This window comes from Anarrhichthys ocellatus, unplaced genomic scaffold, assembly GCF_004355925.1.
Source record: "Anarrhichthys ocellatus isolate YVR2014 unplaced genomic scaffold, GSC_Weel_1.0 scaffold16, whole genome shotgun sequence".
NCBI classification, from domain to species: Eukaryota; Metazoa; Chordata; class Actinopteri; order Perciformes; family Anarhichadidae; genus Anarrhichthys; species Anarrhichthys ocellatus.
In genome coordinates this window covers 9,072,769-9,125,268 of record NW_022280046.1, presented here as the reverse complement: position 1 = coordinate 9,125,268, position 52,500 = coordinate 9,072,769, and the positions used below count along the sequence as shown (strand labels likewise).

Below are 52,500 nucleotides of genomic sequence, written 5' to 3'. Positions count from 1 at the left end.
CATATTCAAGACTTTTCTACCCACTTGTCGGATAGCGTGGTGTTTTCGAAAGTAGACCTGGTACGAGGTTACCATCAAGTGCCCGTTCACCCGCTGGACATTCCCAAGACTGATCACTCCATTCGGCCTGTTTGAGTTCTTGAGGATGCCGTTTGGCCTAAAAAAATGCAGCGCAGACGTTCCAACGTCTAATGGACACAGTGCTGAGGGAACTGCCTTTCCTGTTCGTCTACCTGGATGACATCCTGGAGGCCAGTTCGTTAAGAGCGGAGCATAGGTCTCACCTCCGGACTCTATTTGAGCGACTCAGCCAGCACGGGTTGATCATCAACCCGGCTAAGTGCCAGTTTGGGTTGACCACCATTGACTTTCTGGGTCACCGCATCACAAAGGACAGGGCGGTTCCCCTTCCGGCAAAGGTGGAGGCAGTGACTAACTTTACACGCCCACTCACGGTGAGGGCCCTGCAGGAGTTTTTAGGCATGGTGAACTTTTACCATCGCTTTATTCCCCGAGCAGCGCAAGTGATGCGGCCCCTGTACGAAGCCCTGAAAGGCAAGGCCATCAAGCAGGCTGTGGACTGGACTGAAGAGAGGGAACTTGCGTTTGTTGATGCGAAAACGGCTCTGGCAAACGCAACAATGCTGGCACACCCGTCACCTAAGGCTCCGATTGCCATCACCACGGACGATTCGGACTGCGCGGTGCACGAGCAGTGGGTGAAAGGGGCGTGGCAACCGCTTGCTTTCTTCAGTCGACAGTTGCGGCCTAATGAGCGGAAATACAGCACTTTCGATCGGGAGCTCCTCGGCCTCTTTCTGGCCATTCGGCATTTCCGGTTCCTGCTGGAGGCTCGGCCGTTCACTGTGTTTGTGGATCACAAACCACTGACGTTTGCCATGAGTAAGAGCGCCGAACCATGGTCTGCACGCCAGCAGCGTCAGCTCTCCTTCATATCAGAGTTTACCACGGATCTACAGCATGTAGCGGGCAAGGAAAACCTGGTCGCAGACTGCCTCTCCAGGGCTGTCACCGGGGCTGTCCAGTTAGGATTGGACTATAACAAGATGGCAGAGGGTCAAGTTAGAGACCCGGGCGTCCAGGAGTTGAGGACGGCAGTTACGGGACTGCGGTTGGAGGAGGTCCCGTTTGGCGAAACTGGCGTTACCCTCCTGTGTGACATCTCCACAGGCCAGCCACGGCCGGTTGTTTCTGACGTATGGAGACAACAGGTTTTCAATGCTATTCATGGACTGTCACACCCTGGCAAGAGGGCATCTCAGAAGTTGGTCTCAGCAAAGATCATTTGGTACGGGCTGAAAAAGGATATACGGAAGTGGGCCAGGACTTGTGTGGTGTGCCAGCGCTCCAAGGTGCACCGTCACACCCCTTTAGCACAGTTCTCGGTTCCAGAAAGGAGGTTCGATCACGTGAATGTGGACTTGGTAGGGCCTTTGCCCCCATCCCGTGGTTTCACACATCTCCTCACAATGGTAGACCGAACCACTCGTTGGCCAGAAGCTGTCCCGTTGTCAACAACGGCGGATGAGGTGGCTCGGGCGTTTATTCAGGCTTGGGTCACCAGGTTCGGAGCCCCAGCTGACGTTTTCTCGGACCGAGGCCCACAGTTTACATCAGAGCTTTGGAATGCAGTTACAGAATGCCTAGGGGTGAAGCTCCACCGCACTACCGCCTACCACCCGCAGGCTAATGGGTTATGCGAGTGGTTCCACCGGTCGATGAAAGCTGCTCTCCGGGCCAGCCTCAAAGACAACAGTTGGGTGGACAGGCTTCCGTGGGTCATGTTGGGGCTTAGGACAGCCCCCAAAGATGATCTGCAAGCTTCATCGGCTGAGCTGGTTTATGGACAGCCACTGCGGGTCCCGGGGGAGTTTATCCCCAAAGTCACAGACCCTTGGTCTGCAACCCAGCAGCGGGAAACACTCCTGGAAAAAGCCAGGCTGTTCAAACCAGTGCCCACGTCGCAGCAGGCCTTCCGCAGTCATACGTCCCGTCCAGCCTCAGGTCAGCGGAGTATGTGTTCATTCGCCAGGACGGCCACCGTGGACCCTTTCAACCCCCCTACGTTGGGCCGTTTCGGGTGCTGGAGACCGGAGACAAAACCTGCAAGGTCGACATGGAGTACGTAGCGGTTGACCGCCTTAAACCAGCACATCTAGACCTGGACCAACCGGTACAGTTGGCGGAACCCCCACGGTGGGGGCGGCCTCATGCCCTCCCACCTCAGCACGACAGGACCCGGAGGGGGCCTTCAACAGTGGTCCTGCTTCCGGCCCCAGAGACACGGAGTCGGGCTGGTCGGTTGATCCGGGCCCCGAGACATTAATGGTTGGGACTAATCTCAGGAGTTGGTGAATTCTGGGGGGAGGCATGTAGGGGACGACCGAATTCACGGGGCCCCTTTAAGGAAAGGGTGTTATACCAGAAGTAGCTAACGTAGCCTGGAGCCGCTGGCCTGCAGCAGAAATGAGGAGCTCCAGAGGTCTGGTGAGCTCGCTTCTTTCTAACTCCACACCTTCAGAGTTTCTTTTTTGTTTTGAATTTCCGTACTTTCAATCTTCAGCCCCAACCGACGCTGAGGAAAGGACTTGACATATTTTGGACTTCACATAGCTCCTTCTGGAGTCACTAAAAGGTTCAGACTTTTTTCATATAAGAAAACAGTTTATTTTCCAAAAATATTGAACTTCTTTCAAGGGCCTATATGTTTTTTTTTCTTTTAGATTTGGGGGTAGAGCCTGGCTGATGCTGGATTCTTGAGGCAAATATTCAATATTATAACATATTAACAAATACAACTAGAAAGGTGCACTCATTACTGCTGTATTCTGTGATGGAATGAATACAACAATGAGCTGGAAGGTGTCCTAAAACACATTTCATTCAGACTCAAAAACATGCGACGATGTATGCAGGCAATCGTCCCGAAGTCGTCGTATAAGACATTTCATACAATCTTGCCAAAAACTAAATTAAAATTACCAAGCTGTCTACCCAGAAGTGTGTGTACTGGTAGTTCTGTTAGCTCTTAGCCAAACACACCGTACCTCGGGGCCGTTTAAGAGTAGTGCGTGATGAGTAGGAAGGCAGTCAATGGCAGCATAAAACAGGAAGTAAGAGGTGTTTTGAGAAAGGTCCTGGAGCATGCAGCCATAACTGGTCACCCAAACTGTGCGCTCAGCTCTGGACGGACACAGAGGTGCACGATCACTCACGGACTCGCGCACAAGCGTAACCAATCGCATGATCCTCCTGCCAGAGATGATGATAATGATACATGAGCCGATTTTAACACCAACATTTTTGACAAGGACCCCTTAAAAGTGATTATCAATGAATTGTGTACTACGCTTGATATTTAACAGTTGAAAAGTAAACTGGATCTAATTTACTTTTTTGGTGGTCACGGATTTTCATAAGCTTCAATCCGTGACCACTGCATGTTGCTGAAGTGCCCTTGAGCAAAACAACAAGCCCCATCCGACCTCTGAGACGTCAAATACCCGAATAAAAGAACCATGCTGGAAAGAAAACAAAGCACGCCATGTCAGGTTTTCCATCAACAATAGAAATTATTAACATACATTTTAAAACATACAAAAACAAAAGATACAAGGCAGAAGTATGACAGAAGGCTTGTGTCATTACAACATGAACCACGATAAATTGAAATGAACCGACTGAATTGGATATAACCTCGCTGCAAATCAAGTCTCAGATGTTATCTCGTTAAATAACAATAGTGCCTTTTGAGATGATCACGATCTCTCTTCAATGAAAAACAAAAGAGATTTACACTTACAGAAACCTACAGATCTCTGGGAGTTTGTCTGTCTTACAATAAGAGCTGTACTCTGCCTCGGTGACTAACGACATCACAGGAAGTACACCGGCTGGAGGTTTTTCAAACTTTACTCTGTTCTGTACTTTGAGTTGGCCGAGACGTCTGATTGGTTAACGATGTTGCATGGCTCATCAACCTTTACTGGGTTATTTTCTAAAAATAGAATGCCAGTAAACATTCTCTGGTAGCTGTTGGTGTTTTTATTTATAGTAATGTAATAATAATTTAGAATTATTCTCAAACCCCAAAAAACGTGACAGAGGACTGAAGTCTGATTTATACAGTAAATTAAATGTTTTCCGGCTTTGTTTGGAAAAGTGATAAATGCTACTAACAGATTCCGTGTCCCTCTCCCCCCCACTGCCTTCCTCTTTATACATCCAGCCTTTCACGGTCCTGTTGCCGATTGGCTGGAATAGTTTTTGTTTGTTTCCTATTTACAGCTGTATGAATATAAATTTGATTATTGCATTTTCATTTAAATTTTGACTCGGACTCATAATACTATGTGGGCTTCCACGGTGTATGAACACCAGAGGGTGTTATTTCAGCATTGAATTATTTGCTGAATTTGACAAAAAGTGTATTAGATTAAAATCTCTGCCTGCGCCTTAAACATTATTATAATATATTAACAATTCAGATTTAGTTTGAAGCTCTGCTGTAATAAACCACAATTATCCTTTAAGGAACAGACCGGCCATCAATTTCAACGTTCTTTAGCTTCAATTAACGAGGATTCTTTTCTAGTCCAGAGAATGGGTCTGGCTACTTTGTTTGAGATATCAATAAAAGCTCTATTCTAACTTATGAATTGATATTTTTAGCTCAACACTTGCCCTTCACCTGCAATTTCAAATCCGTACAGAACACGCGTTCATGGAAAACCTTCAGTCTCGTGTAAATCCAAATAAAATTAGTATGTACATTTGTATAAAAAGTGAAATGTAACCCTTCATTGGTAATCTCTTCATATATACTGAACACGACCGACTGTGTCCTCTTACTGCATACAGGCTGTGGAGCTTCTTCAGACGGCTCTACAGTCTATAGTCTTTGTGTGCGAATACAAACGGGGATACTTTTGTCTCAGTAATAATTTGATCAATGGTGCCACTGATGGCTCTGAGATTGAAATCTTCACCGCATCTCAATGGTGGATTTGTTTTTCTTGTTTTTAAGTCCAACATACTGATGAACTGTCTGGGGTTATATTATTCTATTATGCTTAGCCCCACCGAGATTTAAGGTGCATTAAATCATGTTTCCCGGTCCTTAAATCCACAAAGTGTGACATTTAGAATCCAGCAGCGTGTTCAAGGTTCAAATGGAGGGAGATCCCAGGAGAACCAGGTGTTTAAAACAAACTGCCAAGGACAGAAAGGGCTTCGGCCGAGTTTCAGTTTGTTTCTCCGTCCTTTGACTCCTTCACTGACGACTTAGAAAAGACAACACGAGCAAATCCAAAGGCTTTCGTGAAATCACGAGAAAAAGCTGTCCGATTGTCTTCAACATCAAACAAGTTCACAACAGGAAAGGGGGGGTTGGCAATGATCAAAGCAAGAAGGAAAAAAGTCCCCATCTTTCTTTCTTTTTTTTTAAAGTGACAGTTTTCAGCTGCAGACGTCTTCAGATGAGGTCCTGTTGACCCTCTTCATGAGTATTTCAGCTGGAGTTGTTGAGATGAGCTTGTAGCACATGATGAAGGAACCGGTTTGGTTTGGTTCTGTACAACAGCTGGGACAGATGGCCCACTTCATTGGGACAAAAGGGCCGTATATATTACGCTTTGGGAAACATTAAAAGTTTCTTTTGAGTGTGATTCTTTTATTTTTTCTGCCCCATAGGTTCCCAAAATCTTCAGAAAGTATCTCAAGTCCAACACTGAGGTTAAACTGGGACCAAGAGGAAAAAGATGACGTGTTAGGAACGGCCAATAAAATATTCAGAATTATTAAATAATTCGAGTAAAAAGATTTTACTAACTAATACAAAGTTATGAGAAGTCAAATTGTTTTTTTTAAATCAATGATGAAGTCAAAACTATGAGATAACTATCAGATAGTAAATTATTATTATTATTATTATTATTATTATTATTATCGGTCTTTGCTGAAGTCGAAAACGTGACAACAAATCTTCGAGGACTTTTAGTATCGTCATGTTTCCACGCTGCCAGCCGCTCCAAACCACATTCCTTATGTCATCTATTAGTTCTTTAGTACGATCGAACTTTTCGATGACACCTTTTCCTCTACCAGCAGCCCACTGGATGAAATCAGACACTGAAAATGAATTTGACGGTTCAGTTTCTTTAGGCATACGGACCTCTTGGCAAAATCATGAAAGCATTTCAGGGGTCAGGTAATTATTGTTTAGAATTTCAGATTCGACAAAGTTGTATCCTCTCAAAATATTTTTCTAGAGTAAAACTGAATTTTTGGACCTTGTAAGAGTAATAAAACCGTGGCCGACGTTTGTATATTTTAAGGGTTTATGAAGGTCCGGATGAGAGTCTTTAATGTCACCGAGCTGTTTGTTTTTTTCCCATCTGAAACATTCACGGACAAATGCCGATTCTCAGGAAGTATCTATCCTGTCTTCTTTCTGTTGTGTGAATTCCTTTTGTGAGTTTTCTTTGATGGTCTGAGGAACAAGGGCTTGTGATGTTTCAACATGTGCTGCGTTTTGTTTCTGTCACAAGGGTTAGTTAGGGTTAAGTCTTACGAGGTTTTGACCAGGTCGTAGACGTAAATGAGGAAGTCGTCGTCAAACTTGATGAAGTAGACGGAGGGCTTGGCCTCCACCTGGTGGATGACCATGCCTGATCGTTTGCCACCATCCTCTTTGGCGTACTCCACCTGTTTGCCCACCAGGCTGTCCACCACCTCGCCAGGTTCCCTCTCCGTCGGGACACTGTCGTCTACAGGGAGGGAGGGAGGGAGACAGGGGTGTTAGCAGAAATTGGTTTTATCATGTTTTTTACTCTTCTAGTAAAAAAGAGAAAAACAGAGAGATAAAAAGACGTTTCAAGTCAATTTGAAGGAACAATTATGAGTAAGTAAAGTTTGAACTAAACAGTAAAGTGTATGTCCAACATATAAGCACAGTCAAACCAAAACATACGACTGAAAAAGTCAATTCAACAAACTAAGTTTACCCAATGAACAAAATGTTATTAAATATAACAAGAAAATGAACAAGACATACAACGAAATATATATATATATATATATATATATATATATAAAATCTCAAGTATAAATATAAAATGGAAAATATATAAAATTAATTAACATTTTTGATATTTAAATTCATAAAATATGTATTAAAAAATACAAATCATGAGAAGTAATAATGATGAAATTATAGAAAAAATATTTTTAAATGTATAAACAATGTTTCATTTTATAGGTTTATAAATATTTACTTTCCAATCACAGGGCTGAGCGATATGGCTACAATAGATATCTGGATTTAATTACATCTCAGGTAGGTTCCTCTTTAAAATCGCCACCTGTTTAAACCAAAGTTGAACAAGAGGACTTCACTCACTTGAGTCGGGCATGATGCGGAGGTCTCCCTCTTTGTAGTCGTCCAGCAGCTGGTACATGTAGAGGACCGGGTCTTTCTCGTAGGTTATGTAGAACCAGGTGGTCATGATGGGAGCCCGGGCCAGCACCATCCCCCTCCACTCCTCTTTTGGACCCTCCTCCGTCTCAAACATGTGCTCCACAGCTTTACCGATCATGGTGTCCGCTAGGTTGACATCTGTTAGACGGGATTTAGCTGCAGGGATTAAAATAAATTCAAATCACCGGTTCAAATCTGCCTGGGAACCTGTGCTGCATATCAGACCCCTCTCTCTGCTGACTGAATAAAGGTACACAAAACATCTTTAAAAAATCCACATTACAAAAAAGAAAACAAACAGAATGGATAGAAAATGGAGAGACTAGATGTCTATTTATCCTTACCATGGGTGTATAGTGGCCTTTTGAGACTCACTTTGTCAGACAGCTTTACACTGATGACTTGGCTCAACTTCCATCAGTCTAAGCTGGACTTTGAGCTAAATGCTAATCTTAGCATGCTAAAGTGCTACCATTAGTATGCCAACACGCCAATAGTAACATGATCAGGCATGTTAACATCTCATGAATGTTAATGCTGACTTTTAGTATGTAACATTAGGAATTGAAGCATATATAACTTTTTAGCATAGGACACTTGCTTAGTGTATTAGCGTGTTATGATCTGCCAGCATTAGAATTTTACACTAAGAAGCCTAATGTTAGCAGGTTCTGCCAAAATTAGCACTCTACTATAATAAACTAAACATTAGCATATTACACTAACATGCTGAGTGTTAGCATATTACTTTCTGCCAAAATTAGCACTGTACTATACTAAATTAAACAATAGCATATCATAATTCCATGCTAAATGTTAGCATGGTATGCCAATACTGATATACAATGTATGAAACATTAGCATGTTACAATGACCTGCTACATATTAGCATGTTCTGCGAACACTAACATGCCACTACACTAAACAATATTGCACTATCATGCTAATGTTAGCATGTTATGTTTTGGCGACAAACTTTTGCAGATCAGTGGGCTATGTGCGATTAGATATGTGAGTTTTTTTACATTTTTGTTCGTAGAAAATGTTCAAAATAGTTGCAAAAGTTGCAAACGAGTAAAAATAAAGACTTTCTTCCGAAAACTAGTAAACTAAATGAGCAGCCTTCTATCACCACTGTGTTCAGCGTGATCCTGTTCTCAGTTCAGTCTTACCCAGTCTGTCCGGGAGCACCTCCAGTCCCTGAACCCTCTCGTCTTTATGGAGCTCCAGACCATAAACGCAGTCGAAACCATCGTACTTTACCAGATAGAGCGACGGGTTCACTGGCACCTGGTGGACGCATGCATTTAAAACATTGATTTCTGTTGTTTTCGTGTGTCTTTACACACAATATTACAAGTCGGTACGTTTGCTTTAACAATGATAGTTTTGTGTGTTGGAGGCAGATGGCAACGTAGCAGCCTGGATGCTGACCTCAGCAGTTGTGTATGCCGGTACAGAGTCCCGTCAGCTTACCTGGTCGAGCACCAATCCTTTCCAGACTACGTGTCCTCCTCCTTCCTTCCACACGTGTTGGATCCTGCAGCCGACGACGTTGCGTTGAGGCTGCGACAGAACTTTGGTGGTCGGCCCCAGACTGCTCTTGTGTTTCCTGCCAGGAGGCATGAAACAACATAGTCAACGTCATCGGATTTGCGTTTATTGTTTGCACTTTGAGGTGCATCTATAGAATTCCCTAATTAACTCATATTACGTTCCCTTTGACTCCAATTATTTTGGCTATAACAAAGACACACGAGCTGCAAACCCTCTTAACTCACTTATGAGGATTCTTCTTCTTCATCATGTTTGCAGAAACACTTGCATGCCCTGAGGAGAAAAATAACATCACAGCACATTTGTCAATTCAAATTACAACTTCCTGCTAAGATTTAAAGGATGGTTTCTGGTCTAGCCTATTTACTAGGGATCCTGCATAATTTATTTTACTGCTGCTGACCATTTTCAGAAATATTCAAATAAAGGGGAAAGTCAGTAGTTGTGAACAGAGGCTGTATTCAAACATGGGCATGGTGAAAAGGATCGTGGGAATTTGGTCATTTATTGCATTGAAAATGCTTCTGTTGAACCGACCACTCCATCCTCTCAGTCTACATCCCCACGTGATGATAACCCATCTTCAACGTCAAAATAACAGTTGACTAAACACAGACTGTGGTGGATTATCTCAATGCAGCGACTTTCAACTCTGCAAGTTGACTTCAACTTGACTTCAGACAAACAAACTAAATCTAATGGAAATCTGTCAGAAAACCAATACTACGACCATGTGGTGTCTGCAAGTTGAATGTAATAACTGTGTGTGCCCTGCTGGTGAAATGACCTCTGACCTGCATCAGCTGTGTCTCTGTGTCCCGGAGTGCTCTTCATTCATCTGGAGGCAGGGAGGCAGCCAGGCTGCCCGGCCACACAGCTACAACACAAACCTGTCCAGGGCTTCAACAGGAGGAGGAGAGGACAGAGAGCACGTTATCTAATGTGAGGAATAACACAATGACTTCTAGTCACAAAAGATGTCTGTTCATGGATCCAATCTACTCTCCTGCTATAGCCTTCACTGACATCTACTGGTGAAAAGCAGGAACAACAACAACATCAAGAACAGACCTCGTGTCATGTCTGTCAAACTGCTGCCTCATCATTCTACGTCACCTCGACTGTTTCTACCCAGTCATGATTAACTGGTCACAAACATTCAGCTTGGTATTAAATGTCACCATGTCTTGATGATGATGATGATGATGTGTCTGGAGCTGCATGCTGGGAACTCTGCATTACAATCTTCTTATTAGCTTGGCGTAAATACTGGAAGCAGCTTTAGCAGATACTGTGTAAAAACGAAAATAGACACATGAAGAAAGTTGTGTCTGCTGCATCTGTGTCTGTCTTTTTCACAATAATTAGCATGTTAAAATGCTAAATGCTGCATGTTACCATGTTCTGCCAACATTAACATGCCAGTATACTTCTCTTAACAGTGCAGAGCGGCGGGCATGAGCTAGCCAGAGGGGCACGCTCACGTGCACTAAACAATCAGTGCAGGTTTAGCAGTATTTACCCTGTCTCCAGTATTCAGGAGCGCTGATGTTCAGCAGGTTTCCAGCTTTTAAGTTTTCCGGCCCATCTGCCGAACCAAACCTGTGACAGAAAAAATACAAAGTCAACCACTCAACCACATTCAAAGACGATTGATCTGAAAGCAGGACTGTGGCTCTCAGTGAACAATGCCAGTAAAATAAGTTAAACTTCCATATTATTGGTTATACCATTGACATATATACACGACCTCATATACGAGCACCTGTCATGAAGTTTAATAACTTATCAACGTGATGACAACAGAGCGATGGAGACGCTCAGAGAGCTGGTGTGAAGCTCCAACATGTGCGGAGAGGCAAGATTAACTGCCTTTCGGTTGCATGTCTTCGCCAACCAGTCGAGTTGAGTTTACATCCACGTCTGTCCAAAATGTCATTGCTTCATCATTTTATGCTTTTAAACAATGTGTGAAATATGAACGTTTTATCAGAGCACACATTGAAAACTCAAACAGGCTCAGAAACAACAGACATTTTGCAGCATTTGGCTGCAGCTGGTGTTGATTTCCCTCCTGTTGCCCTGGGCAACACATGATTAGCCTGTTGTCATGAGGGGCAGCGCAATGCCCGACTCACTCTGTCCAAGACGCTACTTCAAATGGACTGAAACCGGAGAGTCCGACACTGGGAGCAAAAACGACATTGTTCTTTGTGCACACACACACACACACACACACACACACACACACGCACACTAAAAAAATTACATTTCTCTCTGGTCCCCCCTAAAACATCTGGATGTTATCAACTCCTAGCACTGCCCAAACTGTTAAAACGTTCAGACTTCAGCACCGTGATTCAACAAGGACAATAAAGCTGGAGTGGTCTTGTTTTTTAAGACTAGTTCTAGTACTTTAACTCCCAACTTGCCAAAAACTCATGGTTTCATTTTATTTGGTTTCTGTATTTAAAAAGCTAGACTTTGAAGTGCTAACTCGGTGTTTGCACACCGGGCTGTGTTCTTTGAGTTATGGCCAGGTTGAAACTTTGACTTTTTTCAATACAAACAAAAGCCTCATCTCAATCTCAATAATTTGATTATTTCATCACCAGCTCTGCAACACTGTAGCAGAGCAGTAACCTTGGAAACATTTGTGGGTAGCGTACATGCTACAATGTAGCAGAGCTGTAACTGTAGAAATGTTTTTAGCTAGTATCCATGTGAAACTTTAACTGAGCTATAACATTGGAAACATGTTTTGATAGCATCCATGCTACACTAAAAGAGCTGTAACCATAGAAAAATGTTTTGCTACTGAAGAATAGCCTTTGGCTGCCCTCCGACTGTCACATGACTAGTGATGGGAGACTTAGTGGGGACTTCCTGTCTTGCACATCCACTGCAGCTGAAGATAAATGATGGATTCAACCCGTTTGTGCATCGGGATGTCGTTGCAACGTTTTATTAGGCCCAACTGACGAGAGGTTAACGGCCACGTTGCCGTAGTGGTATTGGGTGAGGTTGTATCGGAGTAGTGTGCAAGTACATGACGACAGTATCAGACCCGATACTTGATTTTTCTATGGGAGCATCCCTCACTGGTCCTGAGAATCATCTTTTACTTCAGCAAATATGCCAAAGCTGTAAAAAAAAAAAACACTTTGATGTTCAGTTAATGCAAATGTTAAATAAAAACCCAAACTGTGTTCGAGGGATAGCATGATTTTATTGTGATTTGGGTGAACTGTGTCTTTAAAAGAGAATATAGCTCACCTATATGCTGTAGGAAGACAGATGTATTACAGATATATTGGAATCATACAGTTTTGGGTACCGCAAGTAGACAAACAAACAGACAAAACAACACCACTGTAACCTTTCACTACTCTGATCTTCAGTTGAGATGAGCATCAGCCGGTCGGTAGGCCTGCTGGAGCTGTAGTTGCACCATCAGGCTGCAGCTGACCTTTGATTTCATTTGGTTACGAGTTGGTAAAGGGGGCGTGGCCGTCACCAGACTGGAGCATTCAAATCAGCTTTCAGCAACTTCAACATGAAAATCACAGCACTGTTCACGCTGTTGTTACTTCATTCAATGCATGGGAATTTAAAAATAAATGCAGCAAACGCATCTGTGAAAAGCTGTGCCAAACCAAACCCTATGTTTAAAATGAAGGTTTTTACTGCTTTCATTCTCCAATGACAGCAGTTTTAGCCACGTGTTTGCTTTATTTCATCTGCCAGTAAGGAGCAGGTTGCTAGTTCGACTACCACTTTGCTGACTGGCTAAGTAAACAAATAATTTATATATTCAGTAATAATCCTCACTGACAAACGACCGAGCAGTTTCTGCAGGGCCAGTATGTCAGCCATGTTGCTCGCCTTTTTATAACAATTATTTACAGCCCCAGATCTGGGGAAAGGGGGCGGATAATGGGCCTCAGAAAAGTGGACATCGCAGGGACTGTCCGGCAGGATTTCTGCGGCAAAAGGCAGAAATATTCCAGACGGAGAGACAGCAGCAGACCGGGCTCGGTCTCTCGCTGTCTGCCGCTACTTCCCCCGCCCCTCCCCCGCCAGACCAACCGTCGAAGGGAGAACACCAGCGATAAAACGAGCGCTCAGTGTGTGTTGCTTTTGGCTGTTCACCTGAGGGCTGACTAGCTAGCTAAAGAGAGACAGGTGCATATTTGTTTCTGTCTTACCGTTGTTATTTTTAAAAAATGGAGTTCGAAGCGAACTGCGGCGGGTTTTCTCGCCTCCTGCTGTTTGTCCACAGAGCCCGTTTCGACTTCTCAGGAACCAGCAGAGAGACTCCACAGCCATCTCACCGCGGAAAGTTAAGGTGTACCAGAGGAAACGCAAGACGTCCGGTTCAGCCTTTCACAATAAAAGCGCCAGGGACTGAGACTAGGCTTTGACTAGATATGAAAGTGCATGTCACAAATGTATTGAATAAAATTTAATTTAAAAAGGTAGCTGGAACCGTATGTCCCCTAATGTTAGCTACATTTAGCGACAGGAATACTACCGGAAATCGTCCGCTGTCTTCTTCAGTGTCAGTTGTATATCTGTGTATCCAGTCTTTGGTGTGATTAGCCTAGCTTAGCACAAAACCTGGAGGCAGGTAAATGCCATATTTTTATGTTAACAAACAACCAGCCTGTCTAGTGGTATTTTAGAGGTAACATTTGTGGGGCAGTAACTACTTTGGACAGATGCAAAACCAGAAAAATTACACAATTTTATAATTTGACATAATGCATTTTTTTACCAGTTCCTAGTTTAATAAATGAAATAATCTGGGTTAGCATACCTGGTCTCTTCAATTCTCCATTAGTATGAGGTGCCAACTTGGGTAGCTGTGCTCTTTACAGGGCTTTTTACCTCGTTATCTTACTGCTTTCATGTTTGGTCATCCTGAAATTCTGATCTTGCAAATGACAACAACAACACTTGGCATTTAGCAAATCAAATTGCAGTGGAGCAACAGGCAATTAGTTCCATGTGGCATTAAATCCACTGTAATTGCTAAAGGCTTCGGACATGTGTATTGTTGCTTTCCCACACCCGGGACATTTGACATTTAGAGTGTGGGGCTATCATCTCGGGCCAAGCACAATTAAAACACCATTTAAAACTACAATATCGAGCCACTGACCTTGAATTGTAGAATAATGACAAATAACATCAGCAACCAAGGGTTTTTAATGTCATGCAATAATCCAGAAATATATTGTATGTGTGGGCCGCTTATATATTTATATATAATTTCTAAATAACTCAGTACCACTAAAACTACACGATTTTTATTTTCTGAATGACACAATAACATAATGCATATGTAACCTATTATTAAGAAATATGTAATAGTTTTCTTCTATTTCTTCCCCTTTTCCTGTTTCACTTTTCAGATCACATTTTATTTCATGCACACTCAGTTTAAATTAATTAAAAATTCATCTAATTTATTTAATGTTTGAAAATGATTTGTCAATGTAAACAAATGCTTTTTGTGAATTGTATTTCACATCAATCCATTGCCAACTTCTTTGACTGGAAATAATATAAAAGCTGAATCGACAGTTAAGATAAATAAACATTGAGCAAATAAGGGCTATAAACACATTAAAAGCGAATGCTGAGAAAAACTGACAATGAATGTGGAAGAGGTAAGAAAGACTTGGATTAGGTTATAATATGAGATCAATTAATCAGCTCTTATTTTTTTTATCACCTCACTTCCGGTCATATTGCTGCGAAGTGATGCTCTTCACTCTCTCTCCCCGCCCCTGCCTCGCTCTGCCAGATAGTGCAACCGAGAGGAAATACAAGAACACCGACTGGCGCATTATACTGTTTTTCCCTGCTTAATAGTGATCCGCCCTGCTGTTGAATGCGACAGTGGAGGAGACAGACAGAGAGAGAGAGACAGGTAGATGGATACAGTACAGACAGACAGACAGATAGATATAGAGACAATCAGAAATGACAACTGTAACATTTCTGTAACAAAATAAGTTATGATACATTCTGTCTGATAGTTAAGGCAACATTTTGTTATTTAATTCCTCCTGTCAGAGCTGTGATGCTAAATGACTCATTTACACCATCTGAGCTTTGTAATTCAGTGTTTATTATGGCAGTCTGACTTCTGAATCAATTAGTCAAATGTTGTTTTCTATGACAGTGTTATGACCAGCTGTTGCACACTTAACAATACAAGATACAAACTTTTAACATTCTCTCTTTTTTTTTTACATATTACATATTATTATTGAAGGAGCGTTAAATCAAGGTTTTTTTCCACTGACAAAGGATTACTGACCTTTGTCAGTAATCCTCGTCAGAACAACAGGGTCCAAGAAATGAAAGCCAAAGGGACAAGACGATCTATCTATCCATCTATCTATCTATCAGTTTGTCTGTCAGTCTATCTGTCTGTCTGTCTGTCTGTCTCACATTCCTTTGAACTGCTGCATGATGGACAGAAGGTGCTCGCTGCGTTTCTGGATGCTGTTCTGCTCCTCCTTCAGCCTCTCCTGCTCCTGCAGCACCTCCTCCTGAGGACCCATCGGACAGACAGATAGAGGAGGGAGTTCATTTAAACGCAATACTCCCAAACATCATAATCCCCAAAATAGTTTCTTAGAGGTCTTGCACTGTGTTGTTTTACCCCCCAAAAAGTTTGTGTCTTGATCATTTTAAAGAAGTAGAAGAACTTAAAGAAGATCCACATGACCAAAAAATAAAAGGGGCTGGGTGGGGGATGTGGTTTGCAGGTTAACTCCCCAGTAAAGAAACCCTCCTGAGGACTTTTATGTACAGAGCAGCAACCAGACAGAAAGTCTATACAACAGGAAATGGAGAAGAGGCTGATGTGAGGTGCTGTGTGCTTACTGACTCTAAGTCTGCAGAGCTCCCTCCTCTCTCGGTCGTTCTCCTCGGCTTTCGCTCGGAGCCACGCCTCATTCTGAGAGCGATGTCTGTCCAGCATCTCCTGCAGCTCCTGACACACAATCACACACACACACAAACACATACACACACAAAACGTATGTTCAGATGCTCTGTGTTCCTAATTTAGCATGCTGACATGCATATCATGGAAATGATACCTGTTGCTGTTGTTGTCTGCCACCTTCATGAGCTTCTTTCTCTCTTTGCAGAGTAGCAGCAGCTTGAGACAACTCTGACCTCTCTCTGGGAAAAAGAAACTCAGCCGTGAAGAAATCCATTCAAGTAAATCAATGAATCAGTCAACCAGATGATCTCTTCAAAGTGACCGCAACTGTATCAGTTTTCTACTGAAGGTATACCTGTGTGTGAAACATTATTTTTTACTTGTATTGACATTTATGGTCTGATGTAAATATGCAAAATGTATTAATATGTATATTTTTTTGTTTAAATTGTTTAAATAATAATGAAATATAAATCAAAACGAACTAAACAAAGGTAAACACAGAGATGTAGATATACCGATCCAGTTTCTGGAACTCCTGGTCCAGGAGAGTGAAGGCTGTCTGGATCATTTTCATGGCCTGATCTCGAACTGCACTGAATTCTCTGTGGACAAACGCCTGCAGAAGGAAACATTACATTACCTGTGATATTATCAGTGTGAGCAGACAGTATAGGAACTACTACTACTGCTACTACAGGTTCTACTGCTACAATCAGTAATGTTACTACTTCTACTGACAATGCTACTACTGCTACACTGCTGCTACAACTAATGCTTCCACAACTACTGCTACTACCGCTGCTGGTACTACTGCTGCTATTGCTACATCTACTATCTAAGTACCACTACCGATGTTAGCATAAAGAGCATGTTGCTAACAGTTCTCTACTTTAAACTACTATAATCCTCTCTTTGTGGTGATGTGATGAGACTAGAATAGCAGAACAATTGTGTTGTCAGGCCACAGATGCAGCCGTAGCAACTTGCTGTGTGAAAGTACCTTTACTATTACTACTGATACTGCTCCTACTTTAACGTCTACTCCTCCTCGTCACAGCCTTTTTGGGATCCTGGCTAAATTAAGTTTTTGACCCATAAATCTTATCCACGCAGTCACTTCACCACCTTTACAATGCCACTGATTTGACAACTTGCATACAGGATGCTGTTGCAAAAAAGAAAATCTTTACTGTTAATCATTTTTTTAAATGTGGTAACCTCAATAAATTCATTGACGTCTTCACCTGTGCATTAGCCGCTGTGTTCCTGGACTGGTTGAACGGAGCAGACTCGCTCAGCTCGTAGCGAACGTTGGGAACCTTTGTGGGGGTGAAGCTGTTAACAGTCAAAACCAGAATGAAACCACGGTGTTAAAACTGAGAGATGAAACTCAGACAGAGCGTGACACGAGCTCTGAAACTGCAGACACACACTACACCAAGGATGAAACTCAAACACCGGTGTGTACAGCAGCTGCTGACCTGTGGCTGACTCCCTGCAGACCGAACTCTGACAGAATCTCCTTCATCACTGTGGAGAAAGAGTTTTCACATCTTCACAATGCGAGGCCCATACAACTACTTAAAAATGTTGTTGCGGTCCAAAAGTGTGTGACGTTCTCCCATTCGTACTATTCTTCTACACCAAAATCTATTATCCGGATTAAAATGGCCTTTCGTGGTCTGTTTCTGCCCCTCAGAGGATGAACCCTTTCATTTGAATGATCCCATGACCGTTCCTCTATCCAGCACCTATTCTGTATGTACAGTATATCGATGAAAACCTGTGTTGGGCATGGATAAAGAAGGAAAATGATCAGCAGGGATGGAAAAATGGTGGAAATATTGGCTTCTTGTGGCCATATACTTGAACTGCAATCCCCCTGTGCTGTGTTCCCAATAGCTACGATAAATTCGAGTTACGTTAAAAGTTGAATTCTGGCTTGTTTAAAGTACAAGGTATGAAAGTTTATATGATTAATGTACCTGGTTGTCTCTCTGACGGGTTGATGAGTTTCATCACTTTCAGGTCATTAAACTCCTGCTCCTCATTCTTCCCTCCAAACACATACAGCTGTCAACCAGAAGACAAAAAAAGTTTTATATTATAAGATGTGACAATGGAACAAATGATGCAACTTTTAAAATAATTAGCGGCACACTGACGCGGCTGTGGAGGATGAAGGCGCTGTGTCCGTGGCGTCGGGCCGGAGGAATTCCAATGTACAGAGGGACCTTCCACTTCATCTTAGCTGGAGGGAAACCACGTGAAATATATGAAAAGAGCATAACTCAATCCTTTGACTTTCTTTAGAATAACTCCTGTTGTCATTCGTCGGCGTCTCACTCACAGATACTGAGTTTATGGATTTCATTGGAAGGCGTCACCGTGCCGTCCTCATTTGTGCTTTTGCCGCCAAACAGGTAGATGTCCTCCATGGGATTAAACATAGTGAAGAATTACATTCATCATAATCAAAACAAACACCAACAATGAAGACAGAATCCATCAATGGGAGCTACTTATATTGATGTACGTATACGAGATGTCTTCCTCTCTGAATTCTTGATCTGACCGCTCTGAAGAGGTGAACCATTCAGGAAGCTCAGACACCAGTTCAATCAGCTCCTGAACCCTTTCCCTCGCTGTAGTTTAACCATGGCGACAAGCTTAAGAAAGTTTAACTGACATGAACTGCGAATGCGGTCGCAGCCGCCCTCCCTCACCTTGCTGTCTGAAAGCACTGCTGTATTACCAGTAAAATGTATTGTAACTACAATGCACCTGTGTGTGTGTGTGTGTGTGTGTGTGTGTGTGTGTGTGTGTGTGGGTGTGTGTGTGTGTGTGTGTGTGTGTGTGCGCGTGTGTGTGTGTGTGTGTGTGTACTTTATCATGGTGTGCAGTCAGTGTTTGTCCGCTGCAGGCTGCCGGTGATTCTCCCTTCACCTCCCACTTCAGCCACTGTAAGTTCTCTAAAAAACAAACGGGTATAACTCAAAGGTGAGTCTATGATCTGTGGAGACCTCAAGTCAGACTGTTTAATGTCAGGGTGTGTACAACCTTTAAAGAAATACACTCTGTATGGAAGTCCAGGACTGACTACATTGACGTAAAATCACATCATTCATTACAATATATATTATATTCCATTTAAATTCTACTTTTAAAATATACTGTATAGATTTTATTATCAATATTGATTTCAAGTCAAATGCATTTGTACTTGGAAGTATAATCCTGAGACGTTTAGAATACACTTTAGTTATAACTGGCAGATGAAGTGCGACCTGAACTAATACAAAACACCCGACAATCCCTCCGATTTTTGTTTCTATATGTTTCTGAATCAGAGTTTATTACCTGTGTTGAGAACATGGAGGTCTTTACAGAAGTCTCCACCTGCTTCATAACCTCCGGACATGAACACCTGATCTCCCACCAGAGCAAAACTCTGACCCCACCTACACACATACAAGAAACACACAAATGCTAAAGTTATCGTCAGTGTGTGTCAGCGTTGATACGACGTTAAAACCCCAGAGCATTGTCATATTATCCAATAAAACATTCCTGTCATGAATCCTCCCTCAGTGAAACTATTAATAAGCGTCTTACAGGGCAGGAGGCAGCGATCCGCTAGTTTTTACCGGCGTCCAGGTGAGAGACGCTGAAACAGAGCAGAGAGAAAACACACTCACACAGTTCTCTTTATACATCCATGGGTAAAAAACATTAACAAACAGAAGTACGGCCCCTTAATGAAGATGAGGATGATGATGTATGGACCTGTGTTGAAGACCATGAGGTCGTCGGTTGGATTCCCTCCCAGAATGCCTCCGTACACGTAGATGTTGTCTCCCACGGCAGCAGCGCTGTGTCTGAGGGTTCTGAGGGCCACGCCCCCGACTGATAAGCAATCCCAAGTCAGAGACACTGTTTTAAAGTGGTAATACCGTCACATTGCTGTTAGGCTTTATTTGAATATAACACTGAAGCAACAACAAACATAAAGCATGAGCACAGACCGAGCTGGACGTGTTTCCTCTTTGTCTCCACATGCTGTGACGTCCTCACCTATATCAAAGCTGAAGACTCCCGGGAGACACTCGGTGGCGTCGGGGCTGGACGCTCCTCCAAACAGGTACAGCTTTCCTTTCACAACACTGAGGAGGAAAGAAGATGAAGCTATGACAATAGATGGTCTCTGCTGTACAGTACTGCTGCTCAGTCCTGCAAGCTAGTCAGTGCTGGAGTTTACCAAAGAGTGTGTCCTGATCTGGCTGAGGGAACTTCTCCGCTCTGAGGAATCTCCTCCCACGACACATCATCAGGAGAAACTACAAACAACAACAAAATCTCTGGTCATTAGTTCTTTTGTTTTCAGTCACAGCAGCTCAGCTTCATAACAACAACAGTGTTCCTGGCAAGAATCAGAACCAGAACCGTTTATTGCCAAGTACGTTACACCAGTAGTGGCGTCAGGGCCACCAAGACCGTCTCTGCTGGCCGAGACAGAATCACAAAGTTATAGCTTTTATCATTTAATTATTTTTCATAAATACACTACATGTATTCTAAATATGTTCCCAGTAGCTTATTATCTCATTGCATAGCTACTCTCTTCTGTTCCGTGTTCTGTTCTGTGTTCTGTTCTGTGTTCTTTTCTGTGTTCTGTTCCGTGTTCTGTGTTCTTCTGTGTTTGTTATATATTCTGTGTGTTCCGTATTCTGTGTGTGTTTTGTGTTGTGTGTTCCGTTACATGTTCCATTCCATGTCCTGTGTTCTGTTTATGTTCTGTGTGTGTTCCGTTCCCTGTTCTGTGTTCTGTTCCGTGTTCCGTGTTTGTGTTCCGTGTTCTGTGTTCTGTTTGTGTTCTGTGTGTGTGTTATGTGTGTTATATGTGTGTTCCGTGTTCTGTTCTGTGTTCTGTTCCGTGTTCCGTGTTCTGTTCCATGTTCTGTGTATGTTCTGTGTTCCGTTCCATCTACCTACATCTTCATTTGTACCTGTTAGCATGTAGAAGTCGCTGAAGTAAACAGTGACGTCCTCCTAAATAAATGAGAAGAAATGTAGCAGACCATCACCATCCACATTCCATGATTCGACCATGTTTTGTTCTTAAATGTAAAACAGGCTGCTGTTTGTGACATCTCCTTGAATTAAAAACATAAAATGAAACAGTCACCTCTTGGTCGATGCTGGAGGCTCCTCCGGACAGAAAGGCGACGTTTCCTGCCACAGCTAAAGCATGGCCATGTCTGTGTCACCACACATTGGACAACACAAAGGTGTCAATCTAACAATGAGCAAACCACCCAAAAAACATCTTTCAGTTTCATCTCGACACCACTCCACTTAAAGCCTTAAATGAGTTTATGTCATCACATGGCTCAAAACCATCCAGCAGAGTGGATGAATCAGCAGTCTATTATTAGACTGCCATACACTTTAAAAATCAAGAGACCCACCTGGGACTTGGGGCTTCTCCCCTCACCTCTTTCTCCAGCCAGTGACCGCTGGCTAAAGCCATCTTGTTGGTTTGACTTCTTGGTTTTGTTGCTGTCTTTGTTTCATTGAAGCCGCTCTGAGCCACAGGTGAGTGTCAGACCACAGTCCGACAGCTGTCTCTGTCTCTGAGTGTCAGCTTACAGGTAACAATATACACTCTCCTCTGCAGGTGCCCTGTTGCCCAGCAACGCGTCCGAAACACACCGGAGCAGGTCAGCATTTAATAGGACGGAGTGAGAACACTGAGAAAAGAGGAAAATCAATCTTGGTTGCTGTCGTTGTTGCTTTGACAGAATAAAAAGAATGTATTCACAGTAAAAGTACATATGCATTATCAGCTTCACGTAGTACCACATTAGGCCTACACGTGTAGCATGATATAATGTAGCCTATATATGATAAGTGGGCTAGTAGCAGAAACTAACAATGATAGAATCAGTTTTATAATAGTTCAGGATTTTAAAGCTGCTGTGCTGTAAAGCAGAAGTTTATAATAGATTAAAAGTTTTGAATCCATGGCGGTCTAGTGGCTGTTATGGTTGCACAGCAAGTGGGGCCGGGGTTCGATTCCCGGGCTAGACGGGCCTTCCCTGTGTCAGTGTGGGGTTCTCTCTGGGGTTCTCTGGCTTCCTTCCTCAGTCCAAAGAGATGCAGCCTAGAGGTTTATTGATGGCTCTAAATAGCCCATAGGTGTGAATGTCAGCTGGGATCAGCTTCAGCCCCCCCCCCAACAGGATAAGCGGTTAGACCCTTCTCCCCTACTTAGCCTATCCATCTCATGTGGACTGTGGACACCGTGATGCTCTCATCTCTGTTGACACTGTCTCACATCTGACTTGTTTATTCAAATGTGATCACAGCTCATTACTGCCTGCCTCTGAGGCTTTTATTACAGCTCATATGGCTGTCTCACTATTCACAGCACGTTAAACCTATTATTATTAATACTATCATTATTATTAGCGTATTAGTATCCATTGTTCTCACTGGGTAGCGCGAGGCACTGTAAATGTAAATAGCAGGGGCTTTATTTCCCACCCAGACCTTTAAAAACATATATGACCTTGTTTTCATTTCCACTGCTTGCTTGCCTCTCCTGTGACCTCATATGGATTAAGCAGAGGTTTACAAAAAAGGTGACATCATTATATTATTCTTATTGTCAATAAACTGAATCTGGAAACTGAAATGTTTCTAGAATCAAACGCTGATCTCTAAAACGTCTCATTCAGCGTCTGATTCTCTGCCTATTGATGATGTAAGTCGACTGGTCACGTTCCCCACCGTCACCACTCTTTTTTTATCATGTTTTATTCATATACACGCGCACGCTCATGCAACCAACAACCTCAGCCGCCGACACGTGATATACACGGTCTGTTAAGTTCCGTGTGCCACTGTCAAACCAATCGGAATACAGTTTATTTTTCAAAGTAAAAAACATAGTTTGACAATTTCGTAAACACACATTTTTAGAGTAATGGTAATATACTTGATATGATTGAATGGCGTGTTTTAATAGGGTTAATATTTGTTATAGTAAAAAAATGAATTCAGTCCCAAAAGAAAGGGGTACTTTAGGCATATTTTTTTACGTAGCACTTTTATTGTGAGGGCAATATCTTATTTCCGGTCTGGTACTCGTTCTGTCTGCCCATTTTGAGATACCGAGCCGATCCCCGGTGCTCCTGGTCCAAATGATGCTACCTACAGACTCCTTCGTGTTGTCATTCCGTTAATTGACCTTATCTATACTATTCATGTTCTCGGGGTTTATAAATCAAACGCACCCTGCACGTGTATGTTTTCTGTAACGTCTAGGCCAAGAACCAGTTCAGGTCTTAAAAAACTCGGAGCAATCCAACCGGACCACATTTGCAGTCGGTGAGACAGGAAGTAGAGCGATTTGACTTTCAAAATAAATATTAATGTTAAGAAAAGAGGGGGAAACGAAGGATGAGGTTAATACTACATTAGTTATCAGGTAGTAGTCGATTAGTTGCGTAACACTTACGATTCTAGTTAGTGAATATAAATAAATCCCTGAATTTTGGACCATATACACAACATATATACACAACACATTTCTACCTGTGATGTAACCTGTAACTTGTACTTTTAGTCTTTACAAACCCGTTAATGTGTTCATAAAAAATATTTAAAATCCCTTAATACATTACAATCTATTAACTTAGGATAGTAAGCAACTTGATTTAGATTCTGATAAAGTTTCAGGGGTAGATTTATCATTTATTAAGGTTACTTTAGGCCAGTGGTTCTCAAACTGTGGGGCGCGCCCCTCTAGTGGGGCGCGGCGGTATTGCAGGTGGGGCGCAGGGGGAAATGCAGATTTTTTTAATTTCAAGAACTTTATTCATACCTGCAAACTTGTCGCTTCTCGGCGAAATAATTCGCAGTTTTGAATCAAAATATATCATCCACGTGAATCGTGTAGATCCCTAGAGGTTGTTTTTTTGGGGGGGGGGGTCAGCTGGCCAGCCAGCGTTTCTCAGATTGGAGTGAGACGAGGAGAAAAGGTGATGACGTGATCTTCGCAATAAAACATCTTTGATGTGACGTGTTGAGTCTTTGCCAATCAGCGTTCAGATGTCTACAGCGTCTTCATTTCCCTCCGTTACAGTTTAAGTTACGTCATGTTCCGTTACCGTTCAGACTTGCTGGGTTAAGTTAACGTCCACTGCATGCGGAACTTTGTCGACTGTTAACGTTCATCATCGTCAAGATTTAGTAGGAAAAAACGTAACGTGATGAAACATGCAACGTTTCGTTAACGTTAAACCAGAACACCGGCGCATCTGGTTGCAGGTTGTTTGTTTTAACTCAAAGTAGAATGAGGATGATACTGATGAGATGATGAGGTCAAAGAGCTTCAGGGAGAGGAGGCTGGCTGTAGCGCAGCTTGACGCAGGGCTGAGCTGTGAGTGGAGCTGGGCCTGGATAAAGGTGGAGGTGGGCCTGGATAAAGGTGGAGGTCTAAACAGACGTGAGTACAGCTTCCTGCAGATATGTGTGAGCATATGGCTCACACATATCTGCACTCATTTTGTTTAGTTTTGCACAGGTTGCACGTTATCGTTGTTTTGAAAAGATATGCAGTAAAACTCAGTAAAACTCTTTATTGCTAAATATTTGAACTTGTTTTGTTTAGTTTTTCACAGGTTGCACTTTATTATTATTATCTTAGAAAGATATTCAGTGCAAAACAGGTGAATTGCTGCCACAATAACCTATTTTCTGCCAAATATTAGTTATTTTTTGCACAGATTGAACTTTATTTGCATTGTTCTAACAAAGCGATTGCACATTGCATTTGTTTTTGTCTGATGGAGCAATCTGGTTTACTTGAAAGTGATTGCAATTTTCTTTATTCTATTATTTGAAAAAGCACAGATGGAGGAGTCAAAATGTTGTTATTTCAATAAAAGTTCAACATGGACCATTTTGTTACAATTTTGTTGGGGTGGTGGGGCATGAACATTTTTCTTCCTCCAAAGTGGGGCGTGACAGAAAAAGTTTGAGAACCACTGCTTTAGGTGATTGCTCTTCCACAGAGTCAGTTGCCACAGAGACATATTGAGGGAAACTGCAAATTAGGTAGGCTATATTCAATTTTAGAAATGCTTGGAAAATGTTGGCCTCTTGATTGCAAATTTGGATTTTATTAATCTGGAATTTGGTCAAAATAAGATAGATAAAACAAATGGCGCTTTTAATTTGAAAAGACGCTGAACACAAACCGGAAACACTGTCATGTTTGTGTCCAACTTGATCGTGTGAGTGAGCGCGTACAGGCGAACTGCGGACTGACCTGTCGGCGGATCTAAAGCGAGACATTGTGGACAATAACGCCATCTCAACACGGTTAATATTACTCTTATCTACCGTTAGCTCGGTTTAGCCTCTTCGGGGCTACATAAGGACGAACCCTGGAAGAACCCGGAGAACCGCGGATATCTACGCGTCATGGATGCTTCGTGACCCGCGGCAGGTGTGAAGAGATGCCGGGGGAGCAGCCGGCGGGAACCGGGCGGGTGGTGCTCGTTAAGAAGATCATCATGAAGGACGGAGCTCCGGTGGGTGGATATGAACCGGCATTTTATTCATATTATATTAATTACCCATCAACCTGTACTAATAGTTTATCCTACATTAATCCAGGAGATGTTATATATATATATATATATATATATATATATATATATATATATATATTATAATTCTGTAGCCTGTTATTATGTCCATACATTTAGAATAGGCTGTAATTTATGTTAAAAAACAGCAACAAAAACGGTCAGTGTGCGTATGACATAACATATGTTAAAACATATGACGTATGGCTCCTTTATAAATTCAGTGGTCATTTAAAAAGCAGACAACACAAATAACCATAAATAGCATCACTTCACATTAAGATGCTCGAAACAGCCCCAAAAATAATCTATATTGACGGTTACTAGACACAATGTTGGAGATGATCAAATGAATGGAACACTACAGAGAATATGAGCCGAACCGAGCAGCTCGGGTCCAAAATGGCTGTGTTTAGTAGGATGGAGATAAGTGTGTGCGTGTGTGTGTGTGTGTGTGTGTGTGTGTGTGTGTGTGTGTGTGTGTGTGTGCGTGCGTGCGTGCGTGTGTGTGCGCGCGGGTTTAATGTGGTCCACAGACAGCTCAGCTTAGTGTGAGGATGATGGTCAGGATGGATCCGTTATCTGTTACGTAACAGCCTGAGATACAGCGAGGCCTCATCCAAACCCTCCCCAGCCTCCACGGCTCCGTCAGCGTCCATGACAACAATTTCATTATTTTAACACCACCCATAAAACAATAAATTAAGAAAAACGTAGTTTGCATTTAACTTAAACAGACACTTAGTATTAAAATGGCATTGTGTCTCAAATATGGCATGTTGTGTTGTTACCACGTCTGGCAAAAACAGTGTGTGGTTCTTGCTGCTTTTTGATATAATTTTTAATATAACAGGAGACATCCTGATTGGCTTTTTTTCTCTCTTTTTTTTCTTTTACATTTCCAGGCTTTGCATTGATTGAACAATAATGGATCCATTGGAAAAATGAATGAATGAAAATATTTGTTAGTTGCAGCAAGGCAAGAAATAAGATTATAAAACATAAAGAGGCCTAATATTATACTACCCTGAATTCAAAATGGACTATAGTCTAAATATACACCAGGTAGAGCTGAAACATATACAGTAGTAGTGATTGTTTATTTATTGTATATATATTTTAAATCACATCAGATCAAATTGAATCATTGATAATCATTGAAATATTTTTTATGCAAAACAATTGCATTAAAATTCCCTGCACTTCTGAAAAGCAAAGATTTACAGATTTATTTTTCTATTGTAATAGAAATATATGAATAGTTTTTAATTAAATTGGGGGGGTAACCTCAGCTACGTCATAGCCTACAGGGTAACATCAGCTATGTCATAGCCTACAGGGTAACCTCAGCTACGTCATAGCCTACAGGGTAACATCAGCTATGTCATAGCCTACAGGGTAACATCAGCTACGTCAGAGCCTACAGGGTAACGTCAGCTACGTCATAGCCTCCAGGGTAACATCAGCTACGTCAGAGCCTACAGGGTAATGTCAGCTACGTCATAGCCTACAGGGTAACCTCTGCTATGTCAGAGCCTACAGGGTAACGTCAGCTACGTCATAGCCTACAGGGTAACATCAGCGACGTCAGCGCCTACAGGATAACATCAGCTACGTCATAGCCTCCAGGGTAACGTCAGCTACGTCATAGCTTACAGGGTAAAGTCAGCTACGTCATAGCATAGAGGGTAACATCAGCTACGTAATAGGCTACAGGGTAACCTCAGCTACGTCATAGCCTCCAGGGTAAAGTCAGCTACGTCATAGCCTCCAACATATCCTCAGCTACGTCATAGCCTCCAAGGTAACGTCAGCTACGTCATAGCCTACAGGGTAACATCAGCTACGTCATAGCCTCCAGGGTAACGTCAGCTACGTCATAGCCTACAGGGTAACATCAGCTACGTCATAGCCTACAGGGTAACATCAGCTACGTCATAGCCTACAACATAACATCAGCTACGTCAGAGGCTACAGGGTAACCTCAGCTACGTCAGAGCCTACAGGGCAACGTCAGCTACGTCAGCTTACAGGGTAACATCAGCTATGTCATAGCCTCCAGGTTAACATTAGCTACGTCAGAGCCTACAACGTAACATCAGCTACGTCAGAGCCTACAGGGCAACGTCAGCTACGTCATAGCCTCCAGGGTAACGCCAGCTACGTCATAGCCTACAGGGTAACATGAGCTACGTCATAGCCTACAGGGTAACATTAGCTACGTCATAGCCTCCAACGTAACGTCAGCTACGTCATAGCCTCCAACATAACCTCAGCTACGTCACAACGTACAGGGTAACTTCAGCTACGTCATAGCCTCCAGGGTAACTTCAGGTATGTAAATCATGGGATCACCGAAGTCAATACATCACTTGCTGTTCTTTTGTTCACAGAAGGAGATCCATCATTCACCATTTTCGTTATATCAGGATTATTTAGACAAGTCATTGTATTGTAATGTTTTTTAAATTTAAATAAATAAAAGGTATCAGCTGTGTTGAGGTATCAAAGGCAACCAGAAACTCAAGATATAACGGAGATCTTCATCCCACTAATGGACTTCCTCTCAACAGGAGAGCGGCAAAGAATAACTCATTATCTAAAATATCACAGTTAGTGGAAGCTGTAATTATTCAGGCTAAAGATAGTAAATATCCACATGACCACCTGAATCCTGTGTATCCATGTCGGTACGCTGACAATCATTTCCTGTGTGGCGCTCCACTTTTATACTATTTCAATCAGCCAAAATGTTTAACTGTTAGAAAATGTGTTTATTTCCTAACCTGCTAACAATTGCCTGTAAACCTTAATATAGTGGCATTATGCAAAGGTTAAAATCTGCATGTTTTTATATGTTCTTCTGTGTGTTGATTAGACTCTTGTTTAAACAATGATCTTTTGCTTGAAAATGAATGAATGTTGAGTCTAACCCTTTCACAATATCGAAGTTTGCTTGTTAGTTATCTGGGTTTGATTTCTGAATGACACTGCCCGTTAAAGCCATACAACGCTGGGTCCAATATATAATTCCTAGTAAAAATGTTGTGCTCATTAATATTCCGCCCAGCTACAATGCACATTAAGTCTGAGTCATATTCTCACTGGTCAGCAATGGCCCAAGCCCTAGCGACGATGACAGTATTTCGCTTTTTATGCTTTTTGACAAAAGAATTGAAAGTTTTGAGACAACAAGAGGACGGGGTGTTTCAGCGACTGACATTGTGTGTTGTTTTTTTTGATCTATAACAAGGATTAATAAAACAATTCATGCACATCCTACAATACCCATAATTCAGTCTGATACCACCTTTCTTTAGGCTGCATGGAAACAACCGCGTCTTTTAAAGTCCTCCCACTCAGCGGGCTTTCTGTTGTCACTTTGTAGTTTCCAGGTCCAAGCCGAGGGAACCGTTAGGATGTCATTGTGATGTCATCAGGAGGATTTTTTATTTTTTTGCAAAAAAATAAAGTAGTACATCCAGACGAATGACTGAAACCATGATGATAAACTGACCGTCGTGTGCAAAATAGGTGGAGTGGCCCTTTAGTTGAAATGTGTCTGTGTGTGTTTCAGCTCCAGCAGGGCATCGGCAGGCCCAGTGTGTATCACGCCGTGGTGGTGATCTTCCTGGAGTTCTTCGCCTGGGGATTGCTCACCACGCCCATGCTCACTGTGAGTACCACTGTGTGGTGAAGGGGGGGAGGTCTGCATTGAGCTTAAAAGTAGATCTGGGTATGAATGATGTTTGGTGAGATTTTGGTTTTGGTGATCCAGATATTTCCTGATTTAACCAGGACTTTGTTTATGGTGCTTTTTGAGTACAGTGCCTTTATCATAGTAACTGATTCGTCCAGGTATAACAGACTGTCGCTGATAGTCATCCATAGTGCATGCAGCCACAGGTACAGAGGTAACTTTAGTCTGGAGTTGGGGGTGTCACTGCACTGAACCCACAGGAGGATAGCAGTTTCTTTTTTTTTTTGCTTTAACTGTGAAATCTGCTAGTTTTAGTGATCATCGTTGTTGTGGCTTCTCTTCGTAGGTTTTACACGAAACGTTTCCCCAGCACACATTCCTGATGAACGGCCTCATTCAGGGCGTGAAGGTAAGAACTTCAACACTTACTCATACTATAGATACCGATACATTTTAAAAGAGAACTTTAGAGACACTTCAGCTGGCGATGATTGTTTACTTTGCCACTGACTCCGCCTCTCCATGTCAAGGGTCTTCTGTCCTTCATGTCTGCTCCTCTGATCGGTGCGTTGTCGGACGTGTGGGGCAGGCGGACCTTCCTCTTGGTCACCGTCTTCTTCACCTGCGCTCCGATCCCTCTGATGAGGCTCAGCCCCTGGTAGGACCCACAATCATGATCAATGTCAGAGTGAGATAGAGGTACAGTAGAGCTGTGAAGTCAAAGGGAGACACATGGAGAGCCATAGAGGTGTGTTATGAACTTGGACATCAGAGTTCTAATGAGGAAGTGACTTTAACTTGCGTTCTTTCTAATGGCCATCAGGGGGCGACTCCTCTGGTTGTATAGAAGTCAATGAGAGAATGACTCTACTTCTCTCTTGATTTATTACCTCAGTAAACATTGTAAGCATGAGTTTATGGTCTCAATCTCTAGTTTCAAGTCTTCTTCAATACAGCATGATGTTCATTTAGTAAATTATGGTCCATTTAGAGTCAAACAGACCATAAAGCAGAGTATGCTTGAGGGCGGGCTTACTGTGATTGACAGGTTGCTGCCACAGCGTTTTCATCTTCGGACTTTAACCCTTTCACAGTGTGTTTGTTTTCAGTTCAGGACATTTTTGTCGTCTAAAAAATATCTTATTCAGCATTCGGTTGTACTTAGCTCCGCCCTCTCGTTTCAGTTCCGGTTGCAAAAAACCAAGATGGCGACGGCAGAGTTAGATTAATTTATTCAAGTTGATTTAAAGCAACTGAGTGTAGAATTTAAAAGGAATATATTATTGATAGCTATGTTTTCGTTTTAGTGTGTAAACACCTGAATCCTACACACGGCTCCTTTAATTTAAAATGACTAAAGATAATTTAATCAGATGAATCACTTTATTCAAATTAAGGATTTTGTTTAAGGATTAAAAAAACATTTTAAGGTGGTGATATATGAATGTAAACCAAAAGAAAGACAGTTCACAGTTCATCCCAAAGGGGTTGGATGAGGTAGAGGTCAAGTTATTCTGTGCAGGCCAGTGAAGTTCCTCCACACTGGGGGAACCCTTTCTTTTCTGGCTGAGGTGTAAAAGTTGGTGCAGAAGTACAAGTTCTTGCACTGTTAAGCGTTTCTCTCTGACCCTCTCTGTAGGTGGTACTTCGCCATGATCTCCATGTCCGGAGCCTTCTCTGTCACCTTCTCCGTCATCTTCGCCTACGTTGCCGATGTGACGGATGAAAGAGAGAGGAGCACAGCCTACGGCCTGGTAAGGGCTCCTGTGTGGTGTGTTGTCAAACTAGATGTATACATCTTAAAAGATGAGCCTGTTTTTGTCCAGTGCTTTAAAAGCCTGTTTAAAGGCTAAAGCCTGCACGCTGCAAAAAAACTGATTTAACAGTTTCATTTTTCATTTTCACTGCAGACCAACGCAGGAGGCGGTGTACTGTACACTGCATACCTTCTTCGTCAGTAGTGTGTTTGTGTTCGCCTTTGTGTTCGTTGCCGATTAGCAAATGTTAGCATGCTACTGTAGCACGCTAAACTTAACATGCTAAACATTATACCTGCTAAACATCAGAACATTTGAACATTTCTTCGAGGGAACATAAGTCCTAACCCCCGTTGACATACAAGCGTATTAGCATTCTGACATGAGCATTTAGCTCAAAGCACTGCCTTATAGCTGCTAGCTTGGCTATTTAAACTCTTTTTTGATTGACAAGGTTAGACAATGTGTTTACGAACTTGATCACATTAGACGGGTTTCATAACCTCTGTCGTTATTGTAATGACTGTAATGATATGGAGCTCTGTCTACGTCACAGAAAAAAACGCTAAAATTTGGCTTCAACAAATGAAGTGCAGCCTTTACTGTGTTTTTCCGGCATTTAACATCCATCGTCTCTCTCTGTCTCCGTCCCCCTCCGTTTCCCCAACCCCCCCCCTTGACCCCTAGGTGTCAGCTACATTCGCGGCCAGCCTGGTAACGAGTCCGGCCATCGGGGCGTACCTGTCGGCCTGGTACGGGGACAACCTCGTGGTCCTGGTGGCCACGCTGGTCGCCCTGGCCGACATCTGCTTCATCCTGCTGGCCGTGCCCGAGTCTCTGCCGGACAAGATGAGGCTCAACACCTGGGGGGCGCCCATATCCTGGGAGCAGGCTGATCCCTTCACCGTCAGTAACCAACAACTTACAATACAGTATCTGATTGGTTGATTTGTTGTGTTTTAAAATGATATAGTGGATGTGAGTCAGATTTCATTCCACAGACTGTAACCTTGACTCTTTCAGTATTAACTAACAGTAGCTGTGTTGTATTTCCTGTCTCTCTCTCCTTCAGTCTCTTAGGAAGGTGGGTCAGGACCCGACAGTCTTACTGATCTGCATCACTGTGTTCCTGTCTTACCTGCCGGAGGCCGGACAGTACTCCAGCTTCTTCCTCTACCTGAGACAGGTGAGACACTCTGCTGCCTAATGCAGTGTTTTCTTAAGAACACTAGGATTACTGCAAGTACTAACCATATTAATGCTGTTGTTAGTACAACTGCTTTTTAAAGTCAATAAGTGTGAAATTAAAAGATTTTTGTGGCACTTGCGCTATTTGTTTGCACCAATTATTGGGACATAACATCAACAATAGTTTTAATTTGAACTAAACTAAGGTATGTCAAATACTTACTCGACTTAATACGTTATTAAACTTAAACATAAGAAAGTTGCCTGGTAAGGACAGTTTTTTATCTCAGTGTAGCGCCCTGCTAATTTGTTTACATGTTTTTTTTAAATGTCTATAAAACAGTACTTTTGCATTTGTGTTCATAGTTTGGAAAAGTACTTATGTGTCCAACAGTTCGAGTTGCCCTTGAACCTCTCCTATCCTTATAGTATTGGTTGGTCAGGTGTGAAATGTGTTGCCAGCCAATCAGAAGAATCTGATGAGACTCTGGGGTAACCTACCGCGTTCTCAAGGGGGCGGGACTAAGGACCGGGACGCGCGAAGAAAAAAAACAGAGAGCGGAGAGGAATGACATGGTGCACTGTTGTTAACGTCAGAAACACGGACACTGGACAATGTGAATACATAGTAGAGAACTGAAAAGATAGTATAGAAGTGTTTAACAGGAAGCTCTAACTGTAGTGAGGTTTTCTTTTCGGGGAGACGAGAAGGCGGAGAGGACAGTCGTGCTAAGGGCTCAACGCGGATGTTCGTGGAGTAACGGTGCGGCTCTGAAGAGGAATTAAGTGTGCTGCTTTTCATGGTAGTTTTCTGCTCGTGACTTCAACTGACGGAGCAGAAGAGGATTTCAAAGCACTAGCCTGTTTGCAAGGTTAAGAAATCAAGTCTGAGTAACCGAGGAACAGTGAGTAGCTACACCACAGCTGTTCCTTCAGGATTTCAACTGAGCTCCAACAAGCGCGCCAACGTACTGTCACACGGACTATCACATCCTTGGTATTATTATTGTGTTATATTGTATGTTTCTGTGGGTCACAATGTTGATGTTAAAATAAATGTTGACTGTTAAATATCCATTTGTGGAAGTAATGTATGTCAGGGCTACATAGGAATGCATGGGAGTTTGAACTCATAGGACAGTATAGCTGTATTAAGCTAACCAGGCCTCTCTGCACATTAGACAGATGTATATTCGTTTAAATTGATATTGTAGGCACATTCCTAAATTCTATATTTTCGTAGACCCTCTCCAATTCAGCTCCCATGCAACAGGAGTATAATCTCAAGATCCTGAACTAAATTTGAATTGAATAGGTGGGCTACATCAGTGTACACACTTTAATACAACTTTTCAACAGCAAAACTCCCTCAATGTGAAAAACAGCTCTGCTGTGGTGGACAACCGTAACATTTTGTTAAATAATCTTTCCATTAGTTTTGATAATTCTGGTTGAAAGCCCTGGTAAAGCTCAGACCTGCAAGTTGCATGTCGTTCGAAATCCACATTGCACTGGTGCATGCCGGCCAAGCCTTTTATGAACGTCCTTTACACATACGCTGAAATGTCCGTATGTATGGCAGAAAGAGTTTAACGTTGTGTCTTTGTGTGCGTGAAGTAAGGTTAACAATGGGCTCTTTAGAAAGTAGCAAATAAACAAATGTCTGTCTGTCTGTCTGTCCCTCCAGGTCATAAACTTCTCCTCCACCACCATCGCTGTGTTTATTGGAGTGGTGGGCATTCTGTCCATCGTAGCACAGGTAACACACACACACACACACACACACTGCAGAGCATGAAGAGGATAAACCCAATTCACGCTCGGCATTTCTAGTGTCACAAATCTGGACTTAATTTAGATGTCATTTTATACAACTTTACTTACATGTACCGATATAAAGTATGTGTCTTCATTCATCTCATTACAATTCTACTAGCATCTGTCTTCAGTTTCCTGCAATACATGCAAAAGAAGAATAACTCTGCACGTTAGCAGTTTAGATAACAGAAAGACTGTTTAGCTAGTTGTTGATTTTACACAAACACATGAAGGACGTGTGATCCGAATGTTTTAGATGAATATATAATATGTGACAAACCGCTTATATGAAAAGTGTCATCACATGCTCATACTAGCAGCTTTTACTACTTTGTAATGAATTAGACATGTTTCTTACATAAGTACAAGGCTTGTACAAACTATTTGTAAGAATCCGCTCCTCTGCCTCTCCCTCCTCAGACTCTCCTCCTCACACTGCTGATGAGGACTCTGGGTAATAAAAACACCGTTCTGTTGGGGTTGGGCTTCCAGATCCTCCAGCTGGCCTGGTATGGCTTCGGATCAGAGCCATGGTGAGATCGGATGCTAACCCCCTACTCTAATGTCATCAAGAAGCCAAATAGAGCGAGTAGAGTTGTATATTAAAATAGAGGACATGGTTAGGAATCTGACGTGATCAGTACAGATACCTAATATCCTAAACATTGTTTATTGGCCCTGACCGGATAATCAGACTGATGTTTTTGTTGATTGACATGTTTGTCTGTGGAGGAGTGACGTAGAGACGCCGTATACGTCTCTGGTAGCAGCAGCAACCTGTCAATCACAGTAAGCCCGCCCTAAAGCACACTCTGCTTGATGGTCAGTTTGACTCTAAATGGACCATAATGTACTAAACGAACATAATGCTGTATTGAAGAAGACTTGAAACTAGAGTTTACAATGTTTACTGAGGTAATAAATCAGTTTAGGACAGTTTTTGTATTAAAACAAGAGCTCTGTAAACTGAGTCTTAAATGTATGCTTAATGGTTGCGTAGTGCTGATATGCTAACAGAGTGAGGCTGAAGCTATGATATTTCATTCTAACACAACCCAGTCCGGCTGCTTATCTTACATAGTTTGTATATTTTCAAACAGAACGTTGCATGCCTTTTAGGATCAGGACTTACCGTTGTGGATGAAATGTTACGCTGTCTTGGTGATGTTATCCAGCACAGAGCAGGACAGAGCTGCTAACGCTAGCAGCTAACGCTAGCCTACACTAGCATTCAGTTAGTTGATGATGTACTAACTCTTAGTTACAGTTACTACTGCAGTACGGGAGCTAACTGCAGATCCATGTGCATGGATTCAGCATGGAGAGAACTCTTGACAGGCTACAGTAATGTTAGCTCTGATTGGACAATCTCCATTCGGGGGAGGGGTTTAGCAGTCAATCGATTCAACATTGCCATAAAATATATTTTGTCGAAAGATTAATCACAATTTATCTAAAAAAAATGTATATGAGAAATATCAAACCGATGTCAGATGGACGAAATCACAAAAAGATCAGACATATACACTTTGAACTGTGTGTGTGTGTGTGTGTGTGTGTGTGTGTGTGTGTGTGTGTGTGTCAACAGGATGATCTGGGCAGCTGGTGCTGTAGCAGCGATGTCCTCCATCACCTTCCCAGCTGTCTCTGCTCTGGTGTCACAGTCTGCTGATCCTGATAAACAAGGTGACAAGAAAATATCTGCTCTCCTCTGTCTCCTACCCTGTCCTCTGTCTCATCTCCTCTCCTCTCCCCTCCCCACATCAGATCAATAGATCAGTGTGTTATTATGGATTTCTCTGATGGAACTTTGTATTACTAAACCAGGCAATGAAATATATCCCCTGGCAGCTAAATACATCATGAGATATATGATATGAGATATGTCAGCAGCAGCATGTCTCCAATAAGACGACCCCCGTCCTCCCCCTGCAGGTGTGGTCCAGGGCATGATCACAGGGATCAGAGGTCTGTGTAACGGTCTGGGTCCGGCTTTGTACGGATTCATCTTCTTCCTCTTCAATGTGGAGCTCAACACCCTGGACCCCATCCAGGGAGAATTCAACGTGGACCCCCTTCCAGTGCAAAGTCCCGCTGAGGTATAGTACACGCTGATGTACACACCAACCCTCTGCACCAGAGGTTCACAACCTTTCTAGCTGATATTCGCTCTAAATAGTTTGAGAGTGGTCTCTATAGAGGCCGATCGCAGGAGCAGATGAGATGACGCCTCAACTGAATTGAAACGTTTACAATGAATACTCTGAACGGCCACGTTAAATGAATATACGCACCGTAAATGAACCTAAAGACCGACGTGTCTATCGATGGTAGCTTTAGCGTTAGCTCACTGCAGCCAATGAATGGTGCAGGAAGGAAATCAATGAGTCTCCTGATGTAACGCCGAAGTGGTAAATAATGTTCTAGTTTTATAATGTCGATCTAATAGTCATATTGTGCTGGATGTAGCAGAAACAATGTAAGTATACAGGCAGTGGTGTTTTACACATTAACAGTAAATGTGTGTGAACTGCCCGACTATAGTTCTGGAGGTCTGTCGACTCTGAGATCTCTAGTTGTTGTCCTTCTGTCCTCCCTACTGTGCTGTGTATCTCATATTTTTTGGTTTCATGGTTTCATTTGACTCACATTAGCTTTCCTGCTTTGGCCCTGTGTCCACATTGCACCTGTATGTTTATAGTTTTGTTCCCGTGAGCATCAAATGGAGGACGTGCTTCATACCTCGTATGGATGAGCTTGTCACCGCTCATTCTGACAGCTGTAACGTCAGAGCAAAGTGACACAAGGCGTACGATGGTAACAGCACAACACTTACCAGCAACATTCAATGTCCGCCCGGCCGATCTGCTCCGACATTGGCTTTCTTGGTCTGTGTTGTGAGAGCGTATGTCCTAAATGTAGAGCTCAGGATAGACGGACACGGCCAGAACGAGTTCCTGCTCAGAAACAGGTGCTTTGTGGACACAGACCCTTAGTCTTCCTCTCATTCATGAAGATGTTTTAATTGTCTGCACCTTGTCCTGCAGCTTCGTCTGCTGAATGAGCGACAAACCTTCAGTTTGCATGTTTAATGGAGAAAATAAGAGCAAAATTGCGATCTGCTTTAGTCAGCTGTGCTCCAGATCAGATTGGAGAAAATGAAAGGGGAAATAAAACAGATCTTTGTTTCTCTCTCTCTCAGCGAGGCCTCATCCCCGGCCCTCCCTTCGTGTTGGGGGCGTGCAGCGTGGTCTTCGCCTTCATCGTCGCCCTCTTCATCCCCGAGAAACCCTCCCGCTTCTCCTCCTCCGCCTCCCACCTGTCCCTCGGCGACAAGCCCCAGCTGGACAGCAAAGAGTCCATGTCCTCGCTGGCTGGCGTCCACATTAACACGCCCCTCCCGGGCAGCGACGAGGAGGCCCCGCCTTCCGCCAGCGACGAGGACTTCGAGCCGCTGCTGCAGGACAGCGTCGTTTGATGGAGGGCGGGGCCTCCCATCGCGGCTCGACCGATCGGCATTCCGTGCTGAACCAGTGACACGTTTTCTTTGCTGCAGGGCAGAACTAGGTGTACTTTTTTTTTGTCAGAAGATGGCGATTGGCAGCAAGAAAGCTCCAATGGCCGTTTGCTTTCGTAGCCAGGAGGCGGTGCTACTTCAGCCACCAGGAGCAGAGGATGTAACATTTTGTGAGCGACCAATGGGGATGTTTCTTTCACAAGGGAGAAAGATGTCGTCCTACAATTTGACAGAAGAGACGAAGACGAGGATTTGACTGCCAGAAAGAGGACGGGGGCCGACAGGGGACAGCGCGGTTTAAGGGGAAACCATAGTTTGATTGACAAGAGGAGGGACCAATCACGGGTGTGTCCAGGTTTGGGACACGCCCACATAAGATGAGACAGAGAAATATTTTTTGAGGTTTTAACGGAAGGGTTATTGTTCATCTGTAAGCCGTTGATTGTTTTTTTTGTTTTTTTAATGATAAACAATTTTACCTTCAGCTGTATCAAATTGAAGCCGTATTTTAATGCCGTGGTTTATTTCTTATCGGTTATTGTAAAAAATCAAACATGTCTGCAACGTATTTACAGCAGCCAAAAACATCAGTGTTGATTTATACTTTTTTTTATTTATTACATCTTTTTTGAAGAAGTTTTTGTTACAGTTTTCTTTTCTTTTTTTGGCGGTGTGAAGGTATTTTTATTCTTTTTAAGTGTACAGTATCTCTACCTGCTAAGAGCTAGCGATCGCTAACAAGGTGTGAATGTGACGAGCTGATGAAACCCAACGCGTCACAGTATCAATGTTCACGTTTCCTCTTTATGTTTCTTTGACTAACAGAACACCTCCCTGGGTAGATTTCGCTTTCACACCTTTTTGTCACTCTACCTCAGATCAGATCATTATTTATTTTTGATCTCACTCAACCTGCATCTACTCACCATGTATCACGTTTTATTTTTGATATCAGTCACTTTATGAATGCTGCTGGCAGTGGGAGGAACCTCACAGCTGCAACTTTATCTTCAGCCATCTGAGCATCAACGTGTTGGAGCCTCATGATTTACGGCTACAGTTTGTTTTTATTCATCATTTCTTAATTCAAAATATAATCTGAAATTTTCAAATTAGATACTAGAAAGAAACTAGATTCTCAGATTTAGTCCAACAATAACTTCTGTAATGTTAAGTGGCACTGTCGTACATTTTTCAATATTTAATGACAATGTTTAATATTTTCATTGTGACACCAAATGTATGAAAATCCTGTATTTTCAGCCCGGTCTCATTCCCAGTGCATCTATCAGCTGTCATCTATTAATCGCCAACTATTGGGACAATGGATTCATTATTTGGAGTCATTTTTTTTGGGGGGGAAACGTTTCCTCTGTGACAGTTAACTGATAATTTTGAGTTTTGCACAAAGCAAGACAGTTGAGGATGGACTCTTGGGCTTTTGGAAACACTGATCAACATTTTCACAATTTCCTGACATATTATAGACCCCCCCCCCCCCCCCCCCCCCCCCCCCAAAAAAAATAATCTACAAATGAAGAAATGAATCGACAGTGAAATTAATTGTTAGCTGCAGCCCTGATAAAGTACGAAACGTACGCTACTACCTAACAAACATAGTTCTAGCATTTTGGTGAACCTAACCAAGTAGTTTTGTTGCCTAAACCTAAACATGACACCCAGGGGTGCTGACCAAACGTCTGTACCGAGTGGGGCACGAGAGCGCTTTGTATGGTACACACCACATTTGGAGGTACTATGACACAAAGTTGCTCTCTAAATGCACTTTAAATGTCACCATGTGTAGTTTGCACAATGTGTGCATCCTCCAGTATTGTGATCCCATAACCTACTGGTTGTATCACACATCACTCAGCTTTTCATGGTGTCCTGCTGCCATCTAGTGGCTCTCCAGAATGTAGGATTAGAGATGCCACTAAGATGGCAGCAGGACACCATGACGGCGTCTGACCCCGCTACACTTCCGGGTCAGCTGGTCATCTGTGTGCTGAGGATGTAATCAGGTCTTTTGTTGCACACGTGAGGTTTTCCCCCCCCGACAGCAGTGACGTTCCTGCGGATGAACTTATACTTGAAGCATCAGACGGAGATTTGTAGGAGAGCTTTAGAGAGGATTCAGGGAGAAACGCCGAAGAGTTGAGCAGAATATAACCGACACAGAGCGCGCACAGTTCTTTACTTTATTACCTTGAAATGTAAACGCACACGCGAATGATATTACACGGTTTGTATAGAAGTGAGATGTTGGGTCGGCTTGTTTTGTTGTGGTTGATGTGAGGGTCCTGCGGAGCTCAGTGGCGCTGAGGCAGTAGGGGTTGGGGGTTCAATTCCCCGGGGCAAACTAATAAGTTCCTTTCTTGTGTTTTTCATACCAGAGTATGTTTACATGCACACTAGTATGTGAGTCTTATTTTATCTTTGGTCGTATTTAAAACATGAGGATGAAGAAACAAAGAGAAACTGTTCGTTTTTTGTATTTTTTGAAAATGTAAGCACATCTGCTTTTTAATTGTTTCTCTAATCTAATCTGATTACCTCTATCATTAATTAAAGATGTCCATAATGACCATAAAGACAAAGTCTACACCAATGCTCTCTCACCAGTACAACTGTTTCTTTGACCAGTGTTTATTTCTTTGTAAACCGGGTTGAGTTTTCTGCAGGTATGATGTTTGTACGAGCAAATACTCCAACAAGTAATGTACTAATGTGTTAGTGTGCATGTGAACACTCGCAGTTATTTAACTGATGACTCCACCCCGCTTGGTTATTCCAGCCGCAGTGAGACTGACTCAACAGTGTAAATATTGTACATGGATTAAATGTTTGTACATGTGAAGACATGAAATGTACATGAGATTCACTGTAAATACACTTTGTCCGTTGTCTTGTCTGGAAGTGTACCAGCCAGGTGTTGGTTGTTGGAAATTAAAAGAGAACAACACTTGACATCTGCTTGACGAGTTTTTATTTAAAAAATCTAGCGGGTTGTTGTTCCCCGCATCCAGAAAAAAAAAGTTTATTACAAATGAATTTACGTTCAAGATTGAGTCTTGAAAATCACAACATATTAAGTTTATTCTTGAAACTATCAAAAGCTCAAGAACAGCTACTAAATATTTTCAAAATTTTAATTTACAAATGAAATTGAATTAAATTAAATCCTTCTGTATGTTGACATGCAGCTGAGGGTTCGAACACTACTCGACAGCGACCTCTACTGGGCAATGAAGGTTATTGCCTACGGTTAGTGCTCAGCGACGTCTGTCCAATCAGAGCCTGGAGTGTGGGTCATGTGACCTGGTACCGGCGGCATAGAAGGAGGATTGAACGGCAACAACAAATATGGAGGTGTCTCCGTTCAGCTTCACACCGGAGCGGTACTGGACGGAGGAGAAAGAGAGGGCGCTCATAGCGTTCTTCTCCAGTAAGTCAAACACTCTCAAATAGAAACTTGTCGTTCCATAAAAGTTGCCGTTTTTATCGGTGGGTTTTCGTAAACTGCAACAATTGGGGGCAACCGTTGCTCGACGAGACCGACGGAAACGAGCGACGCAGACAGATAACAGCAATGGCGACTAGCAACTGAAGTGTAGTTTGCGTGTTTTCTCCTACAGGAAGACGAAGAAAACGGAGTTTAGATTCCGTATTTAAAGTTTTGCTTTGTAGCTCTGAATATGAAAAGATAACATAGCAAAATATGTTGTGATTGCAATTATATTTAATGTTAAATGGAGCGGAAGGGGGGGGTCATTCTTTTTTTTTAATATTAACTGTGCTCTGACCCTAAAGTGAGATGTAAGTATGACAACTAATATTTTGAAATTACACTGCTTATGTTAGTGGATACATTTTAATGTTGTATACAATAGTTTTTCTGTTGCCTTGTTATGACTTCTGATGCTCTCACAGATTTTCCATTTTGGAAGATAATAAAAACTAATAAAAACATTCATACATCTGACTAAAGCCTGCTGTGGCTACCAGACAGAATACATTGGACTGTATTTGTATGTGTGTATATATAAACACTTCATACACACGTAGTATCAGTCACACTCTGCAACAATCTGCCACCTGAAAACATTGTGATGTGAGTGTCAGTTTCTTTTAGACATTTTTGAAATTGCATTTCATGTTTTAAGTAACTTAGAAAAGAAAAAGTGGGACAGAACTTCTGGTCCGAAAGTGGAGACCTTCAGTCAGAACTTTGAATTGTTAGAAATCGCTGCAGCGGCAGAACAACGTGAAGGAGTTTCTTCTACCGATATTGATTATCAGTCCCGATACCAAGTCCTGATCCGATACCATTGTTTGATTGATGAGATGTACGCCTCACTGTGTGGAAGTTGCTGAGATCATTATTTTATGTGTTACGGCAACATCAGGCTTGACTTAATTAAACATTGCTTTTTTAACTTTGTTAAACAAATGTCACAAATAAATATACAGATGTAAATTTACTGAATTGTTGTTTTATTATCAAAATAATAAAAGGCGCACCAGCGACTAATTAATTACAAGACCTTTTTAGTGCAGGAACAAATTTGTCCAAATTTAAACAAATAACAATTCAACGTTATAATGTATATAAACTTTTTAAACCATTGTCACCGATACCCGATCCATCTATTTGAGTCTGAATCAGCCCAATATCCGCTCCAGTATCGGTGCTTTTCCTAGTTTCTACGATAAACCAAAACAAAATGTATATACTGTATGTATGTATATATATATATATATACAATAATGTAGCGTTCGAGTATCTTTTTTTTTTTTTTCATTTTCCCAGTGCATGGCTGCCTGTGGAACCACAAGTCCGAGAGCTACAAGAACCGACAGCTGCGGTGGAAAACCCTGGAACGCCTGAGGTTCCTTCTGTCAGCTCACCCTCCTCCCGTTCCTCTCACAGGTAGGCCTGTTGTCAGATTCAGTCATTCTACCAAGCTGCACTTTGTCTAGGAGCTAGAAAACAAGCATCCGCTCCTCCGTTTTTTCTCTCCAGTGGAAGACATCAAGAACAAGTTCAAGAACCTCCGCACCACCTTTCAGCGCCAGTACAAAATGGTGAAGGCGAGCGAGGTGTGCCGGTCGGATGACGTGTTCGTGCCGCAGTGGAAGCACTACGAGCAGCTGATGTTCCTGCGCGGCTGCTGGGACCGGGACGGCGGCCCCGACGACCAGCCGCCCTCACCCTCGCCACCGCCCGCTCCACAGGAGGAGAGCCGGCCCGTCGTCTCCTCCCCGGGGCTGATCGTCCCCCTCCTCCCCGTCCTGTCCAGCTCCTCCCCGTCCTCCTGCGTCCCCTCCAACACGCCGGTGAAATGTTACTGGACTGAAGAGAGGGAGCGTGCACTGATAGCTTTCTACTCCGGTAAACAAAACAAAAAAACCTGGATCCAGATTCAGAGCGATCAGTTGTTACTGCTAAAGGGATTGAGATACAAGCTCTAATGAGGGTTTGGATTCCTGCAATGGCAGAGATTCATGGTTGACGGGTTGTCGTTGTGTGGTTGTGTCACAGAGCATAGCTGCCTCTGGAAGAAGAAGTCCGAAAACCACAACAACCGTCAGCTCAGACTGAGGCTGCTGGAGGCTCTGAGGAGCCAGCTGTCCGACCACTCGGTGTCTTTCTCAGGTACGTCTCACACGGTCCTGCTTGTTTTCATGGCTACAGCCCGACATATCATGTCCAAAGTACAACACCAGCACATTGAGCAATTCTAGGCAGATCGGGTTGTATCTTATGTTGGACCATGTTTCACATTTTATTATCATCCCTCAAACCATCCCTTGACCCTCAATCAGGGCCCAGTCCCCCAAAGTAAGATCCGGTGGGATAAAGGAATAATTTGGGATTATTCACCAAAGACTAACCAATCGAGGCAGCAGTAGACCAGCAACTACTGTGTTCTGCAATGTTAAATTACTTTTTTTGTCAATGGAGCCTTGTGTCTTTGACGGAGAATAAAGATGGATATAAGGGCTTCGGTTCCCCGTCTGACTGCAAAGTAAAGCTGTGAAAATATTATAAATATAGTGTACACTTGAATCGATATAGATTTTTAAAAGTTTTCTAAAATAGGATTTGCTGCTGCCCCCGTCTAAAGCAGTACATTGCTGTGCTCTATCTACTGTAGGCACTGCACTGACTATGGAGAAGCACCTCATACAACCACTTCCAAAAATCCAAACTATCCCTTTAACACTGCGTCGACATACCATTAGGTATAATGCTTAACATGTTAGCAAACTGCTGCCTACTTCCACCTCTAGCAGACACAGAGCAACGTTATCAGTCCATTGGAGTTTTCTTTCTGTCCACCTAATGAACCTAAGTCCAACACACTCTCCTTCTTTAGCTCTGGTTTGGTCTCCACCAAGTCCTGAGAAAAAATATCCGTCTCTTTAGCTGCTAAATGCTCCGCTTCAGTGAATGTGCTGTAAAACCAAAACTATGAGCTAAAAGAGGCTGAAAAGCAGAGTTTGTTCAGTGTTGATATAGGAAATATACTTAGCTAGCTTAGCTTAACTTAGTTGAATCTCGTAGAAGGAATAACCAACATTATACATTTGAGAAACCAGTAGTAGCGGGAGATGTGAATCCTTTGTTGCTGTTTTGCAGTTGAAGACATGAAGTGCAAGTTCAAGAACCTCCGAACAGTTTTCAACCGCGAATACAAGGCGGTGCAGGCCAGCAGGGTGTCTGACAAACTCCACGTGTCCAAATGGAAACACTACCAGCACCTGCTCTTCCTCTGCGAGTCCTGCGACGAAGACGACAGCCCGGACGACGTGCAGATAGTGACGCCCCGGGAAGACCTGGACCTGGAACGCGGAAACCAAACACCCTACTCGGCCCTGAGTGGCTTCTCCTCCGGCTCCGCCCAAATCAAGTTCAGCAACCCCTCCGCTCCCTCCGGCGACGCCAAAGCCAACGCCGCTGCCGCGTACCAAGTCTTCCTCCCAGCGTCTACGAATGACCTCAAACTAGCGAGCCAAACAGCTGCGGCCACGTTCGCCGCCTCTCCGTCCTCGCCACCGCCGGACACCAAACCTTGTACAAACCCCTCCCATCTAAATTTCTCCGGTTCGGTTCAGGCCGACAGCAGACTGAGCGCCGACTCCCGCTGCCACTGGAACGAGGCCAAAGTTCAGCAGCTCATATCGTTTTACTCTGGTTGGTGCCGTCATTTATTGTTGATCCTGTTAGATCTGTTTCACCTGTTAAGAAGGAACAGCTATAGAAGCCAACTGCTGAATAAATGCAATTTTAACAGCATCGTTTTCCTAAGTAACTTTTCTTACAAGTGTAAAAAACTATTTTTGCAGGTAGTTTAGAAAAAAAAATTTTAGTCAGTGTCATTTGTTTGTTGTTGCAATACTTATTGCGGCCACAAGAGGCTGTGTTGCACCACTACCTCGTGTTCTATATAGGACTAAAAGTATTCATGTTTTCTTCCAGGTGGGTTTTTTGGTTTAACTCAACATGATGTGCTTTTTCTAGAGCACAGCTGTCTGTGGAACCATAAGTCCGAGAGCTACAGGAACAGGCTGTTGAGACAGAGCCTGTTGGAGACGCTGAGCGGCGTCCTCTCTGACAATGAGTCGGCCCCATTCACAGGTAACAGCGATGGTTCTTTGTGTGATAGTTTTGCCAAAAGGGATAACTTTGACTGAAACACCAAGATACATATTTTACAAATGTGATGAAACGGTACCAGAGCAAATGAAAAACAAGAGTGGGAGCCACATTTGATTTGGTTGGTTTCAGGTTTGACGAAGTGATTCAAATTGTTGTTACGAAAGTGATTCCTCACACCATTTGGCTGACAGTCTCTGTAATTCTTCGTTCTTCAGTGGAAGACATAAAGACAAAGTTCAGGAACCTGCGAACCATCTTCCAGCGTGAACACAAGGCAGTGAGCTCGAACAAAACCTGCGGTTCGGAGGACTTTTACCTTCCGAAGTGGAAACACTACCGCGAGCTGATGTTCCTCTGCGACTCTTGCGACGAGGACGAGCGGCCCGTAGACCTCCACTTCCACGCAGCGCAGGAGCCCCGCCTCCTCCACCTGGACGGCCATGCCCTCGACGGCCGCTACCACGGCACCAACCAAACCGCCGCCCAACTGAACGTGGCATCGTCGCAGGGCCTGGAAACTCCTCCCTCGCCCACTCCCCCGGACTCCCAACACTCCTCCCCCTCATCCTCCCCCTCCACACAGTCCTCCCGCACCGATAGCAGAGTGTCGGGAGGACGCAAGCGGGCGGGCCGCCTCCTCCCGCCGCCCTCCGGCGAGGTGCTGGACATCATGAGGACGTTCTGTCAAAGCCAGGCGGCGGCGCCGCACGCAGGCTTCCTGAAGTACGTGGAGGAGTGTCTGAACGAGACGCCGCCGGACAAAGTGAAGAAGCTGAAGAAGAAGATCATTGAGACGATCCACAGCGTGTCGGAGGAGGTTTAGTGTTTCACGTTTGTCTCACGTCTGTCTCACGTCTATCTCACTGGGTGTTTGTGGTATTTTTTTGTACTCCTAAAGCTTCCTGAAGAGAACGTTGTGAGAAAGCCCCTCTACACTTGAGCCGGCGTGAGCTGTAGTTTACCTGTAGAGAGAGCAAAGACACCACACCTACCGAACCTTTCATTGGCGCTAGCCTTGGATTTTACTTCTCACAACTACACTCTAACGTTCGCTCGGTTTCAGCTTTTGACCTTCATTTCGTGCTTGACGAAAAGCAAGTTCCCCGCGCTGTAGAACACCACCTTAAGGGGCCAATCACACACAGACACAGGTCAGGGAGCAATGCCGTGTACATAATGATCTGTTGTGCACATGGCCCCGCTCCCTGTACCTTAACATTTCATGAAAAGAAAATGGATAATGAGCTCACTAGCTGTAGCCTACATGAAACTATCACAACACAAGATATGAACTCCCCCTTCCTTCTCACCCCGTAGCTCTCTCACAGCACAACAGCTAACCAGCTAGCTAGCCTTCCACATCTACTGGCATTAAAACAGGAAGTCAGTGGTAAAATAGTCAAATTTGTCTCTTGCTTGATTTGATTAGCTGCCCAGGCCAAGTGCGACATTGACGAGCAGTGCGACTCCTGGCGCAGAAAAGTTTCCAAAACCTTTAACTTTTTTGGAGTGACAATCATCAACACACATGACGAAGTTTTAGTTTACGACATGATGGGTTCAGCCTAAATGTTATTGTCTAAATTTATGGCTGAACATACGGTTTCACGTAACAATCTGTTCTTCTAGACGAGACTGATGAGAATAATATTGCACATCTGATACTCAAGATGAATATTAAATACTTTATCCCTTGATCATAGATTTAGAAAGATATTCTCCAACCTTAAAATTTTTATCAGACAGAGGGCATCACATTGATATCCTTTATGTCTCAGTGGACCTATGTGCCTTTAGACAACTGCATTTAATGTCTTCATTAATTGTATCGCTTGATCCTAAAACTTATTCGTTCCAGCAAATCATCTGAGCATTGGGTGAGTGATGATATGGCCTTACTAATGTATTAGTGTATCAATGAGCTCTGATAAACCTCCACACACTTGTGGTCTTAAAGGGGTCGTATGGAGTTTTCTAGCTCATTGACCCTGTTTACACTTGGTTTTAAAATGTGTTTGGGCCAATCGGATTACAAGTGGACGGCTCTAAATACAAGTGTAACCACTTGTCGAGGTTATCTGACCCCATACGTATGTTTTGAAGTGTAAGTGCTAATGTATTCTGATCCGTCCCCGACATAACAGAAAATACCTTTTTCCTCATTTCATCAACTTGGCTTCGTCCACAACGTCTGAAAATGTTAATATATTTCAAATTAAAATGTCATAATGCATCAAACATCTTGGGCAATTTGGGTTCGTCGGAACACAGCAAGGAATAGACCCGGTCTGTATACTTTTGATTTCTTCTTCTTCATTTAGCTAATTGCCGGCAGACTAGGCACAAAGTGTATTGTAGCGTTGGTGTATTACCAGCCTCTGCAGTTCAGTAGAATAGCGTCAAACCAATGGCAGCAATGTGTATCGCGTCACCCATGTGAAACAAATTAGAGACCCACTCATTGAAAAACTAGAGGTCAAAAAATCTCCACAGGGGACCTTTTAAGGGGCGCTTGGGGCACTGTGCCAATTACTGAAAATACGTCACACCAGTAGCCACATTCAGACATTTAGCTGATTGTAACAAAGCAAACATTTAGCAAGCTAGCATGTTACAGTTAAGCTAGCTGGAACATGCTAACAGAATACGCTAATGCAACTGCTGGCACGCTAACATCACTCATCCAAACATTTGTAAAATTCCCTCTACACATTTTTTCCCTAATTTAATGCTCAGACTTCACCAAGCAATCTAAATTACAGACATGAACAATTATCATTAGACTGACATTATGTACGTCGAGAATGACAAAATGCTAACATTTTGACGAGTTAGCATGCTACATTATACACTAGCTTGCCCAAGGTAACACCTTGAAGCAAATAAAAGCCTGTTAACATGCGTAACTTAGCATCTCCATCATGATAGAGCATCCTGTCATGAACAAAAGCGTTTGACTAGTGGACATTTTACCTGTTGGTGGAACTAGAAGAAAGTTCGGGATCACCAAAGGCATGGCTGCACCTCACCTGCGTCGTTTCCTTGCGTGTCTCTATACATCCCCGGTGGGAGGGAGGCAAGGAAACTACACAGGTGAGGAAAAAAAGATAATAGATGGACATATATTTTTAAAGCACTACAGTATTTAAAAATGTGTTGTGAATAACTGTCACAAATCTTCCTCCAGAGAAAAAGAAATTGCAGAAGACCCATAAAGCTAAAAAACAATTTCAGCTTCATTACCTGTACTCAAAGTTTATTTTGTTATGTTTTTATTTCTGGAGGACAGATGTTTTCATATTTAGGGCTGCATTGACATTAAAATGTCAAGAATTCAGTCATAAATTAATGTGTTTTCTGTAGTGGTAAAATACACAAAATAAGGTCAAACCGACGTCTGAGCTGTTTTATTTATTTATCAGTTATGGGGGAAGATGTGAAACTGTTATATTTGTTTATATTTTTCTTTGATCGGTAAATTGTCGAGGTTTATTACTATTATCCCACTATCGGCTGCTTGTACAGCTGTAAGAAATATTTAAAGAGTTTAGGCCTTCAAGTAGTTGTCTTTAAAAACAATCTATGCATGTAAAGACTTTTAAATGTTTAAAAATATGTTCTTGTTCAATGATTAGGTGTTGGTTAAATCAAAATCTTTGAAGCAATAACAGTTCTTTTTTTAGCTGTGATTGAGTGTTTGTTTAACCCTGTTTTTTTGCACATTCATATAAGAATGATTTCCTTTGTTTGGTTGCACATGTTTGCCTAAATCTGACTCAGTGCCTTATCGGAATAACAGTACATGTATGTATGCATGTGCAGAAATGTTTCCCCTCAACTTTGGACTTTATACGTATGTCATTATTAAATGTGTAATATATACGGATCAGCTGATGGTGTGTGTTGTTTTTTTCCTTGAAAACATGTATTGATAATCATATTTGTTTCAATGAGATCATCTTCAAAATTCTCCACTACTCTCACCAATATTAAAGGGTCATGAAAGTATTATTTTTCAAATCAATATTTAAAAAGTAAGTAAAGTGCAGCTGAAAACTACAGTTGGAAAGTGTAAATAAAGTGTAAAACTATTGTGGAATATCATGGAAGTAAAAGGAGAGTGAGAACCTTGGTCATCTATCCCCACCTAGCCTTTTGATTTAATATAGTGTGCCCTCTGTAGTGCAATGAAAAGTGGAACGCTCACCTCTAGACGGCGATCTCGGATAACAACTACATACTCTTTGGTTACAGGTTAGGGTAGAAGATACTCAAAAATGACCACAAAGAAACATGAGAAGACTGCAAAGAGTCAAAAGGACTACAAAGAGAACAAAACAGCTGCAAAGAGACACAAAGCAACTTTAAAGAGACTGATAACGACCACAAAGAAACACAAAATAACTACAAAGAGGCCAAAACATCAACAAATAGACACATAGCAACTTCAAAGAAACACAAAATGACCTCAAAGTAATACAAAATGACTACAGAGACCAAAACAACTACAAAAAGACAAAAAAAGCAACTACAAAGATACTGATGGTGACCAGAAAGAAACACAAAATGACTAAGACTACTACAAAACTGATCCCTCTCAATCATCACATAACCCACAGGAGGTTTGTGGCGGTGTCTTTACCTGCAGAGACCGTGCCCTTCCTTTCTCTTTACTTTTAATTTTGCGATGTTCGGGACAAGTCTGGACACCAGCATAAAGCCTTTGTCCCCATCTGGGGGCCCCCAGCCAATAAGCAGGTCCCGCAGCCCGTTCTCTTTCCCAGGTCAAACCAGACCCCCACATTTGCAGTTTTGTAGGAAGCTTGACCACAGTGACGCGGTGACCAACGTCACCGCGTCAGAATATTAAAACTTCTTGAGTTCCGTTTTCAGATGTCACATCACAACTGAAACTTACCTGAACTTACTTTTTGTGAAGCTCGATGGTACAAGCGTTCCAACTGTTGAAACAAACCATGTAGTGCTGCTACCTGTCAAAAGATTATTGAGAGACCACGAAAAGACAAATTAATTATAGTGAAGCGATAATTCTTCATCAAATCCTTATCTGCTGAGCTGTTATCCTGAAACACAGTGCTTGCATAGGTCTAGTTTTGTACCGAACTGAACGCAACAGTTCAGAGTAGCGACCGACCGGATGTACCGTCATGTCGCGGTGGTGATGCGATCACTTAGGTTTGGAGAAAAAAATGAACGAACTACAGTAGCTACGCAGTCAGTGAGTACGGATCTTTGAACCGAAGTGAGCGGTATGATTAAAATCAGTAAAGGGATTTGTAACAGCCACCTCTACTGTATTGCCCTGACACTAAAGGCCCCAACACGCTTCAAAGCACTTGACGGATCTTCTAAAAAACATTTCAAACAACCATTCCAACATTGGGAAGTCATTCATTCCAGACTGAAATATCTCAACGACGGCATTTTGTACGTTCATGGTTCCCAGATGATGAATCACAATGAGTTCGGCGATCTTCTGACTTTTCCCTTCAAGCACCGCCGCGAGGCGGACGTTTGTGGGTTGAAGTGAAACATCTCAACAACTGTTGGATGGATTGCCCTGAAATGTTTGTGCTCATGTTCCTGCCTTCCCTTAGCCTGAACTGCATTCATTTTGGTGATCCTCTGAATTTTTCATTGGGTCAAACTTGGTTTGTGACCAAATGCCTGGTGATGACATTCCCCTTCAGCCTCACACAACTCTTATCATGCCAACTAAGGTCGCGATCATGGCAGACTTTACACCTGCTTGGCGTAAACACGTTAGCATTGTCTGAACATGCTATGGCATCGCTAGCATTCAGAACAGCTAAGACTTTGGCTGGATGACACTTCGTACGAACCGGACCGTTCGGAGCGTACTGGGGGCCTCGGGTTCATGCTGACTCTGGTCGTCGGTTAATTGTGCGACCGTGTTAAAGTGATTTGATTCAGCGGACGGTTCAATGTGGCTCTCCACAGTAATCTGGTTCCAGTATGAATGGTCACGGTGTCAGACCTGCTGCTGAAGAGTTCAGATCTGCTGTGAAGGATTGGATTACAACTAATCAGCACACAAACACACACACACACACACACACACACACACACACACACAGGAAACACTTTCAGTCCTTTTTCACAGTTCTTCTCTTTTTTATTTTTTATTCTCCCCTTTCTATATGTTTCTCCCATGTTTTCTTCATTTCTTCCTTATACCCTCCCTTCCCTCCTTTCTTCATTCATCTCTTCTTTACTACCTCTCTCCTACCTCCTTCATTTTTCTTCATTTATTTCTCACTTCTTTCTTAATCCTTCCTTGCCTACCTCTCCTCCTCTCTTGACCCCCCTTCTCTCCCCCTCTCTGTCTCCCTCTACCTCACTCCACCCCTCTGTCTCGCTCTCTCTCTCTCTCTTTTCTTTTCGCTCAGTGAGTCGCAGTAAATCCTATTGTGATGCTAAACTGATTTTCAGAAGACAGATAGAGAGAGAGAGAGAGAGAGACACACACACACACACAGCGAGAGAGACAGAGAGGAGGTTTGGATTTCTGTTTGAGCAGATCTGATCTGATCTGACCTTCGTTCATCTTGAAGTTTGTAACACTTTCTCCTGTCAGTAAACTTTTTAAACTCCGCTCCCTCCAGACTCCAGCGGGTAGTTTCGGGGTGTTGTTGGAGTCTATTTTGCCGGAGAATCCGCCGCTTTTTGCGCTTCAGGAATGCACTTTGCAGGAAACTCAGCTCGCTGCTCCGGACACCTCCTTCTTTCACTTTTTCCTTATCGGGGAGTTATAAATGAATGAAGGAAATGCGCTCGTGAAGGAGGGATCGTTTTCTGCAGTCCGGTCCCCGACTCTTCAGTCCGCCGGGCTGAGGACAGAGGAGATCCGGGCATGGAGAACGGCGTCCGGGTGGGTCTCCGGCAGCCGGCGGGCGGAGGAGAAGGAGGCGGTGGCGGAGGCTGGGTGCTTGTGGAGGCCCGGCTACAGGGAGGAGCGCCGTGGGGCTTCACCCTGCAGGGCGGCCTGGAGCATGGAGAGCCGCTCATCATCTCCAAGGTACGAGACTGTTCCTCGTTATGTCATGTGTGTTACACATGTCATGGTCACCTCTGACACAGGGTCTGTATATATATATATATATATATATATATATATATATATATATA

General features: G+C 42.9%; 5 protein-coding genes across 11 annotated transcripts in view; 3 read left to right on the top strand and 2 right to left on the bottom strand.

Moving 5' to 3' along the window:
• Positions 1–5,526: 5,526 nt before the first annotated feature.
• spina (spindlin a) lies at positions 5,527–13,395 on the bottom strand. 4 transcript variants are annotated; one of them, XM_031855708.1, is made up of 9 exons: positions 13,264–13,395; positions 10,578–10,657; positions 10,237–10,346; positions 9,850–9,955; positions 9,280–9,328; positions 8,975–9,110; positions 8,671–8,788; positions 7,421–7,654; positions 5,527–6,788 (listed from the first exon to the last, which is right to left on the bottom strand). In XM_031855708.1, the coding sequence occupies exons 4-9, from the start codon at positions 9,887–9,889 to the stop codon at positions 6,589–6,591; spliced, it is 777 nt and encodes a 258-aa protein (XP_031711568.1). In that variant the 5' UTR covers positions 9,890–9,955; positions 10,237–10,346; positions 10,578–10,657; positions 13,264–13,395; the 3' UTR covers positions 5,527–6,588. The 4 variants fall into 4 exon arrangements, with proteins under 4 accessions (XP_031711568.1, XP_031711566.1, XP_031711565.1 ...); XM_031855706.1 differs by having other exon boundaries at positions 9,850–10,346; XM_031855705.1 differs by lacking the exon at positions 10,237–10,346.
• A 1,107-nt stretch (positions 13,396–14,502) lies between these two features.
• Positions 14,503–21,633, bottom strand: LOC116388154 (rab9 effector protein with kelch motifs). The gene is made up of 18 exons (XM_031855798.1): positions 21,494–21,633; positions 21,211–21,283; positions 21,032–21,074; positions 20,284–20,362; positions 20,100–20,188; positions 19,812–19,958; positions 19,641–19,692; positions 19,386–19,486; positions 18,912–18,997; positions 18,376–18,457; positions 18,191–18,276; positions 18,011–18,098; positions 17,507–17,555; positions 17,270–17,360; positions 16,541–16,641; positions 16,177–16,261; positions 15,963–16,067; positions 14,503–15,621 (listed from the first exon to the last, which is right to left on the bottom strand). Exons 1-18 carry the CDS (start codon positions 21,553–21,555, stop codon positions 15,517–15,519), a joined length of 1,524 nt encoding a protein of 507 aa, XP_031711658.1. The 5' UTR covers positions 21,556–21,633; the 3' UTR covers positions 14,503–15,516.
• A 3,671-nt stretch (positions 21,634–25,304) lies between these two features.
• mfsd14ba (major facilitator superfamily domain containing 14Ba) lies at positions 25,305–37,949 on the top strand. Of its 2 annotated transcripts, XM_031855786.1 has the most exons (13): positions 25,305–25,627; positions 29,262–29,360; positions 29,731–29,793; positions 29,915–30,042; positions 31,024–31,138; positions 31,829–32,047; positions 32,214–32,327; positions 34,017–34,088; positions 34,568–34,680; positions 35,736–35,833; positions 36,083–36,246; positions 37,350–37,549; positions 37,635–37,949. In XM_031855786.1, the coding sequence occupies exons 1-13, from the start codon at positions 25,553–25,555 to the stop codon at positions 37,918–37,920; spliced, it is 1,746 nt and encodes a 581-aa protein (XP_031711646.1). In that variant the 5' UTR covers positions 25,305–25,552; the 3' UTR covers positions 37,921–37,949. The 2 variants fall into 2 exon arrangements, with proteins under 2 accessions (XP_031711646.1, XP_031711647.1); XM_031855787.1 differs by having other exon boundaries at positions 25,307–25,627; positions 37,350–37,724.
• Positions 37,950–41,019: 3,070 nt separating this feature from the next.
• Positions 41,020–46,153, top strand: LOC116388245 (uncharacterized). The gene is made up of 7 exons (XM_031855926.1): positions 41,020–41,112; positions 42,478–42,597; positions 42,691–43,059; positions 43,210–43,323; positions 44,311–44,865; positions 45,193–45,309; positions 45,546–46,153. The coding sequence occupies exons 1-7, from the start codon at positions 41,031–41,033 to the stop codon at positions 46,151–46,153; spliced, it is 1,965 nt and encodes a 654-aa protein (XP_031711786.1). The 5' UTR covers positions 41,020–41,030.
• Positions 46,154–51,814: 5,661 nt separating this feature from the next.
• The window catches only part of shroom3 (shroom family member 3), a 69,537-nt gene continuing 68,851 nt past the window's right edge, over positions 51,815–52,500 (top strand). For all 3 annotated transcript variants that reach the window (XM_031855439.1, XM_031855438.1, XM_031855437.1), the window contains exon 1: positions 51,815–52,390. In XM_031855439.1, the coding sequence (XP_031711299.1) occupies positions 52,226–52,390 (165 nt within the window). In that variant the 5' untranslated portion in view covers positions 51,815–52,225. The remainder of the gene's footprint in view (positions 52,391–52,500) is intronic.

Excerpts from the sequence above, each read along its gene's own strand:
- spina (XM_031855706.1), bottom strand. The coding sequence starts at position 9,889 with ATGAAGAGCACTCCGGGACACAGAGACACAGCTGATGCAG. Across the intron at positions 7,655-8,670 it reads GGTGCTCCCGGACAGACTGG|CTAAATCCCGTCTAACAGAT; the intron begins GTAAGACTGAAC and ends TAATCCCTGCAG. Across the intron at positions 6,789-7,420 it reads CCGCATCATGCCCGACTCAA|ACGACAGTGTCCCGACGGAG; the intron begins GTGAGTGAAGTC and ends CCCTCCCTGTAG.
- LOC116388154 (XM_031855798.1), bottom strand. The coding sequence starts at position 21,555 with ATGGCTTTAGCCAGCGGTCACTGGCTGGAGAAAGAGGTGAGGGGAGAA. Across the intron at positions 21,284-21,493 it reads GGAGAAGCCCCAAGTCCCAG|ACATGGCCATGCTTTAGCTG; the intron begins GTGGGTCTCTTG and ends GTGGTGACACAG. Across the intron at positions 19,959-20,099 it reads AGTCTTCAGCTTTGATATAG|TGTCTCTGACTTGGGATTGC; the intron begins GTGAGGACGTCA and ends ACTTTAAAACAG.
- LOC116388245 (XM_031855926.1), top strand. The coding sequence starts at position 41,031 with ATGGAGGTGTCTCCGTTCAGCTTCACACCGGAGCGGTACTGGACGGAG. Across the intron at positions 43,060-43,209 it reads ACTGATAGCTTTCTACTCCG|AGCATAGCTGCCTCTGGAAG; the intron begins GTAAACAAAACA and ends GTTGTGTCACAG. Across the intron at positions 45,310-45,545 it reads TGAGTCGGCCCCATTCACAG|TGGAAGACATAAAGACAAAG; the intron begins GTAACAGCGATG and ends TTCGTTCTTCAG.
- mfsd14ba (XM_031855786.1), top strand. The coding sequence starts at position 25,553 with ATGCCGGGGGAGCAGCCGGCGGGAACCGGGCGGGTGGTGCTCGTTAAG. Across the intron at positions 25,628-29,261 it reads TCATGAAGGACGGAGCTCCG|CTCCAGCAGGGCATCGGCAG; the intron begins GTGGGTGGATAT and ends TGTGTGTTTCAG. Across the intron at positions 29,794-29,914 it reads GCCTCATTCAGGGCGTGAAG|GGTCTTCTGTCCTTCATGTC; the intron begins GTAAGAACTTCA and ends CTCCATGTCAAG.